Below are 60,948 nucleotides of genomic sequence, written 5' to 3' on the forward strand. Positions count from 1 at the left end.
ACGACTCAGGTCTGCAGAAAGACTGTAGCACTTGAGGTGTGTGTGTGTTGGTGAGAGTGCGTGTGGGCCCACAATATTATTTGATTATTTGGTTTCTGTTGAGGTAAATACCTTACCATTGTTTAACTAACTTTATTAATTTTACTTATTTTCTTTTGTGTTTTTGGAACTAATCATTCACTAAAGTGGAGTTAACTTTATAATTGACCTGCTTGCGTGTGATTTATTTCCATATAGTATAGTTTTGGTGTTTAATATATTTATTATTTTCCACAATGAAATACAAAAATACAAGGCATCAAATAAAAGTAAAAGAGGGGAAAAAAAATAAATAAATAAAAATAAAAACCCACCCTAACAAACAACACCCCTGTTCGCTGTCAAGTAATCAAAAGTTTAAAAGAAAATACTTACAATCAGTGCAAAATAACACCAGCCAAGGTATACAGAACAAGAAGGAAGAAAAAATAAGCAAACAAATATAATTAAAAATAGACAAATAAATAAATGTCATTCCTGAACCTGTGTAGATGGTTGGTCAAAAAATATCAAAAAGGGTTTCCAGACCTTATTAAATTTATTTACAGAGCCTCTCAAAACGAACCTAATTTTCTCTAATTTAAGATGAAATAATACATCCTTAACCCAATGCGAAACTGTGGGCAGGGCTGCGTCCTTCCACTTCAAAAGTATTAGACGTCTTGCCAGTAGTGTAGAGAAGGCAATAAGTCTTTGACCACCTGCTGGTAGTGCCAGACCATCGGAATTGACCCCAAATAAAAATAAAAGTGGATTAAGCGACACTCTTATCCCAAATATGCATGATAAAGCACCACAGACATCCGTCCAGAACTTTTGTATTTTGGGACAGGACCAAAACATATGGATCAAGGTCGCCTCTGCCAATTTACATCTTTCGCACGTTGGGTCAATCTGGGGATACATCTTTGCCAATTTTGATTTGCTAAGATGAACCCTGTGCACTATTTTAAACTGCAGAAGGCAATGTCTTGCACACATGGAGGACGAGTGAATATTACTTAAAACATTGCCCCAGTCTGCTTCAGTAATACAGATTTTAAGATCCTCTTCCCAGGATCGCTTAATTGCAGACACAGAAGGAGAACCCAGGCGCAAAATCAGAACAAGTAGTGATGATATGGCTTTTTTCTTAGCCGGGTTAAAACACATAATGTCATCCATTACATCATTAGGGGGTTCATTTGGGAACCCTGGGATAGAGCCTGAAAGAAAGTGTCGTATTTGTAGGTACCTAAAAAAATGAGAAGGGGGTAAGTTGTATTTATTAGCCAGCTGTTCAAATGAGGCAAACGTGCCGTCAATGAATAGTTCTTTTAAAGATCTCAGCCCTCGCCTCTGCCAGCCCTGAAATGTGGCATCAGACATTGAAGGGGAAAAAGCATAGTTGGAAGCTACCGGGCTCCCTAAGCAGATCTTCAGAAGATTAAAATGTTTTCTAAACTGAAAGCAAATCTGGATAGTATTATTAACTACAGGATTCTCAATTGTCAGGCTTTTGGGTAACGGGATAGATGCACCTACGACAGACGATAGCAAGAAAGAACCAGAAGAGAGCTTCTCCATTTCTACCCATACAGGTCCACTGCAATCGTGCTGATAGTGCAGCCAGTAGGTCAAACAGCATAAATTGGAGGCCCAGTAATAATAATGGAAATTCGGTAGGGCCAGGCCCCCGTCTTGCTTTGACTTTTGCAGATGTGTTTTACGCAAACGTGGTTTCTTATTGTTCCAAAGGTATGATGTAATTACAGAGTCCAATTTCTTAAAAAAAGCGTTCGGAATGTATATAGGGAGGCTTTGAAACAGATAAAGAAATTTGGGTAATACAGACATTTTAACTACATTCACTCTCCCAACTAACGAGAGAGGAAGCGGCGACCATTTTGACAAGTCTTGTTGCATACTGAGGTGTAGCTTAGTAAAATTTTCTTTAAAGAGATCACTGAAGTTTTTCGTCACAGTTATGCCTAGATAGACAAAGCTGTGTGTTGCAATCTTGAAGGGAACAGTAATGTTTGCTAATGTGGAAAGAGGCATATTTAGAGGCAGTAATTCACTCTTGTGTAGATTCAATTTATAGCCTGACACAAGCCCAAACGTATCAAAAAGTTCAAGAATGTAGGGAATTGTTACCTCAGCCTTGGATACAAACAGCAGGAGATCATCGGCATAGAGAGATAATTTATGCTCAGTTCCATACCGCGAAATGCCTTGGATGGCATGATTACTTCTTATAGCTATTGCCAACGGCTCAATAGCTAACACGAAAAGGAGGGGGCTGAGGGGGCAGCCCTGACGGGTTCCACGATGTAAGCGGAACGGTTTAGAATAATGGTTATTAGTAAGTACCATAGCTGAAGGACAGGCATAGAGTAATTTCACCCAGGATAAAAAAGGAACTTCCAAACCCAAATCTTTGTAAGGTCTCAAATAGATATTCCCATTCTACTCTATCGAAAGCCTTCTCCGCATCCATGGAGAGAAGGCATTCGGAAGCAGCTTGACTGGGAGTGTACATTATATTGAGTAGTCTACGAATACTAAAAAAGGAGTGCCTGTTTTTAATAAAACCAGTCTGATCTGAAGAGATTATGTTGGGTAAAACTTTTTCCAATCGGTTGGCCAAAACCTTCGCTAGTATTTTATAGTCTGAATTCAGGAGTGAAATCGGCCTGTAGGATCCACATTCCAAAGGGTTTTTATCTTTTTTGGGAAGTAGTGTTATACAAGCTTGGTTAAGGCTATCAGGCAAAACACCTTTGGCAAGAGAGTCAGTATATAACGTAGCTAACACAGGGGCTAGTTTCCCAGCAAAGGCGGCGTAAAACTCGGTCGGTAAGCCATCAGGGCCTGGTGATCGGCGAGACTGTAATGATTTTATTGCCGCTATGATCTCCTGCTGCTGCAGAGGTGCATCCAGGGTGGAAACCTCATCTGGGGACAATGTTGGAATCTTTAGGTCTCTAAAAAAATCAGAGAGGAAGTTAGAATCATTGGTATTATCGGAACTATACAACTTATAATAATAATGCTGAAAAGCATCATTTATCCCCTGTTGATCTGTAACAGTTCCACCATCTCGGGTTGCGACCCCATTAATAGTTTGCCTGGCTCTTGCACATTTCAACTGTCTTGCTAGAATCTTTCCCGCCTTATCTCCGTGCTCATAGGTATCACTGCGGTTCTTTAACAATAAATATTCTATAGAATGTGAGGCGAGCACATCATATTCTGCACCCAGTTTCAAGCGTTCTTTATATAATTTTGGTGAGGGGTTCCGAGAGTTCCTATTATCCAAGTCTGCTATTTGCTTTTCCAAATCCTTTAGTTTAGAAGTAGAAGTGCGTTTCTTATTAGCTGTAAACGATATAACCTGGCCGCGAAGATAAGCCTTAAGAGCCTCCCAGACTGACGAGATAGAAATATCTGGAGTTAAATTAAATTCCAAAAAGTAGGTAATTTGATCCGAAATAAATTCTATAAAGTTTTCATCACTTAACAAAAGAGAGTTAAATCTCCACATCCGTTTAGGAGACTCCATACCGGGTATATGCAGTGTCAATATTAAGGGCGCATGGTCAGATATTACAATAGGCTGATAGTCACACGACTTAACAAGAGAGGTTAGTTTGTTATCAGTAAAAAAATAGTCAATTCTACTGTAGGTTTGATGAGCATTTGAAAAAAAGGAATATTGTCTGTCTTGTGGGTGTAAAAAAACGCCAAATGTCCGAGATGCCGTAGGTTGAAAAAAAGGACTGTAAATAAGAAGCTGACTTTGTTGTCGAGTATCCAGTTCTTACAGACGATCTATCCATCCCAGGGTCCAAGCACAAATTAAAGTCCCCACCCATAATAAGTAAATGGGAATTCAAACAAGGCAGGAGGCCGAGGATGCGTGAAAAAAAATTGGGGTCGTCACAGTTTGGGGCATATATATTTGCTAATGTAACATTAATATTAAAAATTGATCCAGTCACTATAACATATCGTCCGTTTGAATCAGCTAGAGTCAAAGAAGGGGTAAAAGGAACCCTTTTATTTACCAATATTGCTACACCTGTTCCCTTCGCTGCAAAACGTGAGTGGAAGAGCTGCCCCACCCAACTACATTTTAAACGAGCACTATCTGACATTTTAAGATGGGTTTCCTGGATAAAGGCTATATCAGCACCCATATTTTTCAAGTGAGTGAGAACCTTCTTTCTTTTAATAGGATGGTTCAGGCCTTTAACATTCCAGGTCACTAAGTCAATAGAGGTAACCATTGAAAATATATCAAAACTTTTAGCTGGTTGCTCAAACAAGAAACATAAAACACTTGGTTCTTAACTTGGACAGTCGAACACAAAAACCCTCCCAGAAACCCCCTGAACCCCCAGGTGACACTAGCTGTCAGAACAAACAGCACACCTACCCAATCTAACTGAAAAACTTCCATAACTATCCTACCTAAAGCTCCTTAAGCCCGCATAGTGTAAAGGTCGGAATAAGACCCGCCAGGTGTACACTGGTGAAGTCCACCATTCAAAGTATATGCAAATAATTGCACTGTTACGCCAAAAAATAATAAAGAAAAAGAGATGAAGTCAAATGTCCGAAAATCAACATAGTAGTCATGAATATGCCGTAACAGTCGTCCGAAGCAGTCCCGTGTTCCACACGCCTCAAAAAAGTTCAATCTTCCATGGAGTCTCGCACAAACCTTTCGGCCTCAGCCACAGAGCCAAATGTGAGGCCTACACCATCTGTTTTAACAATGCGTAGTCGCGCCGGGTATAGCAGTGACGGTTTCAGACCCATCTCGTACAAGCGTGACATCACCGACCTGTATTCTCTCCGCTGGCTCACCACCTCAGGGCTGTAGTCCTCGTAGACCCGGAATGGTTTATCCATATACTTCAGGTCGTTCCTCCTCCTAGCCTCCCGTATTAGCAGCTCCTTGTTTTGGTATTGGTGAAAACAGATAATGACGGGCCGCGGTCTGCCTCCGGGGGCCGGTTTGGGGGCCGAAATACGGTGTGCACGATCCAGTTTGGGGGGAGAGGGGAAGATGTCTCTCCCAAAAACGTCTTGCAATAACTGTGAGAAAAACTTAGAGGGTTGTGGACCCTCAATCCCTTCCTCTAGGCCGATAAGGCGGGCATTGCAACGTCTGTTTCTCGACTCCATGTCCGATAGCTTAGCCTTCAGCTTTTCATTGGCAGCCCGTAGTGTCTCACAGGTATCCTCCACTTTAGCAAGGCGCTGGTCAAGCGTTTCGGCGCTTTCCTCCAAAGATTGTAGGCGCTCACCATGGTTGTCCGATGCCTTCTGTAGTCCGTCCAGCTTTTTATTCACGTCATCAAAAAAGCTGACTTTTAGCTCCGCCAGTAAAGCCGAACGGTGCTCCGCTAGCAGTGCCGTTATGTCGGCTTTGCTAACATTCACGGGAACGCTAGCAGCCGCGCATTCGGTTGTTTTGCCATTCGACTTCACAGGTTTAGGCGACATGACAGGGCATCAAATGTTCCGATGGCTTTACCAAACCACCAAGATATTTGTCTGAAAAGATAAGTTAAGCGGGCTCACTCAAATAACTAAAAGTTGCGGGAGCTAAGGGAAAGTGTGACTACCCCATGCTCGTCAAAACCGGAAGACTCCATATAGTATAGTTTTATTGCATAGTTTATATCATAAGCATCAAAAAGGGAGTATCAGTAGGAAGTAACAACAGGAACCCAGGGCCCCTCTCAATAGAACGTGGGACGGGTGTTACACTTATTTGAAAACCTCTCAGAAAAGTAGGATAAAGGTACACAATGAGGCCCATATCTGTGATTCCATTTTTTTATTTTTTTATTTTTTATTTTATTTTTTTTTTAAACCTGTCCCGTTTGGTTCTTTTGCCATCAGAATTATTGTCTAAAGGCGAAGAAAGATGCCCAACGGATTTACTTTACCAAATGGACCATCCCAGCCTTGCCGTAATGGTCCATTTGATTTACCTTTTATTGTTTATTTTATTTTATTTTATTTATTTTTTTTTACTTGCTAGATACGGGACAGGGGAAAAGAAAAGGGAGAAAGAAAGAGGGGGGAAAAAACAAAACAAAACAAAAAAAAAAAAAACAGCGGAGAAGAGGGACGGGGATAAAGGGCAAAAAACAAAAACCAACAAAATAAGCAGACAAAAAATACATATATCGATCACCTGGATCACCTGTTGAGAAAGAAAAAAGAAAACAAGCAGAAGAAAACGAGAGTAATAGAATAAACAACATCACAATGATATATGGGAATATAACACTACATACTTAATATTAAACATTATTGTGCAGCACGTAAGATCGACAGCGCACAGTGTGCTTTGAGGTAGGAGCCAAAAAGGGTGTAGTTTGTGTGTGTGATCACCTGTGTGTACACCTGTGAGCATGAGCGCGCTTGTATTTAAAAGGTTCCTTAATGTAATGATCTGCTAGAGGGTGTGGGGGGCCACAGTCCCATCCTCCAGGGCATGAAGCAGGTATGGAGGAGATCAAAACTCCAGACATCCAGAGGCCCCCAGAACACAAGAGACCAAGGAAGACCAACAGAGGGGCAGCCGCGCCACTGTCCCAGAAAGAGCTGAGGAGAGTCCCAGATGAGGGATCACTCAGCAGCCGCGGAGCAGAAGCCAGGGGGGGTTGCAGTGACGTGCCCGTGAGCTCCGCCGGCAGCCAGCTGTGCCTGAGTGACCGAGCCCCAGGCCGAGAGGCCGAGGGCACCCCACCCCCGAAGTGGCCCGAGCGAGCCCCAGGTTCCAGGCCCCGATAAGCAGCCACCAAGGAGTGAGCCGGTGTGTACCCGGACGCCCACCCCCGGACACAAAGAACCACCGACGCATCGATGTCTGAGGGCGTCTGCCACCGGCAGGGGAAGTGGTGGGGGGAGATAGGCCTACAAACCTTGGAGGGCCTGAGATGTCCCCAGAGAGGTGGTGTCTGATACCCAACCTGACATATAGACACAGACATACAGGCACACTCAAATACAAACATCCATTCCCACCCTCATGCTCTCATAGGCAATTACTCCACACTCAACCAACGTGGAGACAGACATAAAGAGACGCTGTACACACAATCACACTCCCCAAGCGTACTCTAGGAACCGGGTCTAGGTACCCTTGCCCCTGGAGGGGGAAACTGCACCCAGACCCAGGTGGTGTTACCCTTTTCCCTGCAGTGGGGAGAAGCAGACTGCCCCGACTCCGCAGCAGCAGGGAGGCCCCACACACCAGACCCCAGTCGGACGGCCAACTCCTCCTCCTAGCCCCCCCGCTCCAGCAGGCCGCAGAGACCGGGGGTGTGAGAAGACTCCAAACCTCCCTCTACCCGCTCATATGTAGTGTTGATGTATATGTGTTCTAAGGTGCAATTAAAACCCAGGAGGGCATGGAGCTACCTGCCAGAGAGCAGCAGGTAAGCGCATAGCCCCTCCTGATAGCCCTCAATGTCTACGTGTATTTAAAATTGAGAGGTGGGCAACGACGCCAGGGGTGAGGTGTACACCCTGATGGTAATTTGGAGTCCGTGTTGTGAGCCCACCCCCAAGATCCTATATGTATGTGTTATGAGAGTGTGAGTAATGTGAATGTCTAAGTTGTGAGATAAAATTGAGGCAGAGGCAGCCAGAAGGGGACAGAGGGGGGGGGATGCCTCCTCTGCACCCTGGTGACACACCCCTACCCCAAGGCCCTGCATGTGTGGGTGATTGTGGTGGAGCGGGAAGAGGGAGGCAGCTGGAGATGGGGAGGGAAGAAAGGGAGGGGCAAGTGACCCCTCCCTGGGGCCAGCTCCCCCGCTGACCCCAGTAGGCACCCCCATGCTCTGCAACCCGCCAGGGAAAGGGGGCCCAGGCCCATCCGGACCAGGGCCCAGTGCAGCAGCGCCGCCCGGCCCCACAGAGCCCGGGACAGCCCACCCGACCCCACTACAGAGAAAACTGCACCCACCCCATCATCCACTCATCTTCCAGACTACACAAGACAATAGACGCCCAGGCTGAGATCTTCCTCCACCTCTCCTATATCTCCCCCTCCTGCAGAGAGAATTCCTGAGGAGAGGAAAGCTCCTGCAAGATGTGACAACCTCCCCCACCAGTTGAAGAGCCCCTCAGGTGGCTCGATGCACCGGCGGCGCCCTGCGCCAGGACTGGGCTCCCATACACCCACCCGCCCACAACCCCAGCAACACACCAACCAGGACCCGAGCCCCCGAGGCCCGGCCAGGGCCCCAGCCCAGAGACGGAGCGCCCCCAGAACCTCACGCCCGTCCCGGACCCACCCAGGGGCAGCCAGGCTACCAGGTCAGTAACCCACGTCCGTCAGCACAGACCCTCCCCTAGCCCCGCTGCACGCAGCCACGAGGAAACCGTCACCTAAGAGCCAACAGAGCCCTTAATTGGCCATGACCGCTACCCCGGGTTGAGCCCCCCAAGGAAGATGCTCCTGGGGAACCCCCCGACGCCCTAAGCCTGTCCCTACCCCCACACCAATCACAACAGTGAAGGCGGGACCAAACTATGACCCCCCACCCCCACTAGGTGATGGAGCTGATCAAAGGAGCCCAGAGCAATTGATCTGATGTGGTGGCAGAGGCTGTATCAAGACTAATGTAATCTAATAGATAATTTCTATACTGGTTAGAATTAAGATTATTTTTATTTTTCCAGTTCATGAGGACTGTTTTCTTGGCTATGCATAGGGCAGTGAAAACCATGTGGGCTATATTCTTTTCCGTAGTGACATTATCTAAGCTGCCCAACAAACATACTAAAGGAGAAGTTGGAATGTTACATTTCAGACACTTTGATAAGTCTTCACATATCTCACGCCAAAACTTCTGAACTGGTGGACAGAACCAAAGAGCGTGGATATAATTGTCCGGTGAATTGGTTTGGCAGTGTGAGCAGTTGTTGGTAGACGTAAAGCCCATCTTGAACATCCGATGACCTGTATAGTGTACTCTATGTAGTATTTTGTATTGAATTAATTGAAGACTGGGATTTCTAATTAGATGAAAGGTTTTTAAGCAAATCTGAGACCAGAAGTTTTGGTCTAAGTTAACTGATAAATCTGCTTCCCATTTTGCAATAGGAAGTGATATTGATTCACCTGTTTTAGAAAGCATTCTGTATATTTTGGATAGTAATTTGGAGGTTTTAAGAGTAAGAAATTGAACCACACTTGGTGGTGTTTGTAGTTCAACTTGACCCGGTTTAAATTTCTTTTTTACTATGGATTTAATTTGTTGATATTCTAAAATTTTTTTTATTGAGTCAGCAAAACATTTTTATTACTTTATTATAACTACAACGTAAATCCATATTTGTAACTAAACTTCAAATAGGTGAATCATCATTCCCATATTTAATGCTAACTTTTAATAGAGATCATTTTCTTGATAATTACAAAATCAATAGCAAGGATTTAACATGAATATGAATACATTCTATGCTTTCACAAGTAAATACATGAGAACGCACTCTGAGCAGCATCAGATTTCTACTAGTGTCACTTTGTTTGAATGACCACTGTTGGTTGAGACATGAAACCAGTTGCAACTGGTTGCGCAGGCATCATCATCATTGCTGGCTGGACAGTTGGAATAGGCTGCATGCTGACAACAGGGTTATTCTGTATAGTCATGACAGTCGGGTTTTTCTTGCGATGCTTTAACTCGCGATGCATCTGACACCAGGAGCACCACTCGCAGAAACAGGAAACTGCAATATCATTACAGAGAGAGCCCTGCAGAAAGAGAATACAAGCATTACAGATGTGGTGTAATTCAGGTGGAAGAGCAGGTTAAACAAAGTCGAACAATCAGAAGTTTGGTAGATTAATCCCTTGGAATATCCTTGGAAGAGATATGTGTGTGAATGTTAGACAAAAAAGGTTTAGGCATAGATTAAATCCAATATAGATTTTTTTGATGTGGTGAATAAGATTTGTAATTCCTAATTAAGTTGATTTTTGAGTTCAGTGTCACCATCAAATGCTTCATACCTTGATGCCGTATCGGTTTCGCATGCCAGCTCTTAAGGACAAAACTGCAGGAGGAACACAGATAGGTATCCCACAGGCTGCTAATACACCAGGGCCACATATATCACATAAAGGGAGACAGCTGTTCTCTCCAAAGTTTCCTGAAACAGTGCAGGCGAGACAGGGGCAGCACCAGAATCCATAGCAGCCTGAAAAACACAGAAACACATCAATAAAGTGGTAACAAGTCTCAAAAGATGAAGGCAACACAAATGAGGAAAAAATCCTGAATTTAATCTATGAGTCAGTAAAATTTAACTGGCTTCTTACAAGTTTTCATATCCTGACAGCAGTCAAGGAGACCACTGTGCCAGTCTGTCAAGGGTTTTCCTGCCATTGCCATTGTATGTTGAACTTCACCACAGACACTGAACGCTCACTCTGTGAAAGTCGAGAAGAAAAAGTAAAATAACTACAGCTGACATACAGTGCTGTATAGTACATCTACATCTCTACATTAAGCTTTGGTGAGTGTAAGAAAAAAATAATAAGCTTGCTATGGACATTCAATTGACCTCTGTTTCTCTGAAGAGGACTAATGTACTGCATGTGCACATATGTATTTCCAAAAAATTAAAAAGTGATAACTTTTCTATGAAACTGCTACTAGTTTCATGATATAAATTACCTTTCCCAATCTATGTGACAAAGTTGATGTGAAATTACTTGTAGAAAACTGGAAATTCTTACCTTTTGTTGCTGGACACCCTCTGCTCACCTCTGATCCTTGAATGAATGAAAGGATGCTCCTTGGATTGGGAGTTTTATTGTTGATTGGGTCAACACAAACAATGCTGCAAAGCCTGAAATGCTGGAAACTGAGAAATGAAACTAAAAGTGCATTCCTACAACAGTATCTGCCCATTATGTGTTAATAATTGCATCAAACAAGGAAAAACACAACTGACATGTTTTAAAAAGGATGGTTATTATAAATGAAAGAGTCCCAAATAGTAAAGAAATAGTTTAGTCTTATTTAGTGGCTCTTTATATATGTATATAATATATAATGGTGTTCCTCCCCCCCCCCCCCCCCCCCCCCCCCCCCCCCTTTGCACAAGTCGAGGAGCGTGTCAGGTTACATTTCACTGTGTGTTATAATTTATAACTATGCATGTAACGAATAAAGAACCTTGAATCTCTTGAATCTTGAATTTGGAACAGGAACTAGTAATAATTATTATCATGTTTGTCTTTTTATCTTAACAACCAATAGAACTTACTGTGGGAGGATAGCTGTGCTAATATTGCCAGTTTATCTTCCATATTCCTTATTTTTGACTGCGCATTTCTTTAAATTGTACATCTGACACTTTTACATTTATTTAAATCAGGGTTTTAGTTTTCTCACCCTTTTGTTATGTCCTTCAGTGTCGTTATGCATGAGAACAAATTGAGGTTATATATAGTTTTTTTTTAATTACATGTTTGGTTGATTTTTTTAAGTGAGAGATACATGGATAAGTCTGTGGTCTCCACATGCTTCCAAGAGATCCACCATCGTCCCTGTGCCCAAGTACAACAAGCCCTCATGCCTGATTGACTACTGGCCTGTTGCACTGACTTCTGTAGTAATGAAGGTGTTCGAGAAAGACGGCACCCTTCTCGAACAGATCCACTCCAGTTCGCCTACCAACCTAGCAGATCCGCTGAGGACGCCATCGCCCATGTCCTGCACACCACCCTTAGCCACGTAGACAGCAAACAGGGTAACTATGTGAGATTGCTGTTTGTTGATTACAGTTCAGCATTTAACACAATAGTGCCCAGCAGACTGTTCACAAAGCTGAGGGATCTGGGACTCATCAGCCGTCTGTCTGAATGGGTGCTGGACTTCCTCACTGGCAGAACTCAGGTGGTGAGGGTGGGTTGGTGCGTCTCCGACAGTATCGCCATCAACACGGGAGCGCCACAGGGGTGTGTACTCTTGCCACTGCTCTACTCCCTCTATACTTCAGACTGTGTGGCCACCCATGGCTCCAACACCATTGTGAAGTTTGCTGACGACACAGTGGTGTTGGGCGTCATCTCCAACAACAATGAGGCAGCCTACATGGATGAAGTGAAGAATCTGGCATCGTGGTGCCAGTATAACCACCAGCTGAACGTCGGCAAAACCAAGGAGCTGGTCGTGGACTTCAGAATGAGTCAGCACAAAGACTACAAGCCCATTGTCATCAATGGAGCTCCAGTGGAGAGGGTGTAGGTCCTTCAAGTATCTCGGTGTCCACATCTCCTCAGACGTGACATGGTCTGCCCACATTCAGGTCCAGTCCGAAAAGGGTAGGCAGCGCCTGTATCATCTCCAACAACTGAGGAAGTTCGGGGTCTCTCCAGTGATCCTCTGGACTTTCTATACAGGCGCTGTGGAGAGCATCCTCACACAGAACATCGCATCCTGGTACGGGAATAGCTTTGCTAAAGACCAAAATGTTCTTCAGAGAGTGATCTGTACGGCTGCACAACTGCCCCCCCCTCCCTACAGGACATTTACACCAGGAGATGCTGGTCCAGAGCAGCTCAGATATGGAAGGACCCGTCCCATCCCAGCAATAAACTGTTCCAACTTCTGTAATCAGGCAGAAGGTTGCACACCATCCAAGCAAAAACAGAGAGTCAAGAGGATTTTCTGTCCTCAGGCCACCCATGTGTTAAATCAGGACATGCAACTTATGACTATGTTTACTTTTTAATTTAGCAATGGGTTAATTGTCTTTCATACACTTTAATACAAAGAATCTTTAAAGACTTACTACATAAAAATGTTAATACATGTGCTGGAAAAGCCAACAGTGTCACTTTGTGGTAAAAATGGTGCTTTGCTGCTTTGCTCAGTAAAAGCAATGAGCAACAGCAGGTACCCTGGGCTAAACATTCAATCAACAGGGCACTCAGTCTTGTGCAGCATATTTTCACTGCTTCATTATGAACAAACTACAGTTATTAAGTATATTTCTGTAAGACCTGCTTATGTTTGTTTTTGTTGCTACTTGTATCATAAGTAGATTTTAGTGGTTTCTGTTTCTGTTCTTTTCTAGCAGCTAATTAACACTTTGTTGCCACCATCAAAATGTAATTCATATGCTAATTTGAAAGGGTAACCCCCTATGGTAGTTAGGGATTACTTGAATGAATAAATAAAATAAAAAATAAAAGCAAATAAAATCTAATAATTAAGAAGAAGAACAAACCAGAAACTAGTTAACAAACTTAAAAATATATATATTTTTTAATATGTAGCTTAAATATGCTAGTGACATTAGAAGCAATTTAGATAGGCGTCACATTAGCTGTTGACTGTAGAGGGTGTGCCTCACTTACCAAGAGATCTTTCTTCCTTAGAAGCTTGGAAGATGAAGAATCGTAGTCAAGGCTTGAGCATAGTTTAAGGCCACAATGAAGAGGTCAAGGGTCGGAGTTGCCTGATTGTTTGATCGTTTCCGCACTCTTTCAGGGGTTTAATTGTTTTTGTCATCGTTTATTGTAGCTCAGACAGTTTATTTTGTTTCTGTGTAAAGCCGAAGTGATAAAGAACCATATTCCTTGTGTACAGAGACTAACTGGAAGTATTCGGGCAGTATTGACAAACTGCCTGTAGAGAGATACTTTCCTTCCTTGTGTTGGAGAACCATCTTGTGGTTAGGGATGGTACTGAAATTAATTTATCAATTAAGGATTTATTCTCTAATGACCATGTCAAAATGGATGTCAAAAAAAGAAATAAACTCTCAATAGAAAACTATTTTCAAAAACCATTTTCAAATTCCAAATAAAAACAAACAAACAGAATTTTACAAAAATCTTTTTCAAAATGCATTTTAAAAAAAGAGAAATAAGTGAATTGATTAAAAAAAAATCAAAGATTTATTTCTGACAAGGAAAGTTGTTGGTTGTTGCTTGGAGATATGTTACACACAGAAACAGCGATGTCCTCCTCAGTCACTTCAGCATCCCTGAAGCATACATCAAATGGGAGTTATACAGCAGCACTGTGAAAAACACAGACTTGCTGCAACTGTAAATGATGCACAGGCTGCAGGTATTCAGACATACTGTCATGGACGAGAGTCTGGTGACCCAGTGTTTAAGTTTTGATTATTTTATATTCTTTGATTTTTGTGATGTTTCTCATGGTTTAGTCTTTTGATTTTCTGGCTCTCTAAGTTCTTCAGTGTTTTGTGATTTCTCGTTCTTAGGTTTTGTTCCTGTGCTCCCATGTTTAGTGTGTCGTGTCTCTAGTGTAGGTTTAGTTCTACCTTCATGTTTATTTCATGTTCCCCAGTCAGCCGTGTCTGCATGTTGCAGTTTGTTACTCTTGTGTCTGCGCTTCTTGTAAACAACCTTTATTTGTCACATACACAATTATACAGAGTACAACATGTAGTGAAATGCTTGTGTCCGAGCTGCGGACGGGCTGCAGACGTAGCCGCACCATCCCAGGGCTTTTTACTATGAGGGGTCTAGCTAGGACCCTCACTGGATAGCGGGTGGGAATCGACTTTGACTCCCGCTCCAAAGGTGTGTAGTCTTACCACTGCAGTATCCAGCTAGTTCCCTCTGTTCCTTATGTTCTGTCAATCCATGTTTCAGTGTTGGCCTCTGGCTTCCTGTTTTGTTGTGATATTTCCATGTCCTATTCGGCTTTGCTTCCTTCCTCTTTATGTCAGATTAGTCCCAGCTGTGTTTCCCTCTTGTTTCCCATTCCCTCACTAACCCTTGTGTGTTTATGCCCTGTGTTTTCCTCTGTCTGTTGTCGTGACCTACACCCTCTTTGCTGTTTTTCTCCGTGCGCCTGATAATAACGTCTCTGTTCTCTGTTTCCTTGTTTACTTTTCTAGCTTCCTAGGTTTCCTAGTTTTAGTTCTGTGTTCCTAGTTTTTGAGGTTTTTGCATGTTGAACAGTGGACTTTTATAATTAACATTAGCTCAGCTGAGCCTCTCCTGATGGAGTAACATTGCGAGTTCTTTCCTTTTAAATACAGAACATGCAGCATCCAGAAATCTGTGGAAACAAAAAAAGTACTTCTTCTGCTTTCAGTTGTACAATCATGCTCTTGAAGTTTAAAAAAAAAAGCACTAATTACATATAATCTATCAGATCATATATAATTTGTCTTAACATTTCAGTTCATATCTTTTTGTTTTAATATCTTAGTCCATAATTCATAGTTTATGTTAGAGATGGCATAATATACCACTTTATGTCTGATACCGATATCATAACTTTGGATATCTGCCGATACCGATATGAATCCGACACAGTCTTTTATAATCAATAAAACTGTTTTTTAAAGGTCTTGCTGCATTTTGTCTAAGTTCATACTCAAGTTTTAAAAAACAAAACACTAAAGCCATTCTATTATATTTGTATGTCAAAAACAAAACACTGCACCCAAAATATTTCACAGTTCAGCAATAATGATCTTATTATTTAAATGTTTAGCAGAACTTTAAATCTAAGCATTTAAAGTAATATTCAAAAAGTAATTTAAAATGCAATTTTATGCAGATTTCAAAAACTCTTTGGTTCTGAAAAAAAGAAGTGCAATATCAATGCAAAATAATGCTTATATTTAACAACTTAAAAAAAGACAAGTTGTAGAATGGACCCTTTTATACTTAACGCTTTACATAAATAGACAACCAGAGTGGAAAGCAGTGCAAATAAGTGCAAACACGGCTTCATGACACTCATCTTTTATCGAGATCAGGGCTAGATTGGGACCAAAAATCGGCCCGGGCATTTTGACTAGAGACCGGCCCACCAGCTATTTTAGGAAAAGCCATAAAGCCTTTGAATGAAAACAAACGATGTGACAGTGATGTACACTGTCTTGTTGGTATATGTATGATTTCCATACATTTTACATCAGATTAAAACTTTGGCTGTAAGATTCCGATAATTATTTATTAAAAGCGAGACATTTTAAATGAGAATGAAAGAAAAGTATTTCTTTGTGCCTTCCTTTCCTTGTTAATGCCCTACGTGGCACCCTGGCAAAACTTTGCTAGACCCGCCCTGCACAGTTACCAGTGTTGGGAAGGTTACTTTTAAAATGTATTCCATTACAGAATACCGAATACATGCCCCAAAATGTATTCTGTAACGTATTCCGTTACGTTACTCAATGAGAGTAACGTATTCTGAATACTTTGGATTACTTAATATATTATCATGCTGTTTACAACTACGTGAATGTACTATTGCTGTGATTTATTACTGTTACTGAAGGTCCGCGTGTATGGTAGTCCATTCTCCCTGCAGCACGGACTACACTGCCCATGAGGCTACATTCTTTAGGGCCATGCCTGTAGCATTCTGCCTTTTAGCTTAGCACAACAACAACAACAACAAAAAAGGCGCTCTCTCACCCAGGAAACACGCAGAGAGAGAGAGAGAGAGAGAGCGTCACCCTGTAACCATGGCAACCGTAACGCTGCCGCCTGGAACAACAGGACATAGCTGTCAAACAAACCCAAACAGTCCTGACCCGCGACAATATGAAACAGGAAAGTACCGCCGTGTAATCCATTTATTTCAACAAAGTAACTGTATTCTGAATACCACCTTTTTAAACGGTAACTGTAACGGAATACAGTTACTCATATTTTGTATTCTAAATACGTAACGGCGGTACATGTATTCCGTTACTCCCCAACACTGACAGTTACCAACTATCAGCTACTATTGATGTGTCGGTCGCGAACGAAATGGCTCTTAAAGCCGGATCATTGAAGTGAACGATGGGAACCGGCTCCTTATTGGGAGCCATGTTTCTTTTTCTTTTTCTTTCTCTCACCCTTTCTCTCTGACTTTTGCCAGGCAGAGGGGGGAGGGGCGGTAGTTATACAGGAACAGAGCAGGGGGGAGAGGGAGAGAGCCAGGGGCAACAACAAGAGACAACACCATCACATTAGAAAGGTATAGTAATGAAAATGAGTGACACCAAGAAAAGAAGCAAAATCTGGAACCATTTCAATTTTATTGACAATTCATAGACAGAGTGTAGAGTCTGCAAGAAAAGGTTGTCATTGTTGCCTGTGCACCAACAACCTGCACAGGCACTTGAGAACTGTCCACCCATCAGTGCAATGGGAAGATAAAATGTCATTTGAGTGTGATATCAATGAAGGTGCCAGTGTGTCTACTGCAACTGTTGCTGCTGCATCTACAGCATCTTGCAGTATACCACCACAATGACCTAAACCACCCAAGAGCTCTATTAGATAGTTTTTGCAGAAGTCTGTGACCCTAGCAAGACACACCTCAACTGATAAAGACTTGGCAAAAATGATTGAGCTTGTTTCCAACTATTTTCAGTTGTGAACATTAAAGGATTCAGAAAGTTATTCGTGCACTAAATCCTGTATGCAATTCCAAGCAGGAAAACACTCTCCCAAAAAATCATCCCAGGCCTATATGACAGAGAACGTGCATCTTCTTTTTGTTTTGCATATTAATTTATATTTTATTGTGTTGTGGTTTGCAGTGTGTCAGTGGCAAGACATTTTTAAACATTGAAAGAATACAGAAACAGTCAGAGTTTTGTTCAGAGAACTACGTGCGCACGGGTGAGTGATCGGGTGATACTCACACCGAGGCTTTGCAGTCAGCTTTATTTATACATCGTAGCATTCCCTGTTTTTTCAGGCTGTAACAGACAATCTGGGCATGTATGGGACACAGTGTATATGTGTGTGTGTGTGTGTAGTTTCTATCTCGAGGAAAACAGAAGCCAGTTGGGTCCTGTTTCCAAGGGTGTCTGCAAGATACTTTCACAGGAGTCAGCGAATACCGCAGGGCTCATGTGTATGTGTGTGAGAAGAAGCAAAGACAAAACATAAAGATATGTGAACACTATGTGCTTTTCAGGCCTTTCTTAATGGGTAAATGAAACAGAAAAAGGAGAACTGAGTAAATGAAACATAAGGAAAACTGAGTAATGAAAAACATCACAAAATCTCTTAACATTCCCTGCTGTTGTTCATATATATTTATGTACTTCAACTACTAGTCACTTGCAGAAGCATTTTCAACTAGAGTATCATTTTGTGAAAACGTACATGATCAACTTTATTGGGTTTACACAGTTTAGTGCTTAAAAATCTTCTTCAACTTGTACCTTTTCTTGAGCTTGTTCAACTTGAGATAATGCGATGTAAGCTTGCAATCTTACAGTAAACATTTTGCTTATCATACTCCGAATACAAGGCAGTACACATGTGGAAAATAAGCAAAGTAGCATAAGGAGCATTCCAACGAATGTTAGTCCTTTAGTGAGTAATGACTTCCACGACCCGCTAAACAGCCATGTGAGCCAGTCCTCGGTGTTGTGTGTGTAATCTTGCTGCTGTACTCGTCTGAGCTGACGTAGCGTGTTCAGTGCGTCAGACATGTTGGTGGAATGCACATTATTAGGGATGTAGGTGCAGCAGGTTGTATTAAACAACACACAGAGACCGCCTTTCTCGGCCAAAATCATGTCTAACGCCACACGGTGTTGCATTGTACTAAGGCGCAAGGCGTCGATTTCTTCATTCTGCGCGTTATTCACTTTACAGGATGCATTCAGGAACAGTCCAAAACGGTAGTTCAGAGTCTCAATTCTAAGGGCGTACTTTCCAACTCCTACCCATGGGAAAAGGGCATGGGCGACCTTTTGTCCTGTGGTCCAAAGCTTGAATTCCTCTGGGACGTCAGAGCCCCAAATTGGGTCGTGTGGTTGTATTGTTCGTCTCCGGCGTGTCCGCGCACGGGCTGCTCCTGCTGTTATCTTGAAGGTGTGATCGCTTAGCATCAGTGGCACACATTGTCCCTCATAGTTTTCAGGCACGGCTAGGTATGTTTGGGGTTGTTTGTCATATCCTTGACACCACCAGCCGGTCCCCTCGACCCAGTAGAGTTTCTTTGTAAGAGTCGGTAGTGTCAGGGTGTATTGGCATGCGCCAGATAGGCTGTAGTGAGTTGCTCCTTTGGTGATGTTGACAAACACGACACATAAGGGAAAAGTGTACGTGGTCACCACAGCCAGCACAGTGATGTTTGGGGTGCTGAGTGACATATTCACCCAGTGTTTGTCCTCACAGGCGTATGTGTACCTGTTAGGCTCTGACGTGGTGGTGATATTAGTGCATAGGTCCATCAGATAGGTTGGGTCTTCTTGTCCTACTGTTGTGGTGACGTTGATGTTCTGGACGTTAGGGTCTCCCAGACATATCCACTTCTCCAATTTTCTCATCGTTTGGTTATCACAATGTCCGCGGGCTGCTTTCTCATATATGCACAGTCCTTCATTTAGTGGTGCGGGTGTGCCGTACAGGGTCAAGTGTTTTGCAGTGAGAGGCATGTGTGAACAGATGTAACAGTTTTTGTCTCTTGTGGAGTTGTACACATAACGGTACCAGGCATTGTTCATCCATGGGTGGTTGTGATCTTGTGTCATGTCGTCTGGATGTATTGCGTCATGTGTCAGTCTTGTCTCCAGGTGGTGCTGTTCTTCTTCTTGTGGAATCAGTAACAGCAGTCCCAACAGGATTGTGACACTGGCCACCAGAACGAGTATGGTCTTCATGATGACCGAACACACCTGGTCCTGTGAGTGAGTAGACTAGGGGCGAGAAGAACAAGGGCGGGATTTACCCAAACAGCCCTCTCTCCACCTCCCAGATCACTAACAGGCAGGGGTGCTGGCGTCTTAGTGTGGACTGTCGCTCACCTTTTTACAGTGGCTCTGATGAATCCAGGAAAGTCGTTCAGCAATTTTGCAGGCTGTTGGTGTGGCCAGGAGGACTTGGTAAGGTCCTTCCCACCTCGGGGAACTCCACTTTTTCCTCTGGAGCACTTTTATCAGGATCCAATCTCCTGGTTTCAACCTGGAAGAGACTGGAAGAGAATCATCTGGCAGTTGATTGTTCAAAACTATTTCTTTGTTTTCTAACAGTTTTGTCATCCATTCTGCTAGCGTTGTTTCTCTTATGGATTTGTCTATCGGTTCGCTTGTAATGGGTAGAGGAAAGGGTCGCCCGTGTACTATTTCAAAGGGTGTCAGTTTCTGTGAGCCTTGTGTTAGTCTCATCCACATTTTGACTAGACCCACACATTCAGGCCAGGGGCGACCAGTTTCCGCCATGCATTTCCTTAGTCTTTGTTTTATAGTGCCGTTTGTTCTTTCTACCAACCCTGCACTCTGTGGGTGGTATGAACAGTGATGCTTTATACTGAAGCCCAGTGCTTCAGAGACTTTTGATATTACCTCATTTACAAAATGTGTGCCATTGTCAGATCTTATTAGGCTTGGTATTCCATAGGTGGGAATAAAATGATTACACAAACATTTTGCCACTGAGATTGCATCATTTTTCTTTACTGGGTAAATTTCTGGCCACCTTGAGAATACGTCTATGATTATTAGTGCATATTCTACTTGTTGGTGCTTATGTAATTGGATAAAATCCATGTGTATTGTGTGAAAAGGATATGGCGGTGTTGGGAAATGGCCTCTCTTTGGCCTTAAATTTCCCTGTGCATTATGTTTTTGGCATATCATGCATGTTCTAATATATGCTTTAGCTGAGTTTTCAAAATTTTTCGAGTAGAATTGTTTAGAAAGAATATCTACCATCGATGCTGGTGACACGTGTGTATTCCCATGTGTCACTAATGCTGCTGTTTTATGTAGGGATTTAGGTAGAATAGGTTTCCCATTACATGTCATGATATCCTCTTTCAAAATTGCGCCATCTTTCAACCACGAGGATTTTTCATTCTGTGGAGCCGCCTTTTGTTCGTCTTTGAGGACCTCTAATGGTATCAGGGAGCATGAGGTTAATGTAAGAACATTTGTTTTTTGTTGTGCAGCTTCTTTTGCTGCGTTGTCTGCAAAGTTATTTCCTTTAGTGATGTACGAGTCATCTTTTTGATGGGCAGCACATTTGCATAGTGCTAGTTTCCTAGGTAATGTGATTACCTTTAGTAGCTTTTTAAGGAGACTGCCATGTTGCACTGGTGCTCCTGTAGAGGTTATCATGCCTCTGTTTTGCCATATTTTTGCGAAATGGTGAACTGCAGCAAAGACGTATTGACTGTCTGTGTGTATATTGACATCTTTATCTTTATGCAATTCGCAGGCACGAATAACTGCTGTTAATTCTGCACTTTGTGCCGAATTTGCAGATGTGAGAGGCCTTGCCTCTATGACAGTGTCGACTGTGGTTACTGCATAACCCACACAGTTTTTTCCAGTGCTGTCTTTGCTTGCAGAGCCATCTACAAAAATATCTGCAAAGGTTGTTTGCGGTGAACTGTATATATCTGCCCTCGGTTTTGTTTCTTCATCCAGTTTGTGTAAGCAGTTATGTGTATCACCATCTGTTTCTACAGGTAGCAGGGTGCTTGGATTTAGCTGACCGCATTTCTCTATGTTGATGTGTGTCTGTGACAACAATATCCCTACATACGACAGCTGTCTGGCATGTGTCAAATATGATAGGTTTGCTTGTAATAGAATTGAGGTCACTGCGTGTGGGACCTTAACTATTAACGGGTGTCCGAGAATGATATCTGCTGACTTCTTTACTGCTTCTGCTGCTGCTGCACAGGCTTGTACACAGGTTGGTAGGCCTGAGGCCACTGAGTCTAATTTACAGGAATAAAATGCAAGTGGACGTTGTTTATCTCCAAAAGCTTGGGTTAGCACAGCTTTCATATATCCAGCACTTCCATCTACATGTAAGTAGAAGGGTTTATCATAGTCTGGTAATGCTAAAACCATGCTCGTTTGTAAAGCCAGTTTTAAATTGGCGAAGGCAGCTTCCGCTTCAGCAGTCCAAGTCAGTTTATCTTTCAGGGCCATATCTTTGCCATAGATAAGGTCTTGCAGGGGTTGGGCCCTGAGAGCGAACTCTGGAATCCAACTTCTGCAATAATTGCAGAGGCCGAGGAAAGTCATCATTTGTTGTTTTGTTAGTGGTTTTGGGGCAGTTTGTACTGCAGTTTTCCTGCTGTCAAGTAACCTTCGACCCTGTCCTGTTAGTTCATGACCTAGGTATACGACCTTAGGTTGCCATAGTTGCAGTTTATGTTGAGTGACTTTGTGTCCCTGTTCTGCGAGGTGTCTCAGCACCACTAGAGTGTTTGTCCTGCAGTCGTCCTGCGTGTTTCCGGTTACCAGGATGTCATCTACGTAAAGTAGGAACTGTCCTGGAGCAGGCAGAGTGCAGGAGGACATTGACTGTTTCAGGGCCTCAGCGTATAGGGTGGGGCTGTTTTGGAAACCCTGTGGCAGCCGTGTGTAAGTGTATCTTTGGCCATCAAATGTAAAACCGAACAGCCCACGTGACTCGGGGTGTAGTGGTACTGAGAAAAAGGCGTTTGACAGGTCAATTACTGAGAACCACTGTTCTCGTGGTGACACTTGATTCAAAAGTGTGTGTGGATTTGCCACTATTGGTGGTATCTGTTCAGTAATGTCGTTTATTGCTCTTAAATCATGTACCAGCCTATATTTTCCTGTATGTGCTTTTTTTACTGGAAATATCGGCGTGTTACATGTTGTTTTTGTTGTTTTAATCAGAATTCCTGCTTTCTCCATGTCTGCTATTACTGGGCGTACGCCGTCTCTAGCTTCTGCAGAGAGTGGGTATTGTGGTTTCATTGGTCTGTGTTTTGAGATGATTTTTACTTTTACTGGGTCTGCATTTTTTATTAGGCCTACGTCTGTGGGTCCGTTTGACCACAATGATGATGGAAGCATTTTTAGTTCCGCGTTCTCGACGGGTGCTAAGATAAATCATTCTGCCTCCTCGATCACATAGCATGTGGCCGGGGAGGTATCCAGGTGGGTGCTGGGCTGTGTGTTTAGCACCCATCCTAGAGTATATCTCATACAACCGGTTCTGTGTCCCTGGAGCCAGCCTTCACGTGTTTCTTCAGTTTTCTCGTAATGATCGTTTTGTACTCGTTTAAGGATAGTGCCCAGGTCCTTCCATTGAGTTTCTGGGCTTTTTGCTACAGAAACATGTGAAATAGGCATTCGATTTAACTCTCTGACCTTAGGGGGCTGTATCACTGAACATACTGCGTTTCCACTTTTTGTGACGTAGAGATGTTGCAGTGTTAGCTTTTGAGGTCCTAAACGATGGACTTGTGTGTCATACTCCGAGTCAGGGCCTGGTGTTTGTTTAAAACGTATGGTGTTGTGCAGCTCATTAAATGGCATGGTGGATGATGAGCTGGGAAGATAGCGCTCAGCTGCGGTCACAAGCTGCGGCAGTGGTGGCAGATCTAAAGTCCAGTAGTAGTGTGGCTCACCGTCTGAATGACATGCTAGTTCATGGGTTTCAGAGAGCATAAGCTCTGCTCTCATGCCATTACTCTCAGGCACCACACCTATTTTTAGTTTCATTAAACCATCTCGCCCTAATAAATTTACAGGGCAGCTGGAATCAATGATGCATTGCAATTTGCAGCATCTGTTGCTATCTGAGTGCAGGAAATCAAATTTTTGGGTTAGGAGCTGTGTTGTAGTATGCCCTGAGGCAGAGGTTACAACGCGAGCGTCTTGTGAGAAATGCGTTCGCGGCGGTTCTTCTTTTAACACAGTCATGCAGGCTCCCGTATCACATAACATGAGGTATGGTTTGCCATTTATGTGAATTGTTACTTCTGGTTTGTGCTCAGAGCCCAGCAGCAGCTGATGTATGTTGAAAACTTCTGTACTATCCCTGCTGTTGTTGCTCTGAGCTTTGGGGTGAGAATCTAGTCACCTTTCTCTACTGTTATCCTCCTCTTCGCTGTCCTGCCTATCTCGTCTGTTTGAGTGGTCATATCTATCTCTGTCCCTGCCTTCTCTGCGGCCATGGTCACGCCTGTCTCTGCGATCCCTAGGCTCGCTCCTACAATCTCTAGCGAAATGACCTTCTTTGTCGCAGTTATAGCACCGTCTGTCCCTTCCCTTATTGCCCGTGTTTTGTCTCCGACCTTTCCCTTTTTGCTGTGGATTTTTCCCTGCATAAGCAACGAGGTCTCCCTCTGTTGTGACTACAAAAACTCCGGTTTGAGCTGCTTTATTTTTCTGCACCTTTACTGCGTGCTCTGCATGCTGTAGAGCATCAGCTAGGCTCCCGGTGTTTTGAGTGACCCAGTATTTATCTACGTAAGCGCGGACTTTTGGGAGGAGGCCTTTTAGAAACGCGTTTTTTAATTGTTGTTCGAAAGGGGAATTTGGGCTCTCATCACATTCTAGACCTGAGTTTTGTCTAAAAACTGGACGTAACCTGTCCAGGAAGTCAGAGGCGGACTCACTCTCTCTTTGTTTTGTTTCACCTATTTTTCCATAATCTGGCCTTGGTGCTAAAGCGGTTTTTATTCTGTTATATACTGGGTTCAATGCTTGGACTAATTCATCGCCTCTTAAAGGTTCTCCATCCGGTCTGTTGCCCGTGAAGTCTCCCCGGACCCGGGCCAGCTTCAGGCCCAACAGGTCCTGGAGCACTTGCAGCATTTCTCTGCCGTTCAGCAGCCAATTGGAGCGTATTATGTCTACTGCATCCCTCCACTGTTGGTGCCCCTCGTTTAAAGGGGGGACATCTTTTAACACATTTTTACGATCCTCAGCTGTCCATGGCTGATATGTATATGTAAACGTCAACTGGTCTCTGGGGATCACGCCGTCTTCACCCGCAGGACCAGTTGCTCGGCCGTAATTGGGATTCGGTACCTGGATTAAAGGAAATTGGCCCAGTGTGGGTGGGGACAGCGACGGCGGAAACCCTGAAGTTGGTGGGTTTTCATGTGTGGTTGAATTAAGCTGTTGCCTAGCTGCAGCATAGGGGTCTTGTGGCTTCACAAAGGGATTTTTTGAGATTGGAGGACAAGGTTGAGGCTGCTGCTCACTATCTGGTGGGGCTGAGGCAGGAGGAGGCGGCTGATAAGGAGGGGGGTTTACTGTTTCAGTGGGTGGCTTTTTGCTCTGTTTGTTTTGCTTTTCCTTTCTCTTATCCTCACGCCTTCTACTTTCCTCCTGCCACGGTACAAAAAAACTTACATATTCAGACATTCGTAAATCCTTTTTCTTACCAGCAGTTTTTTCTATCTCTGCCTGCAGGCATTTGTGTAGTTGTTGTACTGGGGCAGGGTTGCCATTCCCGTCCCAGGCGGTGCAATTAGTCTTTTTTGGGTGTCTCCATCTATTTGCACTAATTTGACCTGCACCTGGGTGTTTTTTTTCCATCCACTGCTCGTCGGGTGTTAATGTGGGTTTTGTGGATTTATTGCCCATTTCTAATTTTGTTTGATCGACGTAATACTTATATTTTGTATTTTATTTATTAGTACTATTTTATTGATTTATTAATACTGCCAGCACACACTGTGAGACGTTCTGGTACTAGAGTCAGAGGAGGGTTATTAAGTCAGCCTTCTACCCTGAACTAAATTCAGGGCGGACTTAATTTTTACGCGTTGACGCGCAACCTTTTCTCTTTCTCACCATCAGGTACTCACAGGAAAACAATAGGAGTAGTGCAGGAGCCTAGAGCTCCTATTCAATGAAGCACTTACTCCTCAACAAACATTCAGCGCGCTTAGAAAAATCCTATTTTTATTTGACACTCTCGTTACCTTTCACTCCCGGAGTGAAATGAAACCACGAGCTACCAACCTCTCTTTTGTTGCGGAATGGGCCCACACAGGGCGAATTATCCCGTCTTACACAGGCGAGCGTTTACGTGCGGGTCCACACAGGGCCCGGTCCACACAGGACGTTTTACAATAGGACACGTCTGTCCTTTTGGTCCACACAGGACCCTTCTACTTTGAGCAGTGTCAAGCTAAAAATCGATTATTCAACGCAAAGTGTTTCTGGCTGCTTTATATTCACCTTCAATGTTGCGCTGTGTTCTTTTTCCCGGCGTCACCGAGAACCTGGCGTCGTGGACCTGTATAAGACACTGGCCAGTAGGCGAATTTACGACTCTGGGCTTTTCCTCGCTTCGCTAGAAACGGTGGTTGCAGTGCAGGTACTCACGACGTCAGGATCCGGTGGCTCCGTCTGTGAATAGTTAGATGATATAATAATATCAATAAACCATCCGGCTCGAAGGACCAATTAAATGTCAGTGGCAAGACATTTTTAAACATTGAAAGAATACAGAAACAGTCAGAGTTTTGTTCAGAGAACTACGTGCGCACGGGTGAGTGATCGGGTGATACTCACACCGAGGCTTTGCAGTCAGCTTTATTTATACATCGTAGCATTCCCTGTTTTTTCAGGCTGTAACAGACAATCTGGGCATGTATGGGACACAGTGTATATGTGTGTGTGTGTGTGTAGTTTCTATCTCGAGGAAAACAGAAGCCAGTTGGGTCCTGTTTCCAAGGGTGTCTGCAAGATACTTTCACAGGAGTCAGCGAATACCGCAGGGCTCATGTGTATGTGTGTGAGAAGAAGCAAAGACAAAACATAAAGATATGTGAACACTATGTGCTTTTCAGGCCTTTCTTAATGGGTAAATGAAACAGAAAAAGGAGAACTGAGTAAATGAAACATTATAAGGAAAACTGAGTAATGAAAAACATCACAAAATCTCTTAACACAGTGTTTTGTGTTGTTTCACTTTAAATCTGTTTAAAAGGAAAAAGTTGAAAATTTAAATAGTTAAAGTAGAATTGTAATGAGTTGGTTTTTGTATTTTATCATTTATTTTTTAAATTTTATGTGGAGTAATTAAATAAAAGCATATTTATAAAATAAACATATATAAATAAAAACACATTTTGTGCATAATTTATTATTGTTGTTGATAATAAATTAATTAAAGCAACAAAACAACCTGAAGAGCCGGTTGGGAGCCGAAAGAGCCGACTCCTTTTAGTGAACCGAGCCGAAAGAGCCGGTTCTCTAAACAGAGCCGGAATTCCCATAGCTACCAGCTACTTGGAAAAGGATCCTGGTGTTTTTTGTCTCTCAGAAACAGCTCATAACTTCCCTTCAACTCATTCATGTCACCTAAAAGGTAAACCTGTTTCTCCATCACCTGTTCAGCCCTGATGATTCAGTAAGGACATCTCCTGGTTTCAGCGTAAAGACACGGGATACCTCCAGCTTTGTGTCTTTTTTTTTTTTTTTTTATTCTAGCTGAAGTATGGGACAAATTTCGTTCCTTTTCACCTCAATACGGATGTATTGGTCCAGCCCAGAGTCGATCATGGCCAATTGGCCAATCCACCACCTTTCATTGTTTATACCGTTACAAAAACAAACAAAAAACATCGGTCCATAAAAACGAAAAATCACCGTCAGGGCCCGATGGCCAACCCAGCTGTGATCCAGATGGATGTCAGTGTAAGCTGTTTCTATCACATTTAATCTGAGACTGAATTTTGTGTATTTTCTATACAAAACTTAACACAAGTATGAAAATTATGCCATGTCACAAGTTTTGTGAGGTGCTTTGTGATATTTAATGGAGCGGATTAGATTTTTTATTTCTCCCCGATATCCGATCCAGTAATTTAGGTCAGGATTGGGCCGATACTGATACTGTAAATCTGATTGGTCCATCTCTGGTACATGTTTTGATCTTGTTATTCGTGTTTGCAACACAACAATTCAGTTTCACTCTGTTATTAGAGAGCCACTTTTTGTTAATAAAGTTTTGTCTTCACCTTCTAACCTCTGTCTGCATTCGGGTCCATTTACCTGGTTCTGATTAACCCAGCCATAACACATATGCTGATAGATGTTTGTGTTGCTCCCAATAAAAGCAAAGGACCACAGGAGCAGGCGGCTGTGCAGAAGTAGATGTTCAGATCATTTGTAGTCAAGACTTTAGTTATACTATATTTACTTATAGTTTTGATCCCAAAATAACCAAATTGCAATAACTTAGACACACCAAAACAGGGATGTCAAACTCATTTTACATACATACGTTTGGATCTTAAGTGGGCCAGACCAGTGAAGCATGAAAAATGTGTAAAATTACAGAAAATGTTTTTGTAGTTCATTGCTCAGACTGTCCTATAATTATACAAGTAACAAAAAAAAATTAAACAAATTAAAATTCTACAGCAGACAGGACATTTTCTCTAATTTAGATGTTTATCTATGGCCGTGTTTCAGTATAAGTACTTGTGTTACTTGCGTTCTCATGGACTTGTGATACGTCATCAGTCGGAGACCAAGTGCTGTTCCAATTCAAAGTAGGCATCAAGTCGAGCACGTTAAAAAGCCCCGGATATGTTCTCGCTCCTCCCGTTTTATCAAGCATGCATCTGTGCTGACTTGTGTCGACTTGGTACAGCCAAATATCCCAGAATACATTTCGTCCAAAACTCAAAAGTAGCAATGGCAGAGGAGCGTGACTAAAACCTTTTAAATATTACTCTTTCTGGGTCACAAAATAAACTTTTAAGTTATTTTCAGGCGAGAATGTAGCTGTGAAAACTTCAAATATCTGCTTGATTTATCAAGAATATCACATATTTGCAAAAGTGCTCCGATGTTTTCGGAGACGTCTGTTACCCACCAGCTCAATAGCTGACTGGGAGGTCAGGGTTCAGAGCTGGCGAGAACAGTGGACAGCACATCATTTTCAAACCCCCCCCCCCGTGGTCTTTCGCTACTCAGGTTAAACATAAGTCACTTAGATCACTTCAAAATGTTAATGTTTGGTTTACTTCAGTGTTTTATTTGTTCCTGAGTAAATCAGTTTGGCTGAGATTTGCTGACTCTGAATTAAATCTAACATTAAAAATATTTAAATTCAGGTGGAAACAGTGTGTTAATACGTTGAGATCCTGAAGGCTGCTCCAAAAATGATCCGATTATATTTTAAATATTTTTTAAGTTCTCTTCCAAACCCCAGCAGCTGTCTGTTATAATTTTTGAGTGTTTACTAAAATTAAAATAAAAGCGTTCTAACATCTTAGCTGTTTGTTTTTATTCAGGCATACATGCACACTGTTTTTATAAATAGAGAGCTTAAGCTTGTGTTTCAGTCATGTAGTGACTGCGCTCATCTATATGAGGCTTATTGGACATTATAAAACAGATGATGTGTAAGCAATTTTTGCCAAAGTGCTTAAGATAAAATAAAATTATCTTTTTTTCTTAAAAAAAATCTGCTACATCATGTGCAATTTCTTTTATGTCTTGTGTAATTTCCATTGCAAATATTAATCACAGTTAAATTAAGAGGGGACGGCAGTAAAAACTCTGAGCTGTGATGTCATCAAGTACAGTGCCATTCCAATTGTAGAATAATCGTGCTGCGTTCTCGCATTCTCGTCAAATCCCGACTCCTGTGCGAACTTACAAAGTCTGGACTTTGCAAGATTGCGAGTACAGACCCGCGTATTTGAGAATTGAGAAATGGCCTATTATGATGTGATCATTAAAATGTTTTCAGAATTTGTAAACTGAAGATGATTAATCTTATAAATCACGAAACACTACTCTCACCTACATAAGCCTTTATAGGTTATCAGTATATTTGCTTGGTATCTGTCATGTTTTGCTGTGTAGCTGGCAAGATAAAGGACCCACTTGCAGGACTCCAAGGACACAAGGGTGAACTAAAATAGCCAGCTTTATTGCGCTGTAGCAAAACATACTAGAAAGGAAAATCCAAAAGTAAAAATCTAGAAACTAATGACAAGGAAGACACTTGGAAACAAAACTGGGAACAGAGAACTAAAATGTTACCAGAAACACAGAAAAGAAAACACAGCACAGTGAGGGTGCTGTGAAAACACGGGACATAAGTACACACTGGAGTTTTCAAGGAATGGGAGACAGGAGGGAAACCTGGCTGGGAGCAGTTAGACCTAACGAGACAAGGAAAGCAAAACTAGAAACACTGACATGAGACACAGACTTTCAATTTAAAACATAAAATATGACAGGCACAGACTTGACACTGAACAAAGGAAACAGAGCACAGAGACAGGAGTGACTGGGGAACAAGAAAAATTATATGAAGAATGAACTAATTCACTAGTCATCATAAACCACGATGAAATAATGTAATAATAATACAGAAAACAGTGGGTCACTGACCCAGGACCATGACAGTACCTGATCATACCAAAATTTGCAATATGGCACAGCACTACTTTTTTAGAAATAATAACAGGAGGGTTAAAAAAGAAGAAGAAGAAGAAGACAGTCATTCTGTGCAAAAAAAAAAAAAGACTCAACATTCACTGATTATGAAGATGCCTGTAACAGTTTCTCAAAAGGTTTAGCTGTTACCAGTAGATCAGGAAACAACAGTTTAGTAGCAGATGAAGGAGAGTGGAATGTGTGTTTAATTTAAAAAGAGAGTCCTGTTTTTATTGGAGCAAAGTATTCCTACTACAAACAGTTTACCCTTGCGTCCTCCACACCTGTGCGTCAAGGACTTCTTCCTGTGTGCTGCAGCTGCATGACTCAGTTGAAAGAACTCTGATTAAAAAAACACTGCTGAGTGCACGCTTATAGCCCATCTCTACGAATTTCATTGCAGGGCTCAGCAGACAGATCCCACTCATGCACATTCCTGGATGGCTCATGGATCTGGTATTTTGTGTCAGGAACACCAACTGAGGATGTGGGTTAGATTTCTTTGAAAGAGAGGAAGAGAAGGGCGTGAATAAATCTGTCAAATAAAGTTACACAACTGTAGTTGATCGGTCATTTTAGTCCCTCTTCTGTGTTTGTCCTCACAGGGTTTAACACAAAACTGCCAACAGTGAACTTATTAAACAGACCCGTCTGGCAGTTTACAAGCTTGTCTAAAGGGCAGCAGCTTTTAAATGTTGCCATGACTGACGAATTCACTGCATTCAGTCCAGGAGAAAAGCCTCTTTGATTTTGTAGGAAGAAAGTGGAGGACGAGGATGATATGGGTATGGAGGACTGGACAGAGGTCTCAGGTAGAAAAGGACGAGAACGAGGGAGGAAGTGGAGTGAGGATGAAAGTTTGGTTGGAACGCCGAGTTGGAAATGGGTGATAGGTGAAATCAGTTCAGATGAAGGGAGTGCTGTAGTTTGGAAGAAGATGGTAAAAGAGGAATTCAAACTAATATTGACGTTTACAAGGAGGATGAGAACATACAGTTATGTTTGATTGCAGTATCAAAGATACCTTCAACATAAAGTCCACTTTAGTCTAGTCTCATGAAAATTAGAGCTGACTGCAATCACTCGGGACAATTCAAGAAAGCTGAGTCAAGCTACACAAAGTGGGTGAAGGAAACAGGAAGTCAGAGCAGGAACAGAATCGAACATCCGGAACTTTCTAAGAGCTGCTGCGAGTGGCTTTTGCTGTTATATATGTCTATATTGTTGAAAATCTGTTTTTGATTCATTAACATAACTAATTTTTAAAACGTTTAGTCAGTTCATCTGTACAAATGAACTGATTTTAAATGAAAGCATATTTCCTTAGATTATGTGACTTTTTGATACTAAATAATAATAATGGAAACATTAAGTCTCAACATCGTTTGAGCATCACGTTTCACATTCTGCACTCACTTTCTACTAAACAAATGACTAAATGAACATAAATTAACATAATTTCCTCAGGGATTATTAAAGTATTTTTATTCTGATACCAAAAGGCAAGAACTGTATCATTGTTTTAATTCAGGTAAAGGCTCATTGAAGCCCTGCACAGGGTGTACCCTGCCTTCTCTCCCAGCTGGGATAGGCTCCAGCACCCCCTTGACCCTGAATCAAATAATCAGAAGAAAATGGATCGATGGATGTCTCAGTAAGATTAAAATCTCTATTTCAAGAGAAACTTGGCCAAGAGGGACGTAAAATAGAATATCATGAAAGTAATTTGATCCCATGCTGAATTTGTCAGTTTGCCCGCTCACAAAAAAATGCAAATGAAAAATCAAAATGATAATTTCATGTTAATAGAGTGGGACAAAATAACTATTCACATGACACACTCGTTGCAGGAATACCTATGTGTGTGTGTGTGTGTGTGGTTTTTTTATGTGTTATTGGAACAAATGAAATAATATTTGACCTCTTTGAGGTAACTGTGGGCACTCTGGGGTTTCTATAACCCGGTTGTCGGAAACTTCCCACACTGTCTGTCAAGTCTATGATTGCTGTGGTTGATGCTGCTGCTGATTGGTTGTGGTGGCGGTGGAGCTTGTGGTGGTCCTGTAGATGTTGATGGCTGTGCTTCTGAGTTAATGAGAACTAAAGCATCGGCATAACAAACACATTATTTTTTTTAGCTGATATCACATATAGTGAAATGAAAACTGGAACTGCTCACAATCTGGTGGTGGTGGTATCAGTGAAGCACGCACCACAGTCTGTGCTTCGTGGGCCTTATTCAGATGTCCACATGCAGTATTTTTAAACCTTGGGTCAGGCAGCGTGACCAAGGCTGGTACCCAGAATGATTGTAATGTACCACATGTGGTGTGATGCCTAAGTTACAAAACATGAACAAATGATAAATTATTAATAAAGTTAAATATCATAATATGATGTTTATGGTCAGTTACCAACTATACAGGACTATACGGTCATTGTAACTTAGCTAATTGTATAGCTGGCTCCGGTTCTCCATGTTTAATCTTTCCTGACACTTTGTACTGCAGCATTCTGCAGAGTGGTGTCAGTTTTAAAACCAATACTCTGGTCCTCAAACATTCTGCCATTGTGAGCTTAAATGGTTGAAGGAGTGACATGCATTCACGAATCTGTCCATATTCACAAATTGTCAGAGGAACAATATCTGTCATGATCCTGGGCCATGTTGGCCCAGCATTCTTAGTTTTTCGTGTGTTTTGGGATTTGTTCTTTATTTATGCCTTGGTTTCTAGGTTCTGTTAAGATGTTTCTTATTTGATTACCCCCTGTGTGCCCCTCTGTGTATCTGAGCCCTCGTTTCCCCTCCTTGTGTTTCATTCAATGTTTTTCCCCAGCCCGTTATGTCTGTCCTCTCTCTCTCCGCCTGTCTGAACCTCTGTGCACTTCCTGTTTTCTTTGACAGTCCCTCGTCAGTATGCGTCACGTTGTGTTCACTCCTGCCCTGTCTCGTTATGATTATCAGTGTCACTTGTGTTCCCCGTGTATTCCCACTTCCCTCGTTAACCCTCTGTGTATTTATGTCTGCGTCTCCCTCAGTTCTGTGTCGCGTTCTCCCTCATACTGTGTGGATCTCCCCGTGTCTCTCTGTGAGTTTAGTTTGTGATTTTCCAGTTTAGTTTAGGTTGCTTTTGTATGCTTTTTCCCAGCCAGCAAATAAAGCTGTGGTTTTGAGTTCATCCCTTGTGTCTACGAGTTTGCGTTTGGGTCCTCTCCCTGCTCCCACACAGCCAGTCCATGACAGTAGAATGCGACCAGTACATGGACCCAGCAAACCGCTCTCAGCTGCGTGAGCGTCAGGATGCTGCCTTTGCCGAGCTGGAGGAGGAGCTCCGCTTGAGGCCGTGGCGCACTCCTGACTACGGGCAGATTTTCCGAGGAACTCGGCTGGCTCTCGGCGGTCCCCGGAGCTGCCGAAAGCCCCCACCTGCTCCTTCACCTGCACCCAAGCTGCGGCCGCTTCAGGTGGGAATTCTCCGCGTCTCTTCAGATGCCCACGCTCCAGCCTCGGCTTCGCCATTCTGCATGCCGGAGGCTCAGCTGTTTTCTCCGCCCGCTTCCCCTTCCCGTAGGAAGCGGCGCACACGCCGCCATAAGCCGGACAATGGTGAACAACCCACGGTGGTGAGCGGCAATGACTTTTATCCTCACATCCCATCTGACATTAACAGTAATAAACTCACCTCTGATCCGTGGGGAACTTCCCTTATGGACGACGACATAGACTGGGAAAACTATTTCCATCCAGCTCCCTCTGAGTTGGGATTTATCAAGGACTCTCACCACCCTTTAAAACCTCCAAAGACGGCTAAGTCAAAGACTGTAAATTGTGATGGCAGAAGGGCTACACCGATGTTTGATGAAACAGTTTCTTCTGACCCTGTGTGTGTAACCCCTGAGTCTGCCCATTCAAAGACTGTCTTATCTGAGCCTGCCTCTTCGTCTTCCTGTGTTTCTTCTCCCAGGGCAGCTCGGGCCCAGCTTTTCTCTGCACCCGTTTCTGTCCCTCGGGTGGAGAAAGCTGAGGTTCAGCTGGTCCCTACTCTGGCTCCCAGGGCAGCCGTGACTCAGCTTCCTCCTGCACCCGTACCTACTCCTCGGGTGGGAGTGGCTGGTGTCCGGTCTGCCATATCACCAGTGCCGGTCCCTGAGGTGAGGCCAGCTAGTACACAGCCTGCCTCTGCACCCGTACCTACTCCTCGGGTGGGAGCAGCTTGTGTCTGGCAGAAGCCTGCACCCATTCCCGTGTCCACTGTAAGTGTAAGCAAGTCTGTCCAGCCAGCGTCTTCGTGTTCAGAAGGCTCCGAAGAGTTAGCTCAGCCAACCATGACAGCAGACTCACTGTTTCTCGCGCAGTTGTGGAAGTATTGCCGGGGCGTTATCCACGCTAAGGACGCTCCCGAGAGACACGTCCAGGTTGTTTTTTTTTTGACAACTTTTTGTCTTCCACCTTCTGCACAGCCAGCTTTTTGGACATCAAAAGACTGAAACAAATAATAGCAGCTCTGAGAGCCAGGCTTTGGTTTGAGCTGTTTGGCATTGGTGATCCGGGCAAAGAAGACTCTGCGGCCCTTCTGGACGCCCTCGCAGCCTGGTATTCTCGGCGTCAGCATCTTTTTCCGTCACGATTAATAACCAAATCCTTCGATCCTCCCTTCAGAAAGAGACTACGTCCTCGCTATCCTCGCTCCACCACACCTCCACTTTCTCCAGGAGCTCACTTAGCTGCCCAGCCTCCAGTAGCTCAGGTCTTAGCGCAGGCATCAGCTTTTCCCCCAGCTTTTCCCCCAGTTCATACCCCAGCGCAGCCCCCGCTAGCTCAGTCTCCTGTGTCCCCGCTAGCTCAGTCGTCCACCCGACCACCAACTCCACTCTCACCACAACCATTACTACAGCCACTAGTTCAGTGTCCAGTGTCACCTGCAGTCCAGTCCCCAGCTCAACTGCCTTTTGTTCACACTCCAGCCCAGTCTCCTGTAGCCCAGTCACCTGCTCTACAGCCTGCCCCAGTTCAGTCAGTCCAGCCTGCCCCAGTTCAGTCAGTCCAGCCTGCCCCAGTTCAGTCAGTCCAGCCTGCCCCAGTTCAGTCAGTCCAGCCTGCCCCAGTTCAGTCAGTCCAGCCTGCCCCTGTGCAGTCAGTCCAGCCTGCCCCTGTGCTCCCTGCTTCACCTGCAGCTCAGGCCCCTGTGCTCCCTGCTTCACCTGCAGCTCAGGCCCCTGTGCTCCCTGTTTCACCTGCAGCCCAGGCCCCAGTGCCGCCGTCCCTGGCTTCCACGCCGCCGCCTGCAGCGCCGCCGTCCCTGGCTTCCACGCCGCCGTCCCTGGCTTCCACGCCGCCGTCCCTGGCTTCCACGCCGCCGTCCCTGGCTTCCACGCCGCCGTCCCTGGCTTCCACGCCGCCGTCCCTGGCTTCCACGCCGCCGCCTGCAGCGCCGCCGTCCCTGGCTTCCACGCCGCCGCCTGCAGCGCCTCCGTCCCTGGCTTCCACGCCGCCGTCCCTGGCTTCCACGCCGCCGTCCCTGGCTTCCACGCCGCCGTCCCTGGCTTCCACGCCGCCGCCTGCAGCGCCTCCGTCCCCGCCTGGTCCAGCTTCGCCTGGTCCGGCATCGGCTCCAGCTTCGCCGTCGCCTGGTCCAGCTCCGGCTCAGCCTGCTAGACGTCGTCCACGCCTGGTTTGGCATCAGCGGCCACCTTCCAGGCCGCTGACTGGACTCCTTCGCCGGCGCGGCCAGCCTCCTGACCTCCTTCGTCGCCACCGCTGGCTCCACGGTCGGCCCCCAAAACTGTGTCCTCTGCGTCGCCGCCGTTGCCCTCCGCACGGCCGGCCTCCGGACCCGTGTCCACGTCGCCGCCATCTTCCACGCGGCCGGCCTCCGGACCCGTGTCCACGTCGCCGCCGTCTTCCACGCGGCCGGCCTCCGGACCCGTGTCCACGTCGCCGCCGTCTTCCACGCGGCCGGCCTCCGGACCCGTGTCCACGTCGCCGCCGTCTTCCACGCGGCCGGCCTCCGGACCCGTGTCCACGTCGCCGCCGTCTTCCACGCGGCCAGCCTCCGGACCCGCTCTGCTGCCACTGCCGCTTTTCGCGTGGGCGGCCTCCGGAACAGCCGTACTGTGAACTTTGGTGCTGTCGCCCCCGAGTCGACACTCTGTTCTATGTGGACATTGCTTCCCTGTCTTGGACTATTTTTGTGTTCCTATGACCCTGGTTTTGTATCATGCTCTTTGTGTTTCATTTGTTTTCGGTCCCTCCGTCCTGGTCCCCCGCCTCCCGCCCTGGGTGGGTTGTTTTGGTTTTTCTTGTTTTTGGTTCTCGGGTTTCGGCTGTCAGGAGCCAGCCCTTGAGGGGGGGGTGATGTCATGATCCTGGGCCATGTTGGCCCAGCATTCTTAGTTTTTCGTGTGTTTTGGGATTTGTTCTTTATTTATGCCTTGGTTTCTAGGTTCTGTTAAGATGTTTCTTATTTGATTACCCCCTGTGTGCCCCTCTGTGTATCTGAGCCCTCGTTTCCCCTCCTTGTGTTTCATTCAATGTTTTTCCCCAGCCCGTTATGTCTGTCCTCTCTCTCTCCGCCTGTCTGAACCTCTGTGCACTTCCTGTTTTCTTTGACAGTCCCTCGTCAGTATGCGTCACGTTGTGTTCACTCCTGCCCTGTCTCGTTATGATTATCAGTGTCACCTGTGTTCCCCGTGTATTCCCACTTCCCTCGTTAACCCTCTGTGTATTTATGTCTGCGTCTCCCTCAGTTCTGTGTCGCGTTCTCCCTCATACTGTGTGGATCTCCCCGTGTCTCTCTGTGAGTTTAGTTTGTGATTTTCCAGTTTAGTTTAGGTTGCTTTTGTATGCTTTTTCCCAGCCAGCAAATAAAGCTGTGGTTTTGAGTTCATCCCTTGTGTCTACGAGTTTGCGTTTGGGTCCTCTCCCTGCTCCCACACAGCCAGTCCATGACAATATCAACACATTGCTCATACAGCCATTGCATCAAGTCCCACTGCTGGAACCAGCTTTAAAGTAAGTTTGCTCATTAAACTCTCCATCTCCACCAGTTTGTATTTGCCAGTTGGTTCTGAAATAATCCAACTATTTTTCAGGCTTTGTTGCAAATTTCTTGCAGAGCAGGTGTTCAGTCACGGGCCTTCTTTATAAAATGATTTAGAGTGTGGGCAAATTAAGTATGATAGGAGGTTTAGCAGCTGGACATTTCACAAATTAAATGTAGTTTTATTTATATGGCACCAGATTACAACAACAATCGTCACGGTCACCACGACCAGAACTCTTGCTATCTTAGTGTAGTGATTAAAACCACACAATAACCATCAAGTGCCTTTATAATATTCAAACAAACTTCCGTTTTTTCAGTTGTAAAATGTGACCCTTGCTCTAAAACAAACTAGGGAGAAAAATGCAACAAAAAAGGAGAAAGAGGAAAAAACAGTGACACAATCACATATACAGCCAGTCTTGTAGGAGACAATACAATATAAATTACATTTCAATGCATAAATATCCCTTTTTAATGTCAAATATATTAAATTACCATACCTCCTACATCCACAAAATCATCTCAGGCTCTTTGCCTTCCCAAATCACCTTTGTTCACAGCCACTCATCAGCACAAAGGAGAGAAGAAGAGCACGTGCTACTACTTCTTCTTTTATAATCTTTCATCCCCTGTGTCCTAAAGCCTTCCCCATTACATCATTTGTAACTTGCGACATAATGGCAAGTCACACCAATATACCCATCTATGCTAATGGAAGGCCACATGTCAGCTGTAAGACTAACAAAATCCCTCTTCTGTAGGTCAGCTCCTTTGGGAGCTACAGTTATTAATTTGTGAATTATGTTAATTATGTAAAACAGACACAAATTAAACTTATGCATGAGTTCAATGAGGAAGCTCTGCAGTCATGCATCTGTCTAAGCTTTACATCACATCCACTTTTCATTCTGTCAAGCTGACTGTGACCACCACCAGGATCTAGAGTCTGCAGGTCATGCTCTAATCCCCCTCACCGCTGGGATTCTGTTCTGCTGCGATGGGCCATCAGAGTCTAACCTCAAACTGAATTCTGTACATCAATAAATCATCTCCAGTTCCTTCAAATGTTCTCTCATATTGAAATGGGACCTTCACTTGTTGTTGTTTAAAAACAGGTGGCCGTAACACAGGCAAAAAATATGCCGATTCAACACATTGTCCATTTTTCAGCATTTGTAGGCCATTTCAGTTTTTACAGAATGATTTTGTAGCATGACTGAGATTTATTATTGTGATTTTACTGGCTCTGATGAACAGTTTGAAAAAAGAAATGGTACAGTGAGAGACAGGACACTGAATAGACAGTGTGTATTGCCACAGCCACTGTGCTGGACTCAAGCACAGTGGCTGTGGTGCTCATGGTCAGACCAGAAGAAACATGAAGATTAGCAGAGATGAATTTGCATTTAAGCTGATGATGTTTAGATTTATTCGCTGAATTAAACTGACTGAGTATAGTGTTAGTGTTGGGGATGGACATCAGCCAGGGTAGCTTGTGAGACTGATGACATCTTGTTGGAATTAGTTTTGTTACTCCACAAACAGCAGCAGGTCAGTATTATTACTAATCGCTTATTATTGGTGGGGATGGTTATCATTATGATACCGATGTTTTTGGTGTCATTGTTAATGACTTATTCTCTCAGTACTATCATAATAGGTATGTATGTATATGCATTTTGGACTGATAGAACCAATGTTACCCTACACCAGAAAACCAAACAACAACCACACCCTTCAAAACATTTGCATGGGGGTATCCTATGCAATATTGGATACCTCCAAACATGGGTTATTACTAGAGTGCAGCAAAGGACATATCTATGGTCAGCTCTTGGAAGTTGTTTTTTGACACACAAGAAGTGACCAAACAGATGGATGCAAAGTTATACTGCATGTTTTAGTAGATCTGTATTGGCCTACAGCTTCAAGCAGCTCATTACAAGCTCAGCGACACCAAGGAATTATCAGCACCTGAGCAATAACAGATTTTTTTTTATTTCATCTGAGCTGTGATGATGTTCTTAATAAAAAAAAAAACACAACTATAAAAACCATGTCACCCACTCTGTTATTGTTGTGGTAGCACTACAAGTTTAGTGTGGTAGGTTAAATGAAGTAAGACCTACCAGTATTATGGCTTTCAATTCTCTTTCTCTCTCAGGTAATTTCATTCAGGGAAAACAAATGTTGTTGCACATATATCAATATTTATTAAATATACAATTACAGTAAAAATACACTTACTTCATATATGATACAGCCAAAGACTATATCAGGAAAGCAGAAATAGTAGAAGAGTAGGAAATCCATAATAGCGCGCTGATTTAACAAAATAATTCAACACTGTAGGAAAGCCTTTATTTGCATTCCAGAAGAGATTTAGATCAATAACCCTTTCAAGCATGATGTAAAGTATAAAACATATATAAAATTAATAAATATATACAACAACTGGAATGCACACCAAACGTTAACCTACAGTATCATAAACTGCCTTGAGTTAAGGTCGAATTATGAGGTTGCCAATCAAACAAAATTGAGAAACCTGAAATTTTTTTTGAAAATAAAAAAATAAATACACCTGAATTAAACAACACAGAAATTAATCCCAAGAAATAGCAAGAGCCAGATTCTGAAGAGGGGAAAAGCAGACATCGAGACTTCAAATATAATATCACTTGAATACAGAGATGGGCATCGGTGGTCAAAACCCATTCCTATCCGAGCGACTCTTCCGCCACAGATAGATGGCCAACAACACTGAAAGACAAACAGTAGCAGATTTGACCTGAGCGGAAAAACTAGAACATCTTCAATTTGCAAGGTTTTCAGGAGTTTTTAAGAAATTGTGTCCAGGTTTGAAGAAAAAGCCAACTTACCAGCAAGAATACCAGGTATCAGCAGGGAAAGTAGTATTGCAGAGACACGGTGTGGTGGAGGATTACTGAGGCTCACTGTCTTCTCACCATACTTTATCTAGAAAACACAAAAATGCATTTCACAGAGGGAAGTCTCACCAGAGCAGTGGGTCACAGTATTTCCTCTATTACTACTATTTTGAAAGAAATATATCAATTTGAAAACGACTGTAGAGAACTGTTGTTATCTCTATTTCTGTTTCATGGTTTTTTGTTTTACTATGTTTGTTCCTTTCATGTCCCAGTTTCATCTCTGTCTTGTCTTCAGCGTCTGTTGTGGAAGTCTTGTCTCTGTGTTTATTTACCTCCCAGCGGTGTCTCTGTTTAGTTTTTTCAGCTTCACGTTCTCACCGTTTGCTTCCTGTTTTATTTTGATAGTCCCATGTACATTATATCCAGTTTTGCTTACTATGTCTCATTACTTCAGTCTTCACGTGGTCTTTGTTGTGTTCTCCCCACAATCTGTGTGATCCATGGGTTCTTGTTGGAGGCCAGTCTGTGAGTTACTGGTTTTCAGTCTTACCTGAGCTATTCTGTATAGCACATTTTGAGTTCTTAAGCAAAAAAGCTATTTTAAAATTTGTGTTTGTGAGTTTTGAGTACTGCATTTTCATCCCACCCTGCCTGCCGCATAGCGAAACCTGACATAAAAAGATTGATTCTCATTAGCTTTTCCTTCACTTGTTGTACTGTTTTTGTTCAGGCTGCCAGCCCTCACCTGCTGCCTTCCTGGTGGTGCTCCAGTTTCTCCCAGCGTCCTAGCCTCTTGCTCTCCTGAAGCTTCTAGTGCGATCCCCCTCTTCCATAGGTCACTTGCAGTTTCACCCCGTCTTTCAGATGGATGCTTATTTTGGTATAGGCTGTTTCTTCTGGTATGCCAAATATGTGGATGTTGCTTCTTCACGATCTTGCTCAAAGTTGGTTATTTTTTCTTGCATCTGCTGTGTATGGCTCAACATCACAAGGGCCTTGTTAGCTTCTTTGTGCCACTTTCCTAATTCTGTCACCCAGCACTGCATTTTGTTAAGTTTTGCTATTTGTCCTTGAATAGTTTCCTGAATTTCTCCAAATTTCCTTTTCATAGCATAATTGATGCAAGTTAGTTCTTTTTTCACTTCGCTTTTGATTTCAGCTTTGAATATTTTTAGTTTTTGTGGGAGACTCTGCATGGTCACAGTGCTGTCTTCATGCTTGTGTCTGTCTGTCTTGTTGTCTCTCTCCATCCCTTTTTCTGTGGACTGTGATTAGCATTTCGTCAGCTTTCTTTGCTTTCTTCTTTTGTTTTCCTCACGCACATGCATCATTTGAACCGTGTCGGTATTTTTTAAAGTCAGTTGTCTTCCCAGTCAGTCACGTCTCCCTGTCACTGTTAGTTACTGTTGTCTCTGTGCTCCGTGTTCTGTTTCTGAGCCTTCCCTGTGTTCCTGGTGTCTTGTCTCTAGTGAAGGTTTAGTTCAGTTTTCTTGTTCTCCTCATCTAGTCTCCGTGTGCTATGTGCTTGGTTCTAAGACTGCCATGTTCCACGTCTCTGTGTCAAGTCTCCTTATGTCTCATGCTTCCTGTTTTACTTTGATAGTCCTTGTCCTATGTCAGTGTATCTAGTTTGGCTTCCCTTTGTCTCATTATGTCTGATTAGTCCCAGCTGTATTTCCCTCCTGTTTCTCATTCCCTCCTCGTGTATTTAAACCCTGTGTTTTCCTTTGCCTTTTGTCACGTCGTACCCTCATGGCTGTGTGATTCTCCATGTGTTTGGTTCATTAGTTTTCCCAGTTTAGTTTTGCATTGTTTATTTATTCAGCAAATAAAGCTGTGTTTTCTGAGTTTTGCCTACAAGTCTGCATTTGGGTCCTTTCCTGCCTGCCACACACAGCCATTTCATGACATTTTTAAAGGCAAATAGCGCTGATTTGATTTTTTCTTCTGCTAATTGTATTTTAAAGCTTAATAAAAAAAAATAAACAGTAATTTGAAAACATCAGAAATGTATTTATGGTGTAAATTGTTAGCACAGTACTGCACTTCTGAGGACTTTGTATGGTAATACAGATGTTGTGATGTTATACCTATTATCACATTAATCACACTTTAAAGAAAGATTTACCTTTAACTCGTAAAATTCTGTGTTGGGTGGCCTTTTAATCTGACAGATAAATGAATCCATCTCTTTACTGGTTTCTTTGGCCTCCAGGATACAGGTGTATTCCTGTTTGTCTTGAACGCCCCACACTGATAACTCTTCTTTTGACATCTCCAGGTTGTCTGACTTTTTCTGAAACAACAACAGAAGTCTGACCTTTAGTGAGCTGATGCCATATGTTAGTAGATTGTTTCAACAGACGCAATATTACCTGTATGGTGACGCGTACATCGTCTCCTGTTCTTATACCCGTGAAGCTGGTAAACTCAGGGTCAGGATAGTAGGTGATGTTTGTGGAGCAGGCCAAGGTTTGATTGGCTACTTTCAAAAACACACTGCTGCTAAAAATCCTCGAAGTGTTTTCAGCTGCAGGTGTGCCATAGGTGAGACTCTGCAAGGACTTTGACTGTATAACAAAAAATGTATTTAGTGTGTGGACAGTACAGCAAACAGGTGATGATGTCAAGACAAACCAAGCACTGCACAAACACATTTCCAAAAGAGCTGGAATGCTTAAGTCACCTTATTTTGTTGAGCATAAAGTGCATCCAGAAAGTATTCACAGCACTTCACTTGTTCCACATTTTGTCATGTTTATTCCAAACATTCCAACAGCTATTCCTTATTCCAAAATGGATTAAATTCACTTTCAGCTCAAGATTCTACACACAATGTACCATAGTGACAAAGTAAATAATTGCTGTCTGAACTTCTTCCAAATATAGTTTTTTAAATTAAGAATATAACATATGCATAAGTATTCCCAGCCTTTTCCATGACATTAAAAATCATTCATCAGTGGAAACATCTGTCAGATGTTTTTACATCTTGACTGGAGTCCACCTGTGGTAAATTCACTTGGTTTGATTTGATTTGGAAAGGCTGCCAGAGGTGCTTCAACAAAGTGCTGAGCAAAGGCTGTGAATACTTATCATCTTATCTTTTTGTTTTTGATAAATTTGCAATAATTCCAAGCAAATTGATTTCATTTGGTCATGGAAAATGAATTGAATCCATTTTGGAATGAAGCTGGAACAACTATAGCGCTCTGAATACTTTCTGGATGGACGGTATTTGACCCTTTAAAAATTCATAACTACAGGACCTAACCTGTCATTTAAAAAATATCTACATTTAAGTTGTGTTAAAACTGTAGCTGTAACAAATGTCAGACTGTAAATCCAAAATCCTCTTCCTTCTTGCTGCACTGAACCATCTGTCTGACCCTCACTGTCATTTCCTCATTCATATATTCAACAGAAAAGGACATATCAGAGTGCATTAAAGAGATAATGATCGGGAACATGAAAACCTGCTTTGACGTTAGCTCATTGTTAACATGAACACTTTTGTAATTAATCGTTCATCTAGACAAAGACGCCAATCGGTTACTCTTTCAGTCACAGCTAATCTCTCTGAAACTTTGTTCACCGAGTGTTTCCCAGGTTTCCCAAACTAGTGAGTCCACCAACTCAGAGCAGAATGTTAGAGTGACGTATTCAATTTATAATAAACAGTCTCATTTACACTGTGTGTGTCTGCAGACCTGATAGTTGCTGTTTCTGGGAAGCTTGACGTCCTGCTTGGTGCGGCTGTGTACCACTACTTCAGCAACCTCCAGGTGTGACCCCGTGAGTGTGAGCTTCCTCTTCCCACTGCCAAACACAGAGCAGCATTTATGCCGAGCAGAGAATATGAAAGACTCTTGATCACAGAGAAGTGAGTCATCCTTGGATGACATAGTTGTTATGTTCTGATGCAGACCAAAGTGTCCGATGGACTGAAACAACAAAATTAGAAAGGATCACGGTGGGATTCTTCAAGAGTTTACTAGAGAATATAAATGCTGAGGCATGATGCTGCATCACTTCTGAATGGAAGAAAGATTTGCAGCCTTATAGCAGAAAGCCAGCGGAGCTCACTGAAGAATAACGAGAAGCTTATTGTTTGATGGAGCAGAAAAATAACCATCTGTCTATTTTCTTTCCCACTAACCTGTTATATTTGTAAAAAATAAATAAAACTAATGTAGTTTTAGATTCAGATCATTAACACCACCTTGACTATCAGCCTTTATTGCCTCAGGAAGACTCCCCATTTCACTAGCTGGGCCCACGTCCTCATTTTAGGTTTGACAACGTTTTAGTAGGTAAAGGTGAACGCTTGGACATGAATTGAGCTGCGGTTTGGGGGAAGGTCTCGAAGGGGACTGGTGACGGCTCCCTGGCAGATCCCCATGTACTAAATAGAAGTGAAGAAGTTAAAGAATGGAAAACAAGGAGGGAGGGAGGGTGGGGCACGTAAACGAGAATGAACTGCTTGCAGAACTGGGGGAACAGATATAGGTGACAGCCGGAAGGAGCGTGTTTGGAGGCGTGGTCCTGCTCCTGAAATTCCGATACATAATCTCCAATAAAATGATCTGCAGATGATTTTGATTTTTATTAAACAGGTTTGTTATTGCACTTCTTCAGAAGATAATTTCTTAGAGACAGTGCGCTCCATATGTCACATTAAATGTGTTGCAAATATTGTAGAGTTGTTAATTTGGTTCTATATGATAGTTTGGTACTAAAAACTAGTAGTTTTAGAATTTAACTAAAGCTGACCTCCTCAAAAACAACTATCAGCAGTTCCTTTTATTTATAATTGCAAAGAAACTGACATTAAGCAAAGTTTGAGTTTCTTTCTGTAACCTCAGCTTCTGAAAATTGTGGATCTACGATCAGCAGTTATCGCTAACGAGTTGTGCAAAACTAATTTTACCTCATCCAGCTGCTGCTTGGAGTAATGTTGCCACAGGATGGTGATGAGCGGTAAGTGATGTTAGCGTCACCATGGCAACTACCATCTTCTAGGATAACACACACACGGACCACACCTTTGATATCTGTGCTGGGAATGTGGAACGTCACACTGACACCAGCGTTGTCCCAAACAGGAGACCTGAGCAAAGACACACAGACTCAGTGACGTCATCACGACATGCAGAAAACCTGAAAACAAACAAAACTTTTCCTCAGCAATGAAAATAATCTGTTTAACAATTTTTTTATTTTTATTTTTTTTTTACAATTTTTCTTGTATAACAATGTTTTGGGTTTTTTGGTTTTTTTTTTACTAATTTCGTTGTTTGCACCTTAATTTTTAATCCTTAAGTTATTTTATTGTTTTGTGTGGGAGACTTCACTGCGAATTTCACTGCATGCTGTAAACTGCTGTGTTGTTTCTTACTGTGCAGACAACAGTACATTTCTCCTCCTTCTGTTTTACACTCAGAAAACAAACAATCTGCGTTTCAAACTGTGCATCATTTGTCCTAATTTCTGCAAGCCTGAGTCTAAAGCTCCAAAGCCAAAAAATATAAATAAAAATCAGCATGTCCAGTAAAAATTAATGTTTGTTGTGAATGAAATCTTTATCAGTGTTTTTTAAACTAATTTTAAACTATTTTGGCATCGATAAGTGCTGCGTGAGAACTCACATATTCCCAAATTGTAGAATATGTAGGTTTGTAACAGAGGTGGGACCAAGTCATTGTTTTGCAAGTCTCAACTAAGTCTGAAGTCTTTATACTCCAGTCACGAGTCAAGTATCAAGTCACTGGTGAAGTCCAAGTAAAGTCACAAGTCTGAAACTTTGAATTTCAAGTCCTTTCGAGTCTTTAAAAGAAAAAAGAAAACAAATTGCAATTATGTGTTAAAAATTGGACCATTTATCTCAACACATGATGAAACACGGGAACTTACAAAATATACACAAAGTTATTCTGAAATTGCACCTCTATAAAATACAGCTCAATTAAACTTAGCTGCAAGAATAGTCTTCCTCTAAATGAAAAATGCAAAAGCAGAACTTCCTATTCAGACAAAAACTGCTGAGATTTCCACATTAGAAAACAAAGAACCATTGCAGTAAATGTAGTGCGGTGTGATTGGCATGTCCTCTCTCTCCTGCCTAGTCTGTTTGTGCACATATGTGTCTGTCTATGTCTGAGTGACAGAGTGTGTGTTCCCTGAGTTCAGGTACAGGACCCAATTTCTGAAACAGACCCCGCTCACCATCCACCGAAAATTCTGAGATAACAAGCTGCATGTTAGATGCGCTTGTAGGATTGGATTTAAAATAGCATAACAAAAATATCACACACGTGAAAGCCAAACAGTATCATCAACGTAGCCTGGACAACATTTGCTAGTAAGATGAAGTCAGCTATCTCGCTGTAGCAAAAGAGAAGCACCACCTACTGTTCTTTATGCAACTTCAAATGCCGGACAAAGTTGGAAGTTGTTCCATCTTTGTCTGTGATTCTCTTCTTGAATGTTTTTTGCATATTGCATTTCGTTTTTTGTTGACTACGTCGTAGTTTATGTACCTGAAAGAAATTACTCTTGGCAGCATTTTTAGCTTGAGTGGTTTTTGGGGTTTTTTTTATCTGGTTAATTTGATTGGCTGTGCTACAGCTCATGCACACAGTACGCAGTGTGGTAAGAATGAATGAATAAATGGGGCACACTTTTTATATCATATTTTTAGATTTGGAGTAATATAGCAAGTCTTTTCAAGTAAACAGGTCAAAGTCCAATTCAAGTTTAAGTCATTGGTGTAAAAATCCAAGTCAAGTCACAAGTCTTAGAACATTTTTTCAAGTCATAAAATTATTGACTATTGGTTTATACCAATAATTACTGATTATTGGTTTGTAATATGGGTGGTGTTCCCCTGGATTAAAATCTGCTCTTTATTTAGTTATTTCTCAGCATCTTAGTTATCTGTACAGTGACTCACTCTTTTGGAGTACATTCAGCATGCGTCTGGATCCTCACTCGTGTCACATAACCAAGGTTTTGACCTGATAACACCGCATGGTTACTCCCATAGAAAGACACCACACTGGGAGTGATGGAGGAGATCTCCGGCCCCTGGCAGTAACACACAAAAATAATCAGATCATTTAGTTTCCTTCTGCTGACATCATAACCTCTACTGGATGGGGATAATGAGGATCAGACTCACAGATTTCTTCCCAGACTCCAAATCTTTGCAAACTTTGTCCTGCAGGAGGGATACAGCACTTAGCATCTGCACAGCTCTGTAATCTATCAGGACTGACCTAGGACCTGTTGTGGCTAACATTAGCTTAGTTCAAAAAGATGAATAAACAGAAAACTGCTAATAAAAGTATTGTCATTTTTGTTATAAACTAAACTGATGAAGCAATAAGTACTTAAATAACATTTTTTAAGTAAAAAAATCGTTCTTTAGCATCTCTGGTGTATGTTTAATAGTTTCATTTTCTACCATTAATCCCATGTTTCTTGCTGAATGTTAAAAGTGATGACTTTAAAATAATGTAGCACAGACTGGTATAAAGTATGAAAATCCAGAAAATCCGTCATTAGTACATCAGTCTTTCCTTGGTTAGCCCAGGAACAGCTGTTTTTGTTCCATCCACAACCAGCTTTGATACACTGCTGACACCTGGACAGGAAACATATTTATGAACAAAATAAAAGGTGTAATCACGAAAAAGATAAGCATGAAGAAGAGACGGGAAAACAGCTTTCTTTTTACTCTGACTGCGAGTTGTTTCAGCCATCTAAGGTGATCCGACTTTCTGTGTGTGGGACTAAAAAAGGACCTGATACAGTATCAAGTCACATTGTGCCTAAATATAAAACATCGTGGACACTGATCTGATATCATAAAGTACAGCTGTGATTTTGTTATAAGAAATGTTTTACTGACATCAGGTGAGAATTACAGGTCTGCAACCAAAAAACTGCATAGGATTGTTTGACCGTGTCTTATTGATTTTTACTCACTGAAAACAGGAAAAATATTTTTAAAATTCCATCTCGTCAGGTTCTCTCGCAAAACTCAAGTTTTTAATGTAATTAAGTGTACAATTAAGCGTTCAAAATCTGGTATCCTATACTTGAGTCAAAAAAACATACCCAGTAATGATTTCTTACATTAGATATTTCTAACTCAAGAGAAATACACATAGAAAATGCCGGGAATTGAGGGGGGTCAGTAGGAGGGGGAGGGTACGGTGGCAGTGTGAGGAGCTCAGATGATCGCATCCCAATAGGTTTATTTTGTTCACAGCGAAAGGTAAGGAATGTCAGAAAAATTATGCTGAGTTAATTGGAATAAAATATTGATTTTTTTCATCGCCGTTGTGCTTTTTTTTTTTTTTTTTTTTTTTTTTTAAATGTAAATTTCTCTTGTTTTGCAAAAAAAAACTATGTGAGGGAAATGGAGATCATTTTTTGATTCTGCACCTTAAAAAACATAAAATTTACCAAAAACATTCCTTGCAGCTGAAAATTTTTTTTCTTTTTTGCAGATGTGTCTGCGCTCACACGTCTGATGGGACTCGCCGAGACAAGAGGAAAGCAGTCGAGGAATCGAGGATGTGACGACTGTCGTACTTTTCATGTGTCATTTATGAAATATCTCATTTGTTAATTTTATTAATTTCTTATATTTTAGTCTCATGTGTGCTTTAGTCTTGGTGTGCACTTCAGTGAGGACTGCAGAAACATTCAGTCTGCGTTATTCTGCAGGAATTACAGGAAAACAGCTGATGTTCCGCCAAGTTGTTCCGACTAAGGCTGAATTTAGGAAGCTGTGTTAGCTTACTGTGCTGACTAACAACATCTAATAATAATGATGATGTTGCTCTGGGGAAACTCCAGACCACAGCACATTACGAGTGCTCACTTGATAAAAATTCCTGTGTAAAAAGTCTCTGTACACCTCCAGTCGTCCTTTTTGTCTTGAGGATGGCTATACTACACCAAAATAAAGACCACTCACTAACAACGTCTGATACAGTTTCATCCAATTATTAAACTTTTCTAGCTTTGGTCACAAAGGTTTCATTCTCTTTGATTTCTAACTGCGACCTGATTGTCTGATCTGTCTGATGCACTGCAGTCTGTCCACAGTGAGTCGTTGAATTATTTCTGATATCGATGGACTTACAACACGGAACTTGGCGCTCCAATGATGTTAGAGCAGTCGTTTAACCTCAGTCGTTGTGACAGTGGTGATGTCCCAAGTCTGAATTTTACTGTGACATCAAGACCTGTAAATTAAAAAAAAAACCCAAACAAACAAAAAAACAAAAACAACTTATGATGAATGTCAATGTCTCTGTTATTAGTGATATGTCTGTCTGAATGAGCTGAACCAGTATATAATTATAAACAGACAGAGAGTCAGAGTACCTCTATCATTATTTCTGAGTGGATTTTCTTATGTTGACAAATGTTGCAAATCAATAAACAACTTTTACTGTGAAGTGTTTTTAATTCCTGGAATTATTTCTGAAAAGTCACTGACCATCAGCAGGAAGTGTGCGATCAGACAGGATGCAGGTGCATTGTGGGAACTGTGCAGGAGGGTTATTCGAAACACAAATCGAGCCGGACCTTGCAGCAAACTGACAGGCAAACCTCGATGACACTTCTTCGCCCACAGTCAGGTGTGTGTGGATTTTTAGTGAGATCTGAAAATGAAGAACAAAAGTGACAAATAACTGAAAGCCACAATGATTACAGTCCTGAGTGTGTTTGTAAGCTGCACCTGTCCGTTTGTGTCCTTTTCCACTCTGTGGGAAATCATTTTGTGTTGGGACTCATCAGGAATGGACAGCCAGTCTGAATCTGTGCAGTCATCTTCAAATGTGCAGCTACGAGAAGAAAAAGAAATGATCACCAAGTTCAGAGTTGTTTGAAGACGTCAGCTGCACGTGTTGTTTCTCTCACCTGCGTTTAGAGCCACACCACACACAGTATGGATCCTGTGCAGACCAACACTCCTGCACATTTGTGTAGGTGCTGCACTTTGACACAGGAACTCGCTTTATCTAGAACAACAAACACTGTAAAATGCAGCACAGATACATGTGACGTTAAGATAATCTGTAAAAAATATAAGTAATATAAGTACCTGGTTACTAAATGGCACATACACATGTTTCTGATCCACTGGATCCAGATGTAATTTGGGAAACACTTTGCGGTCATCACTGGTCCTGTAGAGCACCGTGGGACAGCCAGCGTGATAGTTCCTGTCCACAGACAGCTGACAACAAGAAGGAGGTTTTGCCAGGTTTGTTATACATTTCATTTGCTTCCTTTGAACACTGGGTTAAAACTAATAACGAGATCACACCAGCACAGAAATAAAAAACTATGTGTAGAAAACACTGCTACTGTTTTAGAGAACTCTTTGTTGCTGTCTAATTTCATCACATCCTCCAACTGTCATTGTGTTGCTCAGTGTATGAGTCAGAGTGATTAGACTTTGCGGAAATTGGAACGAATTTGGAGAAATTTCTGACCCCATGAAAAATTTTATGTAGTCACAAAATATATTTGGGTCTTAAAATGAAGGTGACACAGCTTTTTAAATATAAATTAACAGCTTTAATAACAGCTGTAAATACACTTTTTAAGCTTTGTCTTAAAGCAGACAATATGAAAAATAGGATAAAACATGAATTCAGGATACTCAGAGGTACAGAGATGTGTAGAGATGTCATGGTGAGTGTGAGAGTGCAAGGAAAAAAAAGGTGATAAGATATTAAAATGATCAGACACTGACATGAGACTAATGGAACATGTGGGAGTCCACCGTGAGTCAGCAGCACTGGTGTGATAGTGCTTCTGTTTGGTCCCCTCTGCAGACCTGATCACAAGGCACCGACCTGCATGATCTCAAAACAACCCCCAGATCCAAGTTAAAGAAACCCTGCCTACGAGCTGGTTGGCGGTCATGTTAGAGTGATACCGCCAACTTTTGAGGGTTGTACAGATTGGGTCATATCAGCACAGACATTTAAAAAATACATTTAATTTTAAATAGTACAAAGACAAATAAATTTTTTGAAGCAAAGAAAATGCAATAAAAAAATGAACACTGACCATTATATCCTTTTTTTGAACTGGATGCCAAAAATAAAATTTTTTAAAAGTTACAAAAACAGGAACAAAATTTAAAAAAAAAAATTAGTGGAACATTTCAGAACTCATTAAAGGTTTATAGTGATTAAAAACCAGTTCAGACTCCACTTCTAAGGCCTGTAAGAGCTATATTGTAGGTGTTACCGTAAAGTTAAACCTCTTTTTGGCTGGATTGTTTTCAACCTGGTCATATTTTGTTTATATTTCAGGTCCTTTTTAATATGTCTGCTGTTTACCTCAGCAATACACCACATCTAATTACTCTGGAGGAGGCTGTAAAACTTTGTGAAAGTCCGTTTGGAGTCCATAAGTCAGTAAAGCTCAGTTATGGCAGATGGCAGTGATAATGAGACGAGTTGTTGAGGATATCCTGAACTTTTCTGTAGGTCAGCGCTGCTAGTTTTGCTGCTGTTAGCAGCTGTTAGCCTCTTTTAGCTGCTGTTAGCCTACATTTGTGAAGCTTTCTTTGAAGTGGATCTAATACTGTTGATCTCAGACACTTAATGAATAAACTCTAATATGATGTGAGAATGTTATCAAACTGTAAAGTGTGATTTTTAGGACTATTGAGCCTAAATTAGCTGGCATAATCTCACCTGATAACCACCTGTTGTTGTTCAGCTGCCACAAATAAACGCCTCCTTTTATGTATTTTTAATGGATGATGTCTAAGTTCATAAGGATGTATCGCTTTGGTTGAAGACGTAATGGCACACTTTCTTCTATAACTGATGAGCACAACGTTCTTTTTTTCTATTAAATTACCTAAAAATACTTAGTGTACCTTTAAAAGAAGATAAGGTCTGAGAAAGTGGACATCTTTTATTGTTTGTGATCAGTTCACTTTCTTTGCATGTATGAACACAAATGTCATACTGCGACCATGATGACCTTTAACTGACAAGCAGTTTATATTGCAATTAAGTCAAAGTATTACAGTTGGTTTCCATGCTAAAGGTCTGGGTGTTAAAAATGATGGTGAGGTTAACATGGAGCCTCATGGCAGCATTTCAAATGTTGAAACAAACACTTCCATTAAACTCTCAGATCGATTAAGTAATGTCTCAGAGTGCAGCAAATCTGTCTCCTCCTCTTCTCCTATTCAACCACGAACAGAAATGAATGCACTCATGATCAATGCTGCTTCCTTAGAAGAACCCATGCTCTATAACAGGAAGCAGAATGACTAAGAAGCAGAAAAGAACAGTTTTGCAATAAAATAGAAATATCTGCAGGAAACAGTAGCGGCGCTGAATGCATGAGATCATGGCAACGTTTCAGAGGCCCACTCAGATGTAATGGTGTCATATTTCTAAACAAGATCAGCATGAATGCTGCAAGATAGTGACCGGAAAAGGAGTCGTCTCATCAGAAACATTTACTGTCTGCCAGCATCCAGTTAACAATGGTGAGAAAAACACTTTATAACACTTTACTCCGTCTAATTCCTCTAGAATTAAATGAAATTGTCACATTGTGACAATTACACAGTAGTATAAGGAATTTAAAGTATTGTGTAACTTCAGGTAATATAGAGGAAAGGAGACACAAATTAAATTATTAGCAATTATAAGTAATGCAAAAATAATTTTAAGCAGTAAGTAATTTCCAGGTCTTTTAGTGGAAAAGATATATACAATGTATATAAGAGCCCCCTCTACCTCCCTGTGGGGTGGTATGTCTGTGTTCTTTCTCAAGATTGGCTCTTCTACAAGAGGCCTGGGAGTCTGAGGGCAGTGCCCAGTATCTTAGCTGTCCCAAGGACTGTACTCTTCTGAACAGAGATCTCTGATGTTGTGCCTGGAATCTACTGAAGCCGCTCTTCCAGTTTGGGGGTTACAACTCCTAATGCTCCTGTTACCACTGAGAGCACTTTGGTATTTCTCTTTTTTCTCACTCTCCTTCCTGATCTTGCTGTCTGCTAGGATGTGGCAAACCCAGCGATTATTCAAAAGAAAACACCTGCAACTTTTTGTTCCTTGCCAACCACCACTGTCTCTGGTTGGTTTCCATTGGATCTTGGGGACTTCAAGTGGGGCAAAGATCTTCCTGTACACTATCCGAGCCACTTGGTTGTGCTTCTCAGTGTACACAGCTTTCATCTTATGTCCTGCTACTTTGTACTGAATAGTCACTGGGGTACCTTTGTCCAGCCTGCAACTTGGGTCCTGTCAGGTGTAGTAGACTCCTACATGATCATGGCAGCACAAGAACAACCGTAACTACAAGATCAGAGGCTGTGTCCTTTAAGCTGGCCTTTTTACCAGCTGGCAGGATTTCACTTTGTCTACCTGTCAGTGGTACAGCCTATGCAGGGGTTTGGTCGTCCAGGATAGTTCCTCCTCCTCTTCCTCATTAACATGTGTCTTCAACTGCCGAGGCAGTCTTGAAGCAGTTAGTCTTTAGGGACCACCTTCCTGATGTATTTGTGGATTCTCCATGTTCCATTCTGGCTCTGACACTCACTGATCCTCCCCCTCCCGCTTTCCATTGCTAGTAACATGGAGATGTCTGTACATTGTGAGGAGTTTTCGTATTTTGATTTCAGTGGCATCAGTCTCCTCCTATGGCCAGCTTATTATTCTATCTGGGTGTCTAATGACTGTCAGGGCCTATGTATTACTTAGTTTTTCTTTCTACCACTCAGTTGGCTGCTCAGTACACATCTTGTCTACTTGAGGTACTTGACTGTGGCTGACCTTTGTGCATCTCTGTCATGTTTCCTGTTGACCTGTGGGATATCCAGGTACTTGTATCCTTTATGTCTGCTTCTCTGCCTTCTGGCAACTCCATCGCCTTCCCTCTCTTTGCAATCATTCATTGTACAGGAGGTGACTGATGATCTCTTGACTCCTGAATTAATGTCCGTATCAGCTCTCTGCAATAAGCTGGCTTAGAGGGTTGAGGTCTGTGCAACAGCAGTAGGTACAGTGCATCACCTAGATATGTTTGAAACTTTATGGTGACATGAGTGATTGCCTTTGGGGTTGGCCTTCAGTGTTGTTGAATGAATGTTGTTAGTGCACTGTTAGTCTGATACAGTGCCAAGCACTCCAGTGTTTGTGTGTGGGGTACTGAGTGTAAGGCTTTCTTGTAGTCAGTGCAGCGGTGCTCAGGGTGGTCTGCCTGGTCTAAGAGTCTTGGTGCACTGCTCTGTCAAACAGGAGTAGGTGCTTTCATCCTGTTTCTCCATTTTCTTTCTGAGCAAGTGTTCACTTGCCTTTCAAGGAATGCTGTTGGGACTTCAGCCAGTTCTTCCAGTATTACTCAGTTGCAGTTCTGGGTGCATCTGATCCCATGTTATTATTTCGTTGTAGCTGGGAGAACAGAACTGCAGCTTTGGAGAACAGACCATTTATTGTTTATTTCTTCAGCTTAGTGGTCAGAGCTGTGAGCCTTTGTTTGGCAGCTTTCAGAGTCGCACTTATGGACTTTATATTGTACTTCATATTCATCTATTCATCATGCTTCTCATTGAACCATTCTGCATCTTGTTAAACTGACTAACATTGTTCCAGACTTCCTTGATTGTGGTTTTAAGCTTTCTTCACCTTCCTACATAGATCTTTGATTTGATACTCATGTGCTTCTCAGATTACTGTGGTAATATGAGCTCATTGTTTCACATTTGTAAACTGTGTCAGTGAATCGGGGTAGTCTGTCTTGTTTGGATGGCTACCCTAAGTCAGAGACTCATCTGCTGAAAATCACTTCACTAACTGACATCAGTAGCATCTATCTAACTTTGTGGGAGTAGCAAGAGAGCTCAGTCAATCTTTGGCTTTATTAGATCACAGTAAAATGCAAGAGACTGTGGCAGAGGAAGGCATTACATGGAGTTGCATCCCTCCATCCATTAAAGCCATTAAGCTACTATTATAATTTATACATGAGCGTAAATGCACCCTGAAAGAAAATACTTTAGTAAATATAGTGAATAGTAAATATTGTGTCAAACAAGCACAATATGATTCTTTAACGATGTGATTGAGCTGTCAATACAGAACCTCTGCTGAATAGGTTTTTTTGTCAACTATATGAAAGCAGGTGGAGGATGATGAGTGACAGAGGAGAATCCTAGCAGAAGGCAGTGTTAGATACGTGACTATCAGATACGTGATAGTATCTCTAGAAAGTACTTCTATTAACTGATATCTATTACTTAATACACACCTTAATGAGCTGCCCGTCTCCTGTCCCAATGAAGAAAACCATCCAGCCTCTCTGCCTCACTGCCAGCACAGAGGTCATGTAGCTGTGCCTGAAGAGCACTGCCTTCGGTTTCAGGATCTTTGGCTGAAAAACAGGCAACCACCAGATCGGATATTTACAAATAACTAACCAGCAGAAGTACTGAAAGTACCTGATACAGAAATAGCATCTCATTACTCAAAGTCTAAAAAAAAGCCTTGTGTTGTTGTGCCATCAAAGTGACCTCTGTTTATTCACTTTGTATTTTTGTGTTGTCAAAAAATTAAGTGCTAGCAAATACTTCATAGTGCCAGTTAAAAATGAAGGAGTACATCATGTAGCAACATGTCACATGTATTGTTTTGGGGGTTGTTGTTGTTGTTTTTTTATTGTTTTTAATAAATCAAACATCATTCACCTTCACATGAACCAGCAAACAACGCAGTATTTTAACTACCTCAGAATCCTTATTCAGTCATGACTTTTAGGTCAGTTTTTACCATATGAGGCCCTGGATTTTTTTCTATTTTCTAAAATCTAAATATTTTTTTAAAACTTTTAACAGAATATTTTGTGTCATTTATTGGATTTGTCGCTGTTATTTTACTTCCACCATTTAATTATTTTTGTTTATTTAATAATACAGTAGATTGTGCCCCTGCATATATCTTACAGTTGTTATGTCTTTTTGATGCCACGTAACAATGACTTAATACTACTTTCTACTAACCAGAGAAAACAATAATGCGACAGGTGGAAACAGTTTCAACACAAAAAAATAAGCATTAAAGATATTAAACGTAAGTTATTCAGCGACCCACCGTCACTTCTGATGGCACAGAGGTGTAGAAGTCTGGATCTCTGTCGGTGTTCGTGCTGTAATCAGGGTTGATGTCAAACACCATCAGCTCGGTGTCGGTGTCTCCTCCATCGATACTGAACACGCCGCTCCAAAGCACCGGCTGCTCCCCCGGGATGACCGAGGAGGCCACGAGTCTGCCATTTGAGACATTGAGAGTCGCGCCCCGCAGAGACTTGAGTGTGTCAGTTTTACTTTTATCGCCTTCGAGCCAAATGAGACGGACTCTGTTTGTTCGAGCTGAGAGCACGTTGGAGAACAGATAGATGGTTGAACTGATCTGAAACCCGTCAACAAACTCCACATCACCGTTACTTTTGATCCCAGGTGTGCCTGAAGCTCCATCAGTCAAAGAAAAAATACCTGCACCCTGTTTGTTATCTGTATCCTGAAGGCTGACAGTCTGCTGATTAATACCACACTTGTTGTTTTCGGGCTGTTCTTTGTTTTGTTGGATCGCGGTCAGAATGTAAGCGTCAGTCTGAGTTTTCTTCTTCACATCCACCAGAAAGCTGACAGACCTGCTGCTGTTCTTCAGAGGTCCCACCTGGATGCCTTCCCTGTACAGAAGGTTGGAGATGTTCTTCAGGTCCAGAATCTCGCAGTAACCGCAGTCATCGTCAGTCACACCGCAGCTGATCAGAGAGTCATTCTTTGTGAAAGGCAACAACACGTTGATGCTGAAAGTTGCGTTCCACTCAGCTGCCTCAGAAACCCGGTAAAACTGGACATCATCCTGCTGGTTTCCGGTCTTTAAGAGTCCTCTCTGGGTCAGACTGCTGATCAGACTCAGGTCGTGGCTCAGCTGGTACAGCCTCTCCTTTGTGGCGACGTAAAGTGTGTTTGAGGTCACGGCGAACTGACGGATGTCTCCATTAAACGTGAAGCCTCCATCCTCCTCCAGGCACAAACCCGGTTCTCCGCAGAGAACAGAAAGCAGAGCGAGCAGCAGGATCATCTTGAACCTACAGCAATACTTCCTCTACACAGCGAAGTCTGGCACGGCACTCTGCTCTCTCTCTTACGTTGTGTCTCAAGACTTGTGCGTAAAAGCGCAGCGTGGGTCTAGAAGCTGAGACGAATACTGCCTCCCGAAACGTCAGAACAAAGCCTGTTCGGCTTTTTTACATCCTGTCAGAAATTACAAATCCTGCTTTAATCTATGCTATTAACGCTTGCAGTTAAAGTAAGATAGGCTGCTCTATAAATGCTGTTGTGCAATTAAAACACAAGATTCTCCCACTGAAAACGCTACGTCCCGATGAACAGAATCAACGTTTTGGGAAAACACACAGGAATTTTATAAAGTGTCATTGAATAACATAACGATCATCTAAGAGACAAGTTAATAGTAGCAGCCTCTCTCTCAGTGCCATGAAGTCAGAAAAAAATAAGGAAGACAAGACACATCCTCTTTCGGATGTGAACAGCTGTCAAAAGTGTGCAACCTTTTAAGAGCAGCACCCTCTCAAGTGTCTACTGCAGCATTCATTTCCGAAAAAAAAGTTTCGCTGTGTACCCCTGCGGTGAACAGGAAGTAGTTCAGCGTTGTATTCTTGTGGCAATAATGATGTCTTGGTTTTCGCTGCATATGTGTTTGTGAGTACAATAGCCAGAAATAGTTACAGCTATACCCGGTCTCCCCTGTTTCTGGCATTTGTTGCTTTCGAGCTCTTTTAAAGTAGTGGATGCAAAATGTAATGCAAACTATTTACATGTCTCTGCTGTTAAATAGTACAGCTATTTTCTCAGCAATACAATTAGTACTTGCATGGTATGGTCTCAAACACAAAGAGTGAAATGATACAATTAACCCCATAGTCTGGGTTAGTTGTAACATGTCCTGTAACACAATGAAATAAGGGTACTGACAAAATCTTAATATGTAATCATTTTTATTCAACACCTTAATGCACGTACACACACACACACAGCGTCAGTGATCCCTTGCTCTCCTATGTAGTTGTGCACCAGCATGATTTCTCTGTGTAAGTCATCACATGACTCTTCATTAGTACAGGTGTGGGGATTTTAAAACATATTTATAGAGTCTGAGTGAAACAAAGTCCCAATGTGTGAGTATCAAAGTGCTGCTCTGAATATTTTCTGTTAAATATTTTGGCAGAGGTGTGGTAAATGGCTCCACTGCAGGGGAGCCATTTCAGTGACACCGGCCCTGGAGGGAGAGGTGTGTGTGTGGAGTCGGCCGGAAAGCTGCTCCGCAGTGGTGGTGAAAGACGGTGTGAGGACAAATCTCTGTTCACAAATCTCAAGCATGAAAAGTGTTAAGTGTCGTGACTATGGTTACAATATAAAATCATAATTAATGATAAACAGAATGCCATAAACAGCCCTTTCACTCAAAAATACATAGAATATTTGAACATGCAAACAATTTTAAAAAAAGGTTTAAGTAAGGTGTAAGTGCTTCTGTAATGCACGGTTGGATTGTTGATGAACAGTGGCATGTGACATGACGCTACACTCGTGGTCTAGTTGACCACAAGTGCAGCGTCGTCACATTTCCTGATCCAACAGACACAAGTGAATCAGTTCTCCATTTGTCTCCAGCATTATGAGAACTGTCCTCTCTCTAGTTAAAAAGAATATTTTCACAATGGTATATGTGTATTTATGCCCCTGAAGTCTTTTTTTCTGTATTTATGAATATCCAGGAACAAAAAAGAGGCACAATTACAGTAGTTCCCTTTCCCTCAACACAGAGTAAGATGAAGTTTAAGTTTTAAATCAATAAAGAATCCATTAGCTGAAAACTAGATTTCGACACTAAAGCTGATTTCTGGAAGCTAATAACAACCCTCTTTAATTGTGACACAATATAGAATAATCTCCATCAAGGTGTTTTCAATAAATGCTGCCATACAGTGTGTTTGGGTCCCATAAATATGCATCACATACTTCTCCTTTAGTCATCTCCAGTTTTTCTGAAACCTCTAAAAGGACCCTTACTGGATACAGACGCCTTGGTCGGGAGTCAGACCCCCAACCTGAAGTAGCAAAGGCATGTAGTGTTGTGCTGCATGTGCTGCCAGACACTCATGGAGTGCAGTTAGTTTCTTTAGCCAGTAGGCATGAATCATGTCAGGGTCTGGTGATGTCCTTCTTCCATATGCTGTTCCAGTATTGCTCCAACTCAAGCCTTGGAATGGATGCTGTTCTCATATTGTTCCGACACAAACCTTGTTAATCTGGACGATGTCCAAGCTGATATAGCTTCAGTTTTGTCTCTCTTGCTCATATCCCAGGTAGGCTGGAGTAGCATGGGGGACCTAGGCTGGAAAGTGTACTGGATACACATGCCCTGGCGCAGTATCTTTGCCGTTCCCAGGACTACGCTCATCTGGACAGAGATCTCTGATGTCACTCCTGGGATCTGCTGGAGCCACTGGCTCAATTTGGGGGTCGCTGCCCCAAATGCTGCAATTATCACACTAGTACTGTTGCCTTCACCCTCCACATCTTCTCAAGCTCCCCTCTCAGCCCTTGATATTTCTCGGGCTTCTGGTGTTCCTTTTTGCTGATGTTGCTATCGCTGGGTATAACTGGGTGAAAACTTTAGGGGGATTTAGATAAAGGGGAGAGAGTAATTGAAAACGTATGGAATTAGCCTTTATTTAGTTATTTATTTATAAGTAAATAAATAGGTAAATTATTTATTTATAAGTAAATAAGGTGGAAAAACACTAAACACTCACTCAGATCATGATACGTGCCATCCAGAGCCCCCAACACACATCTGCGTCATCCACACATCTATCCCAGTAGGAGAAGCAGGAAAGGCCCAGATGGGTTTCCCACAGCTAAGGGGTGAGAGTCCTAGAGGACCAGAGGTAGTCGACCCCGCTAGAGGCCGGCTGCCCTGGTACGAATCGAGAACAGGGTCAAAGGGCCACAGGTGCCCAAGAACCACCCGGCAGAGCCCCTCCCATCAAGGAGGAGGTCCTAGCCACCCCAAGCCACCAAGGGAGCGGGTCAGTGACCACACCAGAACATCCAGCCACGTGGCCTGGAACCAACAAGTACCTGCAGGGAGAGGCAGAAGCATCCAGTGGGGAGCGGTGACCATATCCCACAAATTCCAAGGCCGAGCCATGCACACACACACAGACCATTCAGTCACTCACTGACTCTCACCCACCCATTAATGACACACAGAGACACATTGGCCCCCCTCTGAGGAGCCGGTGAGCAGACCCCCCCCCCAAAAAAAAAAAAAACTGCCTGTAGCCCCTCATCCCGGGCAGGGTGTGTGAAACAGGTGTAGGGATTCCCCTTTATAAACTCAGAACCTTTGTTATCACTTGTGGCCACCAGAGGCCGCTGTCCTCTCTGAAGTAGCATTTCATGAAAGCAGACAGACATAATGTATCACACAAGAAAGCTTTTTTCTGTTTTTACAATGACAATCCAAACTCATAGTAAAACAATGCTTTGGTTGTTGCAATTTAAGAGTTTTAACAAGCAGCAGTACACTGAGTCAACCCTGTGTGGGTCATAACATCCACTCCCATTCTGAAACTCACTCACACTCATCCAAGCAGGGTCCACATGAAACAGGCAGGGATCCTGAGGAAACGAT

At 42.5% G+C, this 60,948-nt stretch overlaps 1 protein-coding gene across 1 annotated transcript; it reads right to left on the minus strand.

The window, feature by feature from the left end:
• Positions 1-39,500: 39,500 nt before the first annotated feature.
• LOC134615845 (plexin-C1-like) lies at positions 39,501-57,355 on the minus strand. Its single transcript, XM_063460533.1, has 16 exons — positions 56,311-57,355; positions 55,472-55,594; positions 50,283-50,417; positions 50,099-50,199; positions 49,917-50,022; positions 49,674-49,839; positions 49,314-49,416; positions 47,726-47,801; positions 47,337-47,375; positions 47,109-47,242; positions 45,087-45,266; positions 43,867-43,975; positions 42,532-42,726; positions 42,285-42,452; positions 40,145-40,241; positions 39,501-40,025 (listed from the first exon to the last, which is right to left on the minus strand). Exons 1-16 carry the CDS (start codon positions 57,304-57,306, stop codon positions 39,970-39,972), a joined length of 2,784 nt encoding a protein of 927 aa, XP_063316603.1. The 5' UTR covers positions 57,307-57,355; the 3' UTR covers positions 39,501-39,969.
• Between the last annotated feature and the right edge of the window lie 3,593 nt (positions 57,356-60,948).

Source organism: Pelmatolapia mariae, linkage group LG17 (assembly GCF_036321145.2).
Source record: "Pelmatolapia mariae isolate MD_Pm_ZW linkage group LG17, Pm_UMD_F_2, whole genome shotgun sequence".
Lineage (NCBI taxonomy): Eukaryota > Metazoa > Chordata > Actinopteri > Cichliformes > Cichlidae > Pelmatolapia > Pelmatolapia mariae.

Coding starts and splice junctions, on each gene's coding strand:
- LOC134615845 (XM_063460533.1), bottom strand. CDS start 57,306: ATGATCCTGCTGCTCGCTCTGCTTTCTGTTCTCTGCGGAGAACCGGGT. Junction 47,243..47,336: donor TGGAGTCTGGGAAGAAATCT/GTGAGTCTGATC, acceptor TGTTACTGCCAG/GGGCCGGAGATCTCCTCCAT. Junction 40,026..40,144: donor GATACCTGGTATTCTTGCTG/GTAAGTTGGCTT, acceptor TTTGTCTTTCAG/TGTTGTTGGCCATCTATCTG.